The sequence below is a fragment of the Jaculus jaculus genome, chromosome X, assembly GCF_020740685.1.
Source record: "Jaculus jaculus isolate mJacJac1 chromosome X, mJacJac1.mat.Y.cur, whole genome shotgun sequence".
NCBI classification, from domain to species: domain Eukaryota; kingdom Metazoa; phylum Chordata; class Mammalia; order Rodentia; family Dipodidae; genus Jaculus; species Jaculus jaculus.
In genome coordinates, this window is record NC_059125.1 from 133193535 (window position 1) to 133262436 (window position 68902).

Below are 68902 nucleotides of genomic sequence, written 5' to 3' on the forward strand. Positions count from 1 at the left end.
AGTCATACAGTGCTGAGATTAGAAATCAGACCATGTGGGCCATGGTTAAAGGCACTTGCTTGTAAAGGCCAATGGTCTGGGTTTGATTTCCCAGTACCCACATAAATCCAGATACAAAAAGTGGCACATGTGTTTGGAGTTTATTTGAAGGGGCGAGAGCACTGAGGCACCCTTATTTGTTCCTCTCTCTCTCTCTCTTTCATAAAATAAAAATATTTTTCAAAAGAAAAAATCAGGCCACTTGTTCCTTAAGTGTGTGTATATATGTATTCCTATCACTTCTATATGCAATGACTTTACTATTTTGGACAAATGATAATCCACAACTTGCTACTATGCAATAGGGTTGGTGTACATCAAATTAATTTGATGATATGATGAAAGATGACTGAATATCTTAATTTATCTGGATATTTTATATCCCATATTACCAAGCAGTCATAGTCCCCGAAGGGGCAGTCTTGAACTAGGAGAAAGGGTAAGAATAGGGATTAAAAAAAATTGTTCTTTGCCTTCCATGCCTTTTTCCCTAAGTCACAGGATCTGATTTCACAGGATCTGATTGGTTAATAAGAGTTATAATGACTCAAAATAGATCTCAGAACTTTGGTACCACATTCAATGACAAGATCTCAGTCCTGGCCACCACCCTCCTAGGTTTCCTAATTTAAAGCTAAAGACAGTTAAGTAGGAGGTTCTAGAAGAAGGGGCAGATACTACTTGTGTTTATGTACAGGTACAATACCCTTATCTGTTCATGGGGCACTCAGCTCTTTTGGACTCAGAGCTCTTCCTTGGCACATGAAAATTGTTCTTTCACTTCTTCTATAGTAAGAATCATCAAAATGTCTTAACAGTGTTCATTATATTTCCATAGGTAAACTTGGCAGTGGTCAGTGATTTGGGCCTCAATATCCAATAAACCAGTGAATTGCAAGAGACCTCAGCCTCAGGTTGGATTCTCTATTCTTCCATAATCTCTAGGTCAGCCTTGGCTATGACTCTGAAGTTGCTTCTTTTATGTTACATAATTTATGTCACTGAGATGTTTAACTGCAAAAAAACTGACTATGAGAAGTTATAGTTTTCAGGCCATAGTACCTTCAGAATATTTTATCTAGAAGTATATTGTTAACATAAAGCTTGACCCACTTAAGTATTGATTAGACCCTAGAGGTTTTTTTAAAAATTTTTATTTATTTATTTGAGAGAGAAATATGCAGATACACAGAGAGAGAATGGGCATGTCAGGCCCTTCAGCCACTGCAAACGAACTCTAGAAGCAAGTACCACCTTGTGCATCTGGCTTATGTGAGTCCTGGGAAATCAAACCTGGGTCCTTTGGCTTTGCAGGCTAGCACTTTAACCACTAAGTCATACCTCTCAGCCTGACCCTAGAGGTTTTAACAGGTTGCCAGATGGTTAATGGTGAGAACAGAACTTTGTATTTTTTTCTTTTTTATTACTAGCAACTTCCATAATTATAGGCAATAAACCATGATAAATCCCTCCCACCTCACTTTCCTCTTCACAACTCCACTCTCCATCATAACCCCTCCCCTTCTCAATCAGTCTCTCTTTTATTTTGATGTCACCATTTCTTCTCCTATTATAATGGTCTTGGATAGGTAGAGCCAGGCACTGAGAGGTCATGGATATTCAGACCATTTTGTGACTGGAGGAGTGCATTGTAAGGAGTCCTACCCTTCCTTTGGCTCTTATATTCTTTCAGCCACCTCGTCCACATTAGACCCTGAGCCTTGGAATGTGTGATAGAGATGTTTCAGTGCTGAGTACTCCTCCGTCACTTCTTCTTAGCACTGTAGTGCCTTTTGAGTCCTCCCAGAGATCACCAACACCTGAAAAGAGAAGCTTTCTAGCCAAAAGTGAGAGTAGCATTAATATATGAGTATAAACATTAAAAAAGTGCTTACCGGGCAGTTTGGTGAGCATAATATATGCATTTATCCAGACACCAGCTGGCATTACACCCCTAGGGCTCATGACCTCACCATCATAGGTTTTCAGTATCAGGGATATATTCCCTCCTGTGGATTGGGCCTCCAGTCCAACTAGAGTGGTTGGTTTCCCCCATAACAGACATGCCACTATTGCACCTGTGGCTCATTTTGCCTGGCTGGCACAACAGAAGGCTTGCAGTGTCCACTGTTGTTTATCTCCACTGATAACCTCTCTCGCCCATGGAGCTGCATGCAGTGTAACCTTTTCCAGCTTTTTGTCAGCTGGTCTACATGGAGGAGGTTTTCAGCTCAGCTCCAACAAAATTTCTCAGTGACCTTGCAGCCTAAGTATGTGGAGTTTTCAGCAATAGGATCTTACCCTATATTTCTGGTGGAAAACCAAGAGCCTCAGCAGTGGCCTACAATGTTTGGGGGACATTAGGGACCTCCTGGCTAACAACTCACTGGAAGGTATCCCATCCCTGGCACTGAAAATTTTCTAGTAACAATCTATGGCTTTTAGATGTGCCATTGTCCAGAAAAGTAGGTTTCCATATGACTTGTTCATACCCTCTTAGATTTTAATTAGTCCTCTCCCCACACTTTCTTTACTCAGTGTCTTCCCCTGACCTCACTTAGGCCTTTCCGCCCCTAGTAATCTGTTTTTCTATTTACATATATACAATGCCATCGCTTTAAGTCCTCCCCTCTACTCCCTCCCCTATAGCCTCTTTGTAGCTTACTGGCCTCTTCTACCAAGTTTTATTCCAACTCACATAGAAATAGAAGTCCAAACATTTTTAGCTAGGATCCACATATGAGAGAAAACATGTGGCATTTGGCTTTCTGGGTTTGGGTTACCTAACTAACTAATCCTTTCCAGGTCTATCCATTTCCCTGAAAATTTCATGTTTCTTTACCACTGAATAGAACTCCATTGTATAAATATACCATATCTTCACTATCCACTCATAGGTTGAGGGACATCTGGGCTGGTTCCATTTCCTAGCTATTGTGAATAGAGTGGCAATAAACATGAATTGCAAGTATCTCTAAGACAGTATGATGAATACTTAGGATATATGCCTAGGAGTGGTATAGCTGGGTCATATGGTAAAACTACTTTTAGCTGTTTCAGGAACCTCCCTCCACACTGGTTTCCACAATGGCTGTACCAGATTACATTCCTACCAACAGTGTAGAAGGGTTCCTCTTTTTCCACATCCTCAAAAGCATTTATAGTCATTTGTTTTCTTGATGATAGCCATTCTGACAGGAGAGAGATGGAATCTCAAAATAGTTTTAATCTGTATTTCCCTGATGGCTAAGGATGTAGAACATGTTTTTAGATGTTTATATGCCATCTGTATTCTTCTTTTGAGAACTATTTAGTTCCATAGCCCATTTTAATTAGGTTGTTTGATTTCTTATTATTTAGTTTTTTGAGTTCTTTATATATCCTGGATATTAATCCTCTGTCAGATGTATAGCTGGCAAAGATTTTCTCCCATTCTGTGGGTTGCCTCTGTATTCACAGTGTCCTTTGCTATACAAAAACTTTGTAATTTTGTGAGGTCCCAGTGGTTGATTGGTGCTTTTATTTCCTGAGCAAGTGGAATTATATTCAGAAAGTTGTTACCTATGTCAATGTTTCCATATTGTCAATATGTTGAAGGGTTCCCCTATTTTTTTCCTCCAGCAGTTTTAGAGTTTCAGGTCTGTTGTTAAGGTCTTTAATCCACTTGTACTTGATTCTTGTGCATGGAGATAAAGATCTATTTTCATCCTCCTACAGGTACATTTTTCTCAGCACCATTTCTTGAAAAGGCTTCCTTTTCTCCAATGAGTATTTTTGGCATTTTTGTCAAAGATTAGGTGACTGTAGCTGTCTAGAGTTATGTCTGGTCCTCTATTCTGTTCCATTGATATATGTGTCTGTTTACTGTGGCTCTATAACATACCTTAAAAACAGGAAAGGTGATACCACTAGCCTTATTTTTGTTGCTCAATATTGTTTTAGATATTCAAGATTTTTTGTGCTTCCAAATGAATTTTAGGATTTTTTTTTCTATTTCTGTGAAGAATACTATTGGAAGTTTTATGGGGATTGCATTAAATGTGTAGATTGCTTTTAGTAAGATTGCCATTTTCACAATATACATTCTTCCAATCCAAGAACAACGGATGTCTTTCCATTTCCTAGTGTCTTCTGCAATTTCATTCTTGAGTGCTTTAAAGTTTTCATTGTAGAGATCCTTTACTTATTTAATTAGGTTTATTCCAAGGTACTTTTTTTTTTGAGGCATTTGTGAATGGGAGCGATTCCCTGATTTCATCCTCCACATGTTTGTTGTTAGCATAGGAAAGCTACTGATTTCTGAGTATTTATTGCATATCTTGCTACATTGCTGAAAGTGTTTATCAGTTCTAACAGTTTGCTGGTAGAGACTTTAGGGTCCTTTGTGTATAGAATCATGTCATCTGCAAATAATGATAACTTAATCCCTTGCTTTCTAATTTGTATCCTTTTATGTGTGTCTCTTGCCTTATTGCTATGGCTAAGACTTTCAGTAATATATTAAATAAAAGTGGGGAGAGTGGACAACCTTGTCTTGTTTCTGATTTTAGTGGAAAAAATTCAAGTTTTTCTCCATTTAGTATTATGTTGATTGTAGGCTTGTCATAACTGGGATTTTTTATGTTGAAACATGTTCCTTCTACTCCCAGTTTCTGTAGGACTTTTATCACAAAGGGATGTTGAATTTTGTCAAATGCCTTTTTTGCTTCTGTTGAGATGATTATGTGATTTTTGTCCTTCAGTCCATTTATATATTGTATTACATTTATCGATTTGTGTATGCTGAATCATCCCTGCATCTCTGGGATAAAGCCTTCTTGGTCCAGGTGAATGATATTTCTGATATCATCCTGTGTTCTGTATGCTAATATCTTGTTGAGAATTTTTGCATCTATGTTCATGAGGGAGATTCGTTTGTAGTGTTCTTTTTTTGTTCTGTCTTTGGTTTTGGTATCAGGGTGACGTTGGCTTTGTAGGAGTTTGGTCGAATACCTTCCTTTTCTATTTTATGGAAAAGTAAGGCATTGTATTTTTAATTGTGATATTCTACTGAGGAACCAAAATACCCATTATAGGGAGACACAGCTTACTCCCAAGTCCCAATCAATATCATGTAAGAACTGAGGATATTGATGCATAGGTTCTTATAAATGCGACCTAGGTCTCTCACCCTCTTCTTGTGTGACAGGGACCGTTCAATAATTCACGTTCCCTCCTATAATGTATACAACCATGTAAGGACAGTGGTGCTGTGTTAAGTATTCAAAACAGCTGGAGAGATAATTCAGCAGTTAAGCAGCTTGCCTGCAAAACCTAATGACTGGAGTTTGATTTCTCAGTACCCATATAAAGCCTGATGTACAAAGTGGCACATGCATCTGGAGTTCTTTTGTAGTGGCTAGTAGCCCTGGTGCACCCATTCTCATTCTCTCTCTCTCTCTCTCTCTCTGTCTCTCTCCTTGCAAATAAATAAATAAATAAATAACAAAGTATTCAAAACAAATTGTAGGGCAAGAATCATTTGCTTATCTTTCATAAGTATTAAGAGGAAGCATTTTGAAGAAGTGGAAATCCAGTGTTTCTAAAACCAGACTATTGGGTTCTGATTCTGTTCCTGTTATATCTAGCTATGTGGACTTAAAGTCAGTTCAATCACTTTTTTTCTTCCAGTTTCTTGTCTGGTTAAATAGGAATGAAAATAGCAACTACACTGAGCTATTAAGTGATTAAAAGAGTTACTTTTATATGTAAAACACCTGAAGTGTCTGTCAGGAAGGCAAGATAGCCCTTCCTTATCAGTGGCTGGTATTATTATGCTAATTACTTCCTTGCTGTTAAAATGGGAGAGACCAAGGCATCTTTGGAGATGGGGTGACATCATCTCTTCTTTTTTAATCTCATGAGTAAGACATTTTTAAAGATATAGACAGGGTTATGATGGTTCTCCCACAAGTCTGGTCTGTTTACTTAACACCATTGTCAGTTTTCCTGTCTGTTTCTCTTTGTTTGGTTGGTTAGTTGGTGATTTTTGGATTGGGTGCTTCTGACTAGTATAAATATTAATGGCCACACTTTGGGGAAAGAAAAAAAAAACAGCTAAGGAAAGAACTGTTTGCCAACCTGCCTCAGTGTTGTCTTTCTGTGTCTCAAAACTTTACCTCCAAAAAACATCATGATACCATTTCAACACCACTGGCAGAATTGGTTTATACATATTTCCTCATGCTTGTACTGGAAATACACACAAGAATCACGCTTATCCATACATAACTAATTGTTATAGTATTCTCTCTAGAGTACTAATGTTCTCTCTTTCTGTATGTTGTCTCTGTTCTGTGTTTCTTCTTTTCCTTGCTGTACAGAGGCTTAGTTTGATATGATCCCATTTTATGTGTATAGACACGAGGAAAGAAAAATAGGATATGTACATTTTGTAAGTTCCTTTTTTCAATTACTAATTCTTAGAGATCCTTTCTATGCATGTACATAGATTCCTTTCATCCTTCTTGTTATAGTATTTATTTTTTAATTTTATTTATTGATTTTTTAATAAAAAAGTATTCTTATATCTCCTCTTCCCTGCCCCCATTACAGAGCATCCATCCTCCCCTTGTCAGTGGGGTTATTGGTATTCATTATGGGGTCCTAAAGACCTTAGTCAGTCTCTGGGAGTGGGGGAGATGGTGCCTCAGACTATTCCCACACACCCTGAAGGCTCTTTCATCCTTTTGAATGGCTGTAGTTTATTTGTATTACTAACATTTGCATCCATTAACAAATGGAATTTGGGGAAATTGTCATTCAACCAATCACCCAGATATTTGACAAAAATAAGGTAGATAGAAGGTATATTTCTATGAATGAAATAGAAAAAAAAATAACATATGAAATTGAAAATGACAATCAAAAATGCATGTGAATATAATTTACAAATGGTGAAAAATATGTCATGCCTCCTTTCAATTTGAAAACAGAATATCATTTCTTCTAAGTAAGAAAAGTAATGACTATAAATTTTAACCAAAAGTCTATAAATTCAATGTAATCTCATTAGTGAACTCAATAGGATTTTTTCATAAAACAATATAAGCTGTTTATATAATCAAAATGAAAGATCGTGTGTGGGTACAGACTTGGTAATGAACTTGAATTACAATTTATGGGAACCTATGTGATAGATTTAATAATTAAAATGGGAATTACAAATGCACCGGTAGAGCAAAGTAGATTATAGACTAAGGTTCATGTGATTTTTAAAAAGTGAAAGAGGGCTGGAGAGATGGCTTAGTGGTTAAGGTGCTTGCCTATGAAGCCTAAGCATCCATGTTCTACTCTCCAGGTCCCATGTAAGCCAGACACACAAGGTTATGCAAATGTGGAAGGTCATGCAATGCACACAAATGATGCATACATCTGAAGTTCAATTGCAGTGGCTGGAGGCCCTGGCATGCCAATTCATTCTCTCTCCTCTCAAAAAAAATTAAGTGATAACATTTGTATTATGAATCAGCTGATGCTCCAAAATAATTTGTAAGCCCCTGTTCTCTGAGGGGAATTTGCTCTAAACTCCCAGGGGATGTCTAAAGCAGTGGACAGTACTGAACACTACACTGTGCTTTTCACTACATGCCCAGCAGCATTGGTATATATAGTGCCAGAGCTAGTATGCCTTTCCCATGTTTTATGCCCTAATACTTCTTCTCCATTTCTGCTCTTGAGTTTCTGGGTCACTACTCAGGTAAATAAAGGTGACTAAACACAAGATATTTATTATTCTGTAGTTAAAGTGTACAGTGTGGATATGTTGAACATAACGATGATTTATGTTGCACCAGGCAGGATGGAGTATAGTGGCATAAGATTTCATCATGCCATTTCACCATGGTATACAAATTTACATTTAGGAGCTACTTATTTTGGGGTTTTTCCACTCATAGTCAGACCATAATTAATCAGTGGTAATTGCAACTATGGAAAGTGAAACTGTAGATAAAATAGAACTGCTGCTACACTGCTAGTAGCCAGCTGGTGGGGTGGGGCAAGGAGGTAACATTGAGGAAGAGGTCAATGAGTCCACTTGGTTACCTGGATTTCATCATCTTTTATAGGTTTTCTCAGTTGTGCTTACCCTGAGACTGTGTGTGGAGTCTACCAGACATGGATAAAGGACAAACTGAGGCCAGTACCTGCACACCCATAATGAGCACCAAGCAGAGGGCAGATGGACACTTAAAGTCCAACAAAGGCACCAGAAACGTGCTGAGCTTTGTACTAGGTAGACAACTGGGGAAACACAGGAGTGATACAGACATGTCAAAGTGGCTGTGGATGCTGACACGAGCAACACCAGGCTGGAGTTGGCCTTTGCCAAGACAGCACATTACTTACATGCTTATGCCTACTCAGAATCATGGGAAAGCACCCAAAAAGGATCAAGAATAAAATATCCCCCCTGTTTCAGCTGTTGAAGTAGAAGCTGCTTTCATTTCCTTTGGTTTACTATGTATTTTTTTTATAGTGGTGGTGGTGGTTTGAGTGATATATCCCAATAGGCTCATTTGTTTTGAATACTTGGTTCCAGTCTCCAGCTGGTGGCAAATTTGAGAGGTGGATCCTTGCTGGAGAAGTGTTTCACAGGGGGTGGACCTTGAGGTTGATTATCCCAGCTTCCCAGTGCTATCCTTGAACTACTTCCATCCAGATATGTGACTTTCCTGCTCCCTCCATGCTTTTCCTGCCATGATGAAGCTTCCTCCTGAGATTGTAAGCTGAAATAAATCCTTTCTTCCCAATAGTGGCCTTTGGTTGGGTGTTTTGTTCCAGAAATGAGAAGGTAGCTACAATAGTGGCCGTCCTATCCTGACATTCCATGCAGAAGCTCTCAATCTTGTGATGAGTGGTGAAATTGTGTTGCATACCACGTCTTTTTCACCATTAATCTGAAGAACATGTGTTTATGAATACCGAGAGGTATGCAAAAGTAAATTTCCTTCTCATGCTTTCCCAAAGAAGTGGAATCCCCAGGTGCCAGTTTTTGTTGTTAGTGATGTTTTTTGGAGGGGTGTATGCGTGTGTGTGTGTGTGTGTGTGTGTGTGTGTGTGTGTGTGTGTGTGTGCATGCGCACGTGTGAGCACGCACATGTGTGAATGCACACGTATGATACAAAATAAACTTGTTCAGGGCACAGTGGATTCCTCTGCCATCTTTAGCCATATCATAGTCAAGAAGACTTATGAGATGACTTCCATCAGAAAAAAAAAAAATCAAGGGCTGGAGAGATGGCTTCGTGGTTAAGCGCTTGCCTGTGTAGCCTAAGGACCCCAGTTCCAGGCTCAGTTCCCCAGGACTCACGTTAGCCCGATGCACAAGGGGGCACATGCATCTGGAGTTTGTTTGCAGTGGCTGGAGGCCCTGGCATGCCCATTCTCTCTCTCTTTCTTTCTCTCTCTCTCTCCTTCTTTCTCTCTCTGTCTGTCACTCTCAAATAAAATAAATAAAAATAAGCAATTTTTTTAAAAAAAATATTCAAAAAGAACAAGCTGAAATCAAACATTCTAAGAAAATTGAAATGGAAATTTTGCAAGAACTTGAGCATTAAAATGTGAGAAGTAATGATGAGAGTAAAGAGAGAACTAAGAAGTCAAGTGATGATACTGGCAAGTCCCAGTGATAATAAAGATAAGAAGGACATGGGAAGCACCATACCCTTGTCCTTTAAAGTGAGATGCAAAGTGAGACTCCATGCAGCCTTCGGCTCCTACCTATGTTTTTGCATCCTTACCAAGTATAGAACATTTCTTACCCGTACTGTGTCTTGTCCTGCCCTTACATCTCAAGGTAGCTATTACCTCTCCCCTTATTCTATGTCTTCCAGACCTTCATGCAGAAAATCCTCCCTTCTCTCTCTCTCCCTGTCCCTTTTGCTGTACTTGCTCTGATTCTTTAGTGTCAAAATATAGTCCCAGTCTGCCCTCTAAGGTGCAGGTCATGCTGAGGGACAGTAGGTGGAGTGTGTCTGAATATTCCTGTGTCCAAGTCCTCTGATCAGCCAAGCTTAATAAAGCCATGGCTATGAGGAAAGGAGGAGCAGCTGAGATAGAAAGAACAGCAAGAAGACAAGCCATAGGAACAGACCCTCACGCTGCAAGGCCATGCAAGGGCAGAAAGAATTTAAGCATGGGAAATATCATATGGCAGCTGGGAGAAATCTCACAGCAATCACAAGAAAGGATGCAAGTGGTTCAGAGGTGGGTAAAGAAGGATTACTAAAGCTCGAGAGCAGTACTTGGATGGTCAAAGGACCCACACTAGTGCAGCAGAAGGTTCAATGCCTAATCTCCAACTCAGGGGAGCTCTCAGAATAGTTGGCAGTGTTTCACACCTCACTTTTTGCCCTTCTATAAAGGTGACAAAAGACAAGAACTCTAAATGCTCCCTGAAGAGAGGATGTGTATTTACAACAGGTGTCTAAATGAGTTGGAGACCAGAGTGGCCTACTTCAACAAGAGTGGATGGTGGAATGTAGCCTTTATGCATCAACTTCATAAGGAAAGGAGCAGTGGGGAGAAGGAAAGAAGAGAAAGCAGGATTGGTCTCGTACGGAGTAACCAAAATATTTTGCCACTCTTTCCACAGTCAGCACCCACATGCTTTAAAAATATTTTATTTGTTTATTTAAGAGAAAAGGTAGAGAGAGAGAGAGAGAGAGAGAGAGAGAGAGAAAGAAAGAAAGAAAGAAAGAAAGAAAGAAAGAAAGAAAGAAAGAAAGAAAGAAAGGGCATGCCAGACCCACAGCCACTGCAAACGAACTCCAGTCAAATGCACCACCCTATGCATCTGGCTTTATATGGGTACTGGTGAATTGAACCAGAGTCGTTAGGTTTTGCAGGCAAGCACCTTAACTGCTGAATCATCTCTACAGCACACCCATTGTTTTTTGTTTTGTTTTGTTTTGTTTTATTTTGTTTTTTGACCAAGTGAAGGGACACTTTGCTCAACACAAGGTGGTAACACATGAAGTCCTGTTAGCCATCATGGGGTAAGGTTATTTTTACCATAATTCTTGGAACCTAAATTGTAAATTCTCACCTTAAAGTTAATACGAAATTTTCCTACATAGTTTCATGGAATGGAAAAAGAGATCTTCCTCAGGCAGGAGGGATGGCTTAGTGGTTAAGTGCTTGCCTATGAAGCTTAAGGACCACGGTTCGAGGCTCGATTCTCCAGGACCCACGTTAGCCAGATGGATAAGCTGGCACATGCATCTAGAATTCGTTTGCAGTGGCTGGAGGCCCTGGTGCACCCATTCTTTCTCCCTCTCTCTCCCTACCTCTCTCTCTCACCCCTCTCTATCTGCCTATTTCTCTCTTTGTCGGTCACTTTCAAATAAATAAATAAAATAAAATAAAAGAGATCTCCCTCTTTTCAAAATTAATTCAGCCCAAATCTCAAAATGCTGGTAGATTGTTACCTGGTGAAGTGACCAAGACTTTCATTCCTAAAATATTACCAAAGGTCTCTTTGGAGGTGATGTAATTACAGAATTCCATCAGCTTTCTATTGAGAATTCAATTCGGACCCAAGAGACCTAGAAAGTTTCTCAGTGAATCCCGTTTTAAGAAAAGTCGTATTTTTACGCTTGTGAAGTAGCAAAACCAATTTCTTGACAATCTAGGTCATTTACTCAGTACCTCTTCACAGATACAGTTGCAAATCATATAGCTGAAACTAGATGAGGGCAATGGGGCAAGGGCAAATTCAAATTTAATTGAACCACGGTTATGTTCCATGGAAGATGCATCTTATTTGGACTAATAATATAGCCTTTAAAGCATCCAATCCATATTTGGGGAGGGAGATTTAATAGGATAATGGTCATTCTCTACCCCAAGCAACCCAGGAATAATACTCTTTATCTCCTGTACTTTGTTACTCTTGGCATTCTTGGTCTTATCAGCTCCTTCTAAACCTTCAACTCTAGCTTCTTTTTTGACCCTATACAACTAAACAATCCCTTTCATCCTAATGTCTGAAAGGATCCTTGATTTTTATTCCGCAGGCCAAGAAAAGAGCTTAAGATTATATGATGTTGAAAGAACAGGACAGCAAAACAAGTGAAACCATTACAGGTTGGCGTTGGAGTCAGGCAGTAAGTTGTGAACATAGGTGAGGCTAGATTCTTATAGGACCTCATTACATCTGGAAAGGTCTGGGTTCTTCTCAGGCAGTGAGCAGCATTGAAATTCCCACTTTCTAGTCTAGTGAACCATGCGTAGCAGATCCCAGATGCCTCTTCTCTGAGTGGCACATCTTGCTTTCCCTGGTCACTTCCTGAGGCCAACCTCTGACTCAAGTACTGCATGTCTGGTCAAGTTAGCCTTTAGGGTACCTTCCGTCCTTCAGAATTATATTACAGAATTGCCATTATCAGTCAGTTCCAAGGAAATGATGAAGCTGTTTACTTTCCTTGAAAAGATAAGTGACTTATGTTTGAGTGTGTGTAAGAAACGGTCAGATCAAAGGCTGAATCTGTGGTCTGCCTGTCCTAACATGGTACATAAAGGCAACTCTACCTTCAAGTTCCGAGCACCCACATATACACATATATACATATGTTTGCGGGTATAAAACAGTACCATATATATTATTATAATCAGATATTTGCTTTTTTGTTTCCCATTTATGCTTGAATTCTTTTTTTTTTTTTTTTTTTTTTTGAGGTAGAGCCTCACTCTAGCTCAGGCTGACCTGGAATTCACTATGTCATCTCAGGGTGACCTCAAACTCAGGTGATCCTCCTACCTCTGCCTCCCGAATGTTGGGATTAAAGGAGTGTGCCACCAGGCCTGGTTTTTTTTTGTTGTTGTTTATTTTTATTTATTCATTTGAGAGCAACAGACACAGAGAGAAAGAGGCAGATAGAGAGAGAGAGAATGGGCGCGCCAGGGCTTCCAGCCTCTGCAAACAAACTCCAGACGCGTGCGCCCCCTTGTGCATCTGGATAACGTGGGACCTGGGGAACCGAGCCTCGAACCGGGGTCCTTAGGCTTCACAGGCAAGCGCTTAACCGCTAAGCCATCTCTCCAGCCCAGGCCTGGCTTTTCTATGCTTGCATTCTTAAATATTATATTTGTGTTTTGTCTGTTCCGAAAATAAAACTTTTTTACTATCATATCATAGTCTGAATGGTGTTATTCCCTCAAAATTCTTGTGATGGGTCTTAATCACTAATGTGATAACAAAAGTCGTTTGGAGGTGACTAGATAGATACCTATTTTACCTACTTCAGATATATTCTTTGGTTCCAAATTCCAAAATTATAAGTATAATTTCATAACAATTCATTGAATACAAACATAGTTCCTCCTTTCTGCGTTTTTATGGTCTGTAAAAATCTGATAAGCTGGAATGCTGATAAGTGTCTCTGAACATTTTCTTTCTCAGAAAGAGCCAAAGGTTCCTGATGGGAACTAGAAAATATGACAGAATTCAGAAGAACAAGTACATTTCAAGGAATCAATACCTTAGCAGTTAAGGCACTTGCCTGTGAAGCCTAATGATCCATGTTCCACTGTCCAGGTCTCACATAAGCCAAATGCACATGGTGGCATATGCATCTGGAGATTTTTGTTTGTTTGTTTTTTTCTGTGGCTAGAGGCCCTGACATGCTCATTCTCTCTCTCTCTCACTCTCGCTCTCTCTCTTGCTCTCTCTCACTCGCTCTCACTCTCGTTCTCTCATAAAATAATAAATAAATAAGTAAATCCTTAGGGCAAGCACATTCCCCAGAACTGGAAATGTGTGTATGGGGATGGGTGTTCTGCCCTAAGAAATGCGCTAGGTTTGGCCTCCATTCCCTAAGTACCAGCAGATAGAGCTTAAGTCTGAGGTTACTGTGCCATGTGATAGACAGACACACTCAAATGATCCTAGTCAAGGAGATATTAGCTTGAGGAATACCCCATATGGAAGATTGGTGGGTGTTGCAGTCCAGTTCTCATTGCTGGTAGAAATCACCCAACCAAGAGCAGCTTCTGGGAAAAAGAAATTTATTTTGGCTTACAGGCTCGAGGGGAAGCTCCACGATGGCAGGGGAAAACGATGGCATGAGCAGAGGGTGGACATCACCCCCTGGCCAACATAAGGTGGGACACAGCAACAGGAGGGTGTGCCAAACACTGGCAAGGGGAAACTGGCTTTAATACCCATAAGCCGGCCCCCAATAATACACTCCCTCCAGGAGGCATTAATTCCCAAATCTCCATCAGCTGGGAACCTAGCATTCAGAACACTTAAGTTTATGGGGGACACCTGTATCAAACCACCACAGTGGGCAATCTCAAAGTTTATGTCAGAGAGATGAGTGTGTAAGTTACAAAATGGCAATAAAATACACCATCTTCATCCTGAGGAAGGAGAATTCTTACCACTTAATCCACATTTCTCTGAATATATTGCATCCCTGGGTAGCGTTCCTTTGTTAGGATCCTGAAGCCCAGTCCTCCTGGGAGATTGACACAGTTACATCCATAAGCACTCAAGTAACTGAAAGAGCACAACATTCCTTTCAGTGTGAGTAGATTCAAGAACAGGTCTATGGACGAGTCTCTTGGGATAACTGCAGGGGTAGATTGGTAGCAGGCCTAGGAGTAGGGTGTGTAGGAGACAAATCAAGGCAAGGGAGACATATGAGTAAGCGAAAAATAACCCTCTTTAAGTGGCAGAAAAGTCTTACAAGAGCAACACTCAGAGAAGAAAATGAGGTGGGGAATGACATGAGCATTTTCACATTATCTGGAGGACCTGTCTTATGTCATTGCCTCAGGAGGAAAGAGTGTAGAGTAAGTAGAGAGTGAACAAGGTGACAAGGATCACAATGAGAATAGCATTCCTAATTCCTGACATCCCTGGATAATTCAAACACTCTATCCATTCCCCAAGACCCATTCTCTGGTCCTCAAGACTAAACAACCTTAAAAAAAAAAAAAAAGAAGAAGAAGAAGAAAAAGCCAGAAGCATCAAAATATTCAAAAGGGTGGGGTCACAACAAAAGAACACCAGTCTCTTTCTCTCCTCACCGCACACACCCAGGGCTTCCTACATGTTAGACAAGTACTCTATAAAACTAGTAGATTTCTCCTGTTGAATTACAGTACCCCGGACTCCCATTTATTCACCTAACAGTCCTACTACATAGGAAGGGCTTTATTCGCACCAGGTCAAGGCTTCCTTGTGACTGGCAGCATGGAAAACTGAGATCTTATCACAGCAAACTTCCTGGTTCAGGAACCCTCTTCATCTTTGGGCTCAAGACTGACTTTCCTTAGTCACAGATATCTCCTCACTGGGCAGTACAGCACAATTAATGAATCAAGATGTCAGACTTAAGAAATGTTTTTCAGCCGGGCGTGGTGGCGCACGCCTTTAATCCCAGCACTCAGGAGGCAGAGGTAGGAGGATTATTGTGAGTCCAAGGCCACCCTGAGACTACATAGAGAATTCCAGGTTAGCCTGAGCTAAAGTGAGACCCTACCTTGTAAAGCAAAAAAAAAAAAAAAAAAAAAGAAATGTTTTTCAGCCAGCCAGGGGGAACATGTGACTCTAGAAACCCCAAACACTGCAAACATTCTTCTGATAAATGTCAGCAGAATCTTTTCTCCTCTCTAGAGTGGCAAGGTAGACAGGCCTGGAGAATGACTTTCACCTTAAATTTTTTTGTTTATTTATTTTATTTATTAATTTTGCTTATTTTTATTTATTTATTTGAGAGCGATAGACAGAGAGAGAGAGAGAATGGGTGCATCAGAGCCTCCAGCCACTGCAAACGAACTCCAGATGTGTGCACCCCCTTGTACATCTGGCTAACGTGGGTCCTGGGGAATTGAACCTCAAACCAGGGTCCTTAGGCTTCACAGGCAAGTACTTAATCATTAAGCCATTTCTCCAGCCCACTTATTTTATTTATTTAAGAGAGAAAGACAGAGAAAGAAAGAGGCAAATAGAGACAGAATGGGCATGCCAAGGCCTCCAGCCATTGTTAACGAACTGCAAATGCATGCACCACCTTGGGCATCTGGCTTACGTGGGTACTGGGGAATCAAGCCTCCAACCAGGGTCCTTAGGCTTCACAGGCAAGGACTTAACCACTAAACCATCTCTCCAGCCCACTTTTCACCTTTTTCAGCAGTACCAACTGCAAAAAAATGATAAACCAAGCATAATAGCATAGTACTATATATACTGTGAAATTTAGACTCATTAAAGTGACAGCCCACAAAAGTAAAGTAGAACCTATATGTCAAAACTAAAAGGGTGGGCTGGAGAGATGGCTTAGTGATTAACTGCTTGTCTGTGAAGCCTAAGGACCCCGGTTGGAGGCTCGATTCCCCAGGACCCACATTAGCCAGATGCACAAGGGGGCACACGCGTCTGGAGTTCGTTTGCAGTGGCTGGAAGCCCTGGCTCGCCCATTCTCTCTCTCTCTCTGTCACTCTTAAAAAATAAACAAAAAAAATTTAAAAAACTAAAAGGGTGATGGTCTGCTGAAATTAAAAAAAGTATAAATAAGACCTAGTGTCTCCTAAGATAATACCACTACATGTCTAAGATACAATAAAAAATTCACATTTAAATAATTGGAAGCCAATAATGTTAATGAGAAAAGGCTATCAGCTAACCCTGACACCCAGATCAACCAAATATCGAAATCATTTGACAAAGACTCCAAAGTAACACTAAATAATTAAAAAATGAATTATAAATACTTGAAATGAAAGCAGAAAAAGAAATAAATTCAGAAGATAAATAGAATTTATAAAAGTACAAATAAGAATTTCAGAAATTTCAGAACTCTAAAATTTAAGAGCATAACAATCATGTAGGATATGCTCAACAGTATAGACAGAAAACCAAATCAGTGAACTTGGGGACACACTGATAGAGTTTATATAACTTTCAAAATAGAAAATAAGCTAAATAAAAGAGACTTGGGAGCTGTAGGATAATAATTAAACTTCTGATATTCATACCAGAGTTCCAGAGAAGAAAATGTGAGTGGGTCTGCAAGAGAATTCAAAGAAATATATTTGACAAAAGATAAATTCACAGATTCAAGAAGCTGAATAAATCTCAGATAAGGTAATCACAAAAAAGTCCATGCCAAGATATGAAAACATAAACTGAATTGTTTTAAAAACATTGTATCTATTTATTTATTTGAGAGAGAAAGAGGCAGAGTGGAAGGAGGGGGGATGGGTACACCAGGGCCTCTAGCCACTGCAAATGAATTTCAGATGCTTGTACCACCTCATGCATCTGGCTTACATGGGTCCTGGGGAATCGAACCTGGGTCCTTTGGCTTGGCAGGCAAGTGCCTTAACCACTAACCCACCTCTCCATTCCCATAAACTTTAAAATTTTAAGGTAAGTGAAATTTTGAAAGTAGCTAGAGAGAAGACACATTATCTGTAGGGCAACACCAATTCAAATGACAGTGGATTTCTCATTTAATTCCATAGAAACCTAGGAGCAAGTAGCATAACATTTTTAAAGGAATTAAAATTAATAATTGTCAACCATAAATTTTATATCTGAAAAACATGTATATCCAGAATACTAGAATGAATAGGACCTAAAGATAAAGAAAAACTAAAATAATTTGTCAACACTAGAACTACCCTTGAAGAATAACAAAATGAAGTTATTTGATCTAAAACGAAATGTAAAAGAAGGAATCTCATGAGCATAAGGAGGAAAAATAATAGAAATAGCACATGTTTGGGCACATATAACAGATCATCCTCTTCATGAGTTTTCTAAATCATATGTGATATGGTATTTTGAATGTAAAATGTCCCTGATAGACTCAGAAATTTGAATACTTAATTTCCCAGTTGGTGGCATTTTTTTGGGAAGGTTGTGGAACATTTAGAAGCTTTGCTGGAAGAAATGTATCATTGTGGGCAAGACTTGAAATTTTATATTCCAGCCCTGCTCTATTTCCTCCTTGCTGATGTGACACTGGCTTTCTGCTCTTGCTATGCATTTCCTGACATGATGTATTCTACCCTCTGCAACTGTAAATCAAAATAAACATTTTCAGCCAGGCATGGTGGCGCACGCCTTTAATTCCAGCACTCAGAAGGCAGAGGTAGGAGGATCGCTGTGAGTTCAAGGCCACCCTGAGACTGCATAGTGAATTCCAGGTCAGCCTGGGCAGGAGCGAGACCCTATCTTGAAAAACCAAAATAAATAAAAAAATAAAAATAAATAACACTTTCCCTCCATAAGCTGCTTCTGGTTTGGTATTTTCTCCCAGAAATGAGAAAGTAACTGAGAACATAGGATGGTTCAGTGAAGTATTAAAATGATAATTGATAACCAAGACCAATATTTCAAAGAAAGAAGTATGAAGGGAGGCATGTGGGAGTAAAGTTCCCATATATCATGAAGTGAAGTGAAACTTTTGCTATAAGTAGACTGCAATTATTCACTGTATTAAGATTCACCAGAGAAATAGGACCAATAGAACACATACACTCATAGGCATGCAATTACCTTCATGATCACAGAGTCTAAAAAGCTTTATGATGGCTAGGTATAAGATGAAGACCTAGTGAATCTGGTATGAGCTCAGTAGAGGAAGTGAGAAGTCTGACATTGAAAAGAGCAGATGATTCAGCCTCTAGTCCAAGGCAGAAAATGAAAATTCTACCAAAATCAATATACAGATTTAATGCAATACCAATAACAGTACCAGCATCATTCTTTAAAGAGATTGAAAAAATGATCTCAAAATTCATATGGAATAACAGAAGGCCTTGGATATCCAAACATATCTTCAGGAAAAAAAAAAAAGCTCTGTCAGTATCAACATACATGATCTAAAGCTATATTACAAAACCATAGAAATAAAAAAACAGCATGGGACTGGAATAAAAACAGAAACATAGACCAATGGAACAGAATTGGAGACCCAGACCTTAGGTCAAGTAACTACAGCTGCTTTATCTTTGACAAAGGTGCCAATAATGTAGACTGGAGAAAAGATAGCATCTTCAACAAATGGTGTTGGACAAATTGGCTGACCATATGCAGTAAAATGAAATTAGATCCACTCATTTTTCCATACACAAAACTCAAGTCCAAATGGATTAAAGACTTCAATATAATACCTGAAATTATTCAACTACTGGAAGAAAAAAAAAAATAGGAGGCACTCTCCATGATACAGGACTGGGAAAACACATCCTGAACAAAACCACAATAGCCCAGGAAATTTAATGAGCACTCAACCAATGGGATCTCATGAAGCTAAAAAGCTTTTGCACAGAGAAACATATCATAAGCAGAGCTGATAGATTACCCACTGAATGGGAGAAAATCGTCACCAGCTATATCACTGATAGTAGCCTAATATCTAGAGTCTACAAAAAACTAACACAACTAAACAATAAAAATTAAAACAACCCACTCCAAAATTGGGGCAGAGAACTAAATAGGGAGTTCACAGAGGAAGAATTACAAATGACTAACACACACTTAAGAAAATGTTCAACATCTCAAACCGTTAGGGAAATGCAAATTGAAACAATTATGAGATTGCACCTTACCCCAGTAAAGATAGCAAACATTAAAAAATCAAATGAAGCCGGGTGTGGTGGCGCACGCCTTTAATCTCAGTACCCGGGAGGCAGAGGTAGGAGGATTGCCGTGAGTTCAAGGCCACCCTGAGACTACAGAGTTAATTCCAGGTCAGCCTGGACCAGAGTGAGACCCTATCTCGAAAAACCAAAAAAAAAAAAAAAATCAAATGAAAACAAATGTTGGTGAGGATATGCAGAAATAGGAATGCTCATTCACTGTTGGTGGGAATGTAAGCTGGTATAACCACTGTGGAAATCAATATGGAGATTCCTGAAAAGGGTGAATATAGAGTTACTAACAGAGCCTGATATTCCCTTAATAGGCAGGCATTTACCCTAAAAGATCCACATTTCAGTTCAGAGATATTTGCTTAATCATGTTTATAGCTGCTCAATTCATAATAGCTAAAAACTAGAAGCAACCCAGGTGCCCATCATTGGATGAATGGGTAACCAAGATGTGGTATATCTACGTGATGGAATTCTACTTAGCAGTAAGAAAAAAATGACATGATGAAATTTGTAGAAAAATGGTCGAACTTGGAACAGATCATTTAAAATGAATTCACACAATTACAGAAAGACAACTATTGCATGGTCTCATTCATCTGCAATTCCTAACCTGGATCAGCCTGAGTTGTTGACATACCTGAATGGCATTTGAGGCTTGGACAATAAAGAGGGTAGGGCTTGGAGGAAGGAAAGGAGGGGACACAAAACCCTAACCCAAATTGAATTGGTACCATAGAATTCTATATCCTGGAAGTTAGACTAAATAGTGGAACCCTCAAGAGGAACTTAGGGGGAGTATTTGAATTGAAGGGCCCTGGAAAGGGTGAGACAAAGTCTAACCTTAAATTTCTCCTGTTTCTTTCTTCTCTTGTTCTTTTTTCTTTTCCCTTGGTGCTGGCCCGTAATTCTCTATAGCAGGATGTGGTTTACATCCACTATGAGCTGTTGATCAGAAAGACCTACTAGATCTCCCAAAACAAACAGACAGAATTATGTCAGAGCACTTGATTACCCACAAGATGTTAATGGTAAGACCCTTCTGCTGAAGACACCATACACTGTTCACATGAACAATGAAAAAAAACTGGTTGGAATTTGGAAGAGAGTTAGTCCCTAATTAGCCCATCTAGTGATGAAAGGTGTTACATGAGCTACTGGAGGAAAGTGGCCAACATCTGTCCAAGCAACTCAAAGCCTAAGCAATTCAGAAGCAAACAACCTGAAATGATGCTCAGACAAGTGCAATAGTGGCACACAGCCATGGTGTGTAATTAATTGCTCTTGGATTGGCTAACAGACACACTAAGTGGAAAGGAAACAATATCTGGAACTGGGAAACAAATCAGAATCATATCCAGATAACAATTTTGCTTTCCATTGGCAAGCTTCTACTAATCTTGGGCTATAAGAGGGTCTATAGACTTCAAATTCTGTCTACATTAATAATGGTTATTCAATTTAACCTGTGCTGACTTCACCCTCAATTGGAGAATCTTCTTTTCTTTTCCATATGGGATCTGGACCTGAGGAGATAAATGCAGACCCAGTACACTTTACCCAGGCCCCACCTGAAACCACAGACGAATTGGGGAAATGAGCAAGAGTGCTGCTTTCTTACTGAATCTGATAAAAGCAGAAGAGTGAAGGAGATAGACACGGAAGACATTCAACACCTACCAAACCAGAGATCCAGAGGCTCCTAAAAGCCCATCACTGAAGTAGAGTTAAAATGCACCCAACATGGTTCAGGGAATTTTACACAAGAGGGTGAGGAAAAATTGTTAGAGCCACAAGTTGGGATATTTTGCACAGAGACATTGCCTCTCCCCCATAACTGACTGCTGCCCCCATAATGCATGACAATCCCCATGGGGTTGACCTACAGCCCCATTGTGGAGGGCATCTTCAGAAAAGGGGCAAGGAGGAGGGAAAGGATGGTACCAACATGCATTGTTTACATACTAAATATTTCCATATCTAATAAAAATAAATAAATATACATATATAATAAAAAATAAATACAAACTATAAAACTGGGCTGGGGAGATGGCTCAGTGATTAAGGCACTTGCCTGGAAAGCCTAAGGACCTGAGTTTGATTCCCTAGTACCCATGTAAATCCAGATGCACAGTGACACATGCATCTGGAGTTTGTTTACAGTGGCTGGATTCTTTGGTGTGCCCATTCTCCTCAATCTCTCCCTCTCTTCTCTGTATCTCACTCTGCTTATAAATAAATAAGTATAAAAATATAATTTGTCTGTGTGTGTGGTGTGTGAACTGACACACATGCCATGACATGCATGTAGAGGTCAGAGGACTTCTTTGAGATGAAAAACTTTTAGATGAAGATGAAGGACACTTCTTTAAGGTACTCCTCCTTCTTTGAGACAGTTTCTCTTGCAAGTGAACTGCCAGACTGCAAATGAATATGACTAGTTTACCTGTAAGCTTGATGGGTTTACCTCCCATCTTCTTATCATAGGTCCATTGGTATCAGAGATGCATATACCACATTGCATCCAGCAATACATGGGTGATGGGCAATTGGACCAGGGCCAAAAATCTTTGCCAGTAATCTCCTTTAACTGCTGAGGCATAATCTCTCCAACCTTAAAATTGCAAACCTTTTAGTGGGAAGACTTTTTTTTTTTTCTTTTTAATCAAGGCTTAGGCAAAAACTTGCTACCAAAGGCATGATCCATCAAAGAAACCACTAGTAAGGCTGGAAAAATGGCTTAATGGTTAAGGTGTTTGCCTGAGAATCCTAAGGTTCCAGGTTCAGTTCCTGAGTACCCAGATAAGCTGGATGCACAATGTGGTGCATGTGTATGGAGTTTGTTTGCAGTGGTTAGAAACCCTGATGTGCCCATTCTCTCTCTCTCCTGATGTGCCCATTCTCTCCCCCACCCCTCAAATAAATAAACAGGGCTAAATAAACAGGGCTATAGAGATTGCTTAGTGGTTAAGGTGCTTGCCTGCAAAGCCTAAGAACTCATATTCAAATCTCCAGGTCCTACATTAGCCAAACACATAGTGATGCAAGTGCACAATGTCAGCACAAGGGCACGAGGGAGCACATGTGTCTGGGGTTCCTTGGAAGAGTCTGAAAGCCTTGGCATGCCCATTCTTTTTTTCTCTCTCTCACTCTGCCTCTTTCTCGCAAATAAAAATAAATAAATAAGGAAAGAAAGAAAAAAAGAAAGAAAGAAAGAAAGAAAAAAAGAAAGGAAAAAAGACTTTAAAAAGAAAACATTGATAAATTGAACATTATAAAATGTGAAACTTTTTTTTTTCGGTTTTTCGAGGTAGTGTCTTAGTCTAGCCTGGGCTGACCTAGAATTCACTATTCTCAGGATGGCCTCAAACTCACGGCAATCTGTCTACCTCTGCCTGCCCAGTGCTGAGATTAAAGGCATGTACCACCAAGCCCAGCTAAACTGTGAAACATTTGTTCTGTAAATGAACTGGATAGGCTGATGAAAAGAGAAGCTAAAGACTGGGAGAAATTACTTCAAACCTCATGTCCAATTAAAATATTAGTATCTGAGATAAAGAACTCTCAAGAGGCAATGAAATCATCATTAGGAAATGGGCAAAAGTCATCCATAGGCATACCATAAAAAAAGGTTACAAGGGGCTGGAGAGATGGCTTAGCGGTTAAGCACTTGCCTGTGAAACCTAAGGACCCCATTTTGAGGCTCGATTCCCTAGGACCCACGTTAGCCAGATGCACAAGGGGGCACACGTGTCTGGAGTTAGTTTGCAGTGGCTGGAGGCCTTGGCACGCTCATTCTTTCTCTCTATCTGCCTCTTTCTCTCTCTCTGTAGCTCTCAGATAAATAAATAAAAATGAATAAAAAAAAATTTAAAAAGGTTACAGGGCTGGAGAGATAGTTTAGCAGCTAAGACACTTGCCTGTGAAGCCTAAGGACTCGTGTTCACATCCTCCAGATCCCACCTAGCCACACACAATAATGACAAAAGCATGCAATTTTGTGAATGTACACAAGGCAGTGCACACGTCTGGAATTCATTCAGAGTGGCTGAAAGGCCCTGGCATGCCCATTGTCTTCTCTCTCTCTCTCTCTCTCTCTCAAAATAAATGAATAAATAAAAATAAAAATCAAATAAAGGTTACAAAGCCTGGTGTGGTGGGACATGCCTTTAATCTCAGAGCTCAGGAGGCAGAGGTAGGAGAATCACTGCAAGTTCAAAGCCAGCCTGGGACTATATGGTGAGTTTCAGGTCAGCCTTGGCTACAGTAAGTCTGTACTTCAAAGAAAAAGAGAGAGAAAGGAGAAAAAAGAAAGGAAGAAAGAGTTAATTTACACAGATGACAAACAAGTCCATTAAATGATACACATTAGTTTCTAAGAAAAAGATGCAAATGAGAACTAATATATGCAGTATAACAGTTAAAATAAAGACTAGTGCTGACACCAAATGCTGGAAAAGATACCAAGAAAGTGAATCATCCATACAGTACATTATGTAAAATGATACAGTCATTTTGGAAAACAATTTAACAATTCCTTACAAAACTAATTTATAACCATAGCAATAGTTTGTTTTAAGTGTCAGTTTCAATAGGCTACAGAAACCTAGTTGAAAACCAATCTAAGTGTTGAAATGAAAGTACTTTGTAGACTGGCCCACCTACAATTATCTGACATTTAAATAAGGGAAATTACTCTTTATAAAGTGGACAGGCCTCATACAATGAGTTCAAAATGTTAAAGAGAAAATGATTTTTTCCAAAGAAAGAAGTTTTGCCTCAGGACTGTAACATTTACTCATACATGCAATGTTTTACCCTTCCAGCCTGCCCTACAGATTTTAGACTTGCCAGCCCTCATCATCGTATAAGCCAATTCCTTGAAATAAATCTCCCTGTGAATACACATATTTGTACACATATACAAATGTATATGTGTATACATGCATATATGTGTGTGTGTGTGTGTGTGTGTGTGTATATATATATATATATATCAGATATATATGACTAGGTGTACATATTTGCACATATACATGTGCTTGTGTATATATTTCCTATATCCTCCTGGTTCTGTATTTTTGAAAATCCCAGGATGATACAAAAATAGTATGAAGAGTAGAATATAGTACTGATAGTCTTAGCTAGAGCACTAAGAGAAGCAAATAAAAGGGATACAAAAAGAAAAGGAAGTCAAACATAGTGAATTCCAGATCAGCCTGGACTAGAGGGGAACCCTATCTCAAAAAAACAAACAAAAACCCAGAAAAACAGAAAGAAAAGGATGTCAAATTGTGATTATTTGCAGATGATTCTATACACAAGACCCTAAAGACTCCACCAGAAAACTGTTAGAGCTAATAAACTATTTCAGCAAAGTAGAATACAAAATTAACAGAGAAATCATCAGCCTCCCTATATACCAATGACAAACATGCTGAGGATAAAATCAGGGAAATAGTCCTATTCACAATTGCCTGAAGAACTACATAATATATCTCGGAATAAGCCTAACCAAAGAAACAAAAGATTACTATTGCTTCTCTAAATGGATATGTTATGGGCCCATCAAATTCCCCTCTAAATAGTTATGGTTTTTCTCATAGATTAGTATTGCTCTCACCTTTGGTCAGAGATACTTCTTTACACAGTTGGAGGTGAGTACCGGGGATTCAACACTCATCAGAGTGTTGACAGCAAGTGACTGTTGAGTGTCCCCTGCTAAATGAGACATCGATATTACCCTCTCCAATGTTCAGGAAGTATTGTGCAAGAAGGGTGAGATGAAAGGTGAAGGATGGAAGGGAGTGCTGTGGAACTCTGTCATCTAGACATGACATAGCCATCATAGTCATGATCTCACAGCAACTATGGTTTCCTGCACAAGACAGTGCAAGTTAACATTCCTCCACGAATGTGAAGAGGCTCAGGAGACCTCACACCTCCCTGAGCAGCTAATGGCAATTAATGGGTACTAACGAAGGGAAAGTCATTCTCTTCAGTGATATAGTCACTGTTAACTGGTGGGAAGAAGGAGTTTTGCTGGAGTAGGAAGAAGATAAGAGAGGTTAATGGATATGTACATACATCTCTGTGTGTGTGTGTGTGTGTGTGTGTGTGTGTGTGTGTGTGTGTGTAATCAAACACAACATGTACATACATGAAATTTCCAAAAAACAAATAAAAATAAAAATGAGGGGTCTATAGAAACATAATCTTAAGGTTGGGTTTTTGAATTGCTTCTTCTAATTTGATGGCACACACAGGCACTAATGCCTCCATTTCCAGAGGTAAATAGAGCACTGATAATCTGTGACATGATCAGAAATTCAGATAAGGAAAATATCACATTAGATAATCCTAATAAAGGACTTATTAAATTTTAGGTCTGAGATGACTATGTATTAAATATCTCAGAACATTTTTTATAAAACTAAGGATGATAATGAGTTTGGTTAGTTGATCCAAATTGGGCTAGAAAAAATGGAAAAAAGAAAGAAATAATCTCATGGACTCAAATTCCCCGATCAGCTTCTATTCCTGCCCTGAAGTAAACCCTTATATCCTATAAGATTGTGGAAAAACAAACCAGAAAATTATCCTTGAGGGTGTCTTTTGTTAAGATGAGGGCAGTGATTGGAAAGAAAGGTCTCTGAACACTGGAATGAGAACATGTGGAAATGTCCCACTAAAGCTATGAGGCAGTGAACCCACAAATTTTTTTTAATTTTTATTTATTTATTTATTTGAGAGTGACAGACACAGAGAGAAAGACAGATAGAGGAAGAGAGAGAATGGGCGCGCCAGGGCTTCCAGCCTCTGCAAACGAACTCCAGACGTGTGCGCCCCCTTGTGCATCTGGCTAACGTGGGACCTGGGGAACCGAGCCTCGAACCGGGGTCCTTAGGCTTCACAGGCAAGCGCTTAACCGCTAAGCCATCTCTCCAGCCCGAACCCACAAATTTTGCTGAATCTTCTCTTCAAAGAAAAACATGTTTCTGTGTTATCTGAGATGAGCCATAAAGAATCTTTAATGATCTTTCCTGAGTTAGTTGCCTTGCAAAACACTGATTATTCTCCTCAGAATCTACTTCAAAGCACCTTTCATAGGTTGGACGTGTTGACGCATGCCTTTAATCCCAGCACTCTGGAGGCAGAGGTGGGAGGATCACCATGAGTTTGAGGCTACCCTGAGACTACAGAGTGAATTCTAGGTCAGCCTAGGATAGAGCAAAATACTACCTTGAAAAACCAAAAAAACAAAAACAAAACAACAACAAAACACCCTTCATGGTGGATTACCCCTGGAATCCCAGCACTGGGGAAGCTGAGGTAGGAGGATCCTGAATTCAAGGTCAGCCGGGGCTATAGAATGAGTTCCAGATCAGTCTAGGCTGAGTTCCAGATCAGTCTAGGCTATAATGAGATCCTGTTTTAAAATACAGGAAAAAACTTCTTTAGTTCTAGACTGAAAACAAATCTTGAGTCCCAGCAGACCCCAAAATGTGAAATGACATTTATTACAGGAGACCGAGGATATCACTGTGGTCTACTAGTCAGACTGACAGAGAGGAGGTTGTTGTGGATGCCAGGTGATTAATGGAGTTTCAGCTCAACTCCATCCCACAGTGGGTCCATTATGTCTCTGAATCCATCTTATGTTGACTTCCCCAGCCTCAAAATGTATACTTGGAATACGGACATTCAGTTTCAGAAGTCCAAAACAGAGGTTCTGGGACCACACCTTTGTTGGTGTTTAAGACATTATTTATTATTTATGGTGGATATGATCACATCATTATATGCATGAATGTAAATGTCATAATGAGATCTTTCCGTTGTGCATTTAATGTGTGTTAATTAAAAATAAAAAGAGGGGCTGGAGGGATGGTTTAGTGGTTACAGCATTTGCCTGCAAAGCCAAAGGACCCAGGTTCGATTCCCCAGGACCCACGTTAGCCAGATGCACAAGTGGGCGCATGCATCTGGAGTTCATTTGCAGTGGCTGGAGGCCCTGGCACGCCCATTCTCTCTCTCTCTCATAAATAAATAAATAACTAAAAATGAAAAGAGGAACTTTGGAAAGGGCTCAGTGGTAAAGTACTGACCTAGCATGCCTGAGGTTCTAGGCTCAAGTTCCTATACCATAAGGGAGAAGAGGGAAGGGGAGGAGAAAAACTGAATAAGGAACTAAGACAAGAAGACACTTGCATTCTACACACTGGCATCAGCCAAACAGTAGACAAATCCTCTATCTTTAATATAATTTGAGATGAGGTATTGTGATACCGCTTGCTGTGTTCTTTTTTCTTAGGAATGCTTTGGCTAAAAGGCAATAGTAATAAAGATAACATAGTACTGTAAACAAAACAGGTATGTAGACTAATGAAACAGACTATAAGATACAAAATTTAATCCGCAGTGACTTGGCACATTGGCCAAGAATAATCAGTGGGAAAAAAAAATAAAACACAGCTTATTCAATAGATGGTGCTGGAAAAACTGGCTATCCACCTGTAGAAGATGTGAAGTAGATCCATATCCCTCTCCCTGTACAAACGTCAAGTCAAAATAGACCAAAGACCTCAATTTAAAACCAGAAACATAAACCGGGTGTGGTGGCGCATGCCTTTAATCCCAGCACTCAGGAGGCAGAAGAAGGAGGATTGCCATGAATTCAAGGCCCTGAGACTACCTAGTGAATTCCAGGTCAGCCTGGGCTAGAGCGAAACCCTACCTCGAAAAACAAAACGGAACAAAAACCAAACAAACAAAAAAAACTCAGAAACACAGAAAGGGCTAGGGGGGAGGGGCAAAAGGCACATACTCTAGGAAATAGGTATAGGAAAGAACTTCCTGAACAGGATTCCAATAGCACAGGAAATAGCCCCAAGAATCAACAAGTTGCTGAATAGCAAAAGAACCATTAAAATAAACAGGTAGCCTACAGAATGGGAGAAAATCTGTCAACTATACTGCAGAAAAGAGGATTAATAACCTGAATTTACAAAGAACTGCAAAAATTAAACACCAAAAACTAATTTGCCAATTACCAATGGGCTAATGAAATCAACAGCAGTTCACAAAAGATGAAACACAGATGGCCAGCAAGTACTAAAGAAAATGTTCAACATCCTTAGCTATCAGGGAAATACTTATAAAAGCAACTTTAAGATGCCACCTTACCCATCAGAATGGCTATCATGAAGAAAACAGATAGCAAATGCTGTCGATGATGCAGGGAAAGAGGAACCCTCCTTCACTGTTAGTGTCAGTGCAAACTACTACAGCCCTTATGGAAATAATATGGAGGTTTCTCAGAAAGTTAGAAATAGAACTACCATGTGACCCAGCTATGCCACTCTTGGGCATATACCCTAAGGACTCCACATTCTACTACAGAGACACTTGCACATCTATGCTTATTGTGGTTCTATTTAACAATAGCTAAGAATTGAAGACTGCCTAGTGATAGATGAATGGATAATTAAAATGTGGTACATGCACAATGCAATTCTATTCAGCAGTATGGAAAAACATAATTATGAAAATTGCAGGGAATGGATGGACCTGGAAAAAATCATATTAAGTGAAGTGACTTAAACTCTAAAAGATTAAAACAGCATGTTTTCTCTGATATGTGGGTCTGAGCTTGTAATATCTATAAATATGTCTACATGGGGAAGCAAGTATGTATAATACTTATAAAGTGATTGCAACCAAACACAACTATAAAGAGATGACCTGGAAGAGGGGGAATGGATGGACAAAACGATACAAAAATATATAAACAGAAGGGGTGAAAATACAGAGGGAGGAGAACTGGGGGACGATTAAGGATGTAAGAAAGAATGTGATACAACAACAAAAAAAAAGGTATTTGAAAATAAAAAAACCGTCTTCCATCTTCACTTATTCCCCGAGTCTCCCAAGCTTTCTATTAAAAAAAAAAAATTTTAAAACAGCCTCGATTTCTTCAGCGCTCTCTAAGTATAATTAATGTCTGCACCTTTACAGTGGATTTCCTGGAACAGAACGGTCAGGTACTACTCAAATACCAGCAATCCCAAGAACAGCCCCTTGATGCACATTCTCAGGCTAAAGCAATGCTTTAGAAAACGTCTAAGGGTTTTCAAGGAACCAAAAGTCTCTTGGAAGCAGAATACCCAGAAACATACGTGGTGGGCTCCAAACTAGGTTGTAGGTCCAGGACGGGCAGGTCCTGCCTCCAGACAGAGGAATCCTTGCGCCTGAAATCTGACACTCTGAGCCACCCTGGGACGGGCAGCTAGCTACCCCTGCTGTCAAAGCTGACTGAGACCGGGTTGAGAACAATAATGGATTATGGATTCACAGGGCTCACAGTCCTGGGGCTTTAACCCTCAGCAGATGAGAACAACTTTGACTTGGGTGGAGTTGTCCACCGCTCCTGCCAACAATCCCTTCCTCCCTCGCCTGTCTCTGTAATATCAGATTCTCAGAGGTACAAGAACAGGCAGCTTTCTTCTGCTTGGACCCACGCAGGTCTACACAGTGAATGGCTCCTAAACAGACGGTCCTAGCAATAAAAATTTAACACCCACAGACCAGCAGTGCCCGCTTGGGACCAACAAGAGCATAGTTTTCCAATTAACACCGTTGTACCTAGCGGCCAATGGATCAAGTCTCACCACAACATATCGTTGACCAAGGAGAAGGGAAATTTTGCTTCCAGGGGTGGAAGTGGGACCAACAGGAAGACTTGAGGCAACGCTACAGGGCAAACCCTAATTCTCAAAGAGAACACTGGTGGTAGTTGAAAGTGGAGAATCGAGGAAGGGTTCACTAGATGGAAGCTCGGATCTCCAAAAGAAGAAACTATGAAGTAAGCCTATAGCCACTGTGATACACAGAGTCGTGAATCCCCGAATTTATGAGAGATACTATGCATGGGGATGTAGAGTCAGAAATCCTCCCCAGGCTTGAGAATCAGAGTCAGTCATTCCGAGAGACTCCCACCTGCTTTCGTTACTCTAAGAAGCCCTCGCTTGGCTCTGGACCCGGGGACTCGTCCCACCCAATCCCCTAGGACCAAGAATCTATTAGACCGGAAATAAGAGGACTTCGAAAGCAGCTTGAAACTAGCTGGAGAGTCCCGGCAGTTCCCACGTCAGCATCCTTGTGGGCCCTGAGAGCGGCAAGCAGCGTGAGGCCTGTCGGGAGACGTAGTCCGCAGCGCGGCTCTGCGCCTGCGCCCTGAGCAGTTGCCGGTGAGCTTGGGAGAGCCGTGGGCGCTGAGGCGGTGAGTCCCGGAGCGGCCAGAGGGCGTGGCCGTCCCTGGGGCGCGGGCGCGGGTAGCGGGGCTCCTTTCGTCTGCCAGGGCCACGCGAATTGGCAGATTCCAGATATGCCCCGGGCGCCAGGCTCCGGGAGCAACGAAGGGCGGTGGGCCCCTATCCGTTCTGGGACCCCGCCACTGCTCCCTGAGACCCGGCCAGGCCTTCCTGGGAGTCCTCCTGGGCTGCAAGCGCCTCTATGGGCGCTTGACCTTGTAGCCTAGGAGCTGTCGGGGACCTTGTCCCTAACACCGACATCAGACTTTAAACCAGCTTTTAGACTTTTCAGGGACATGTCACGCCTGCCGTTCCTTGAGTGCCTTCTTTTCTCACATTGCTTTACTTCGTAGGCCCTGTGAGAATGGGTTCACTGTGGGAAGGTTTCAGGAAAATCCATTGCACCCAAAATGCAGTGAACTTTTAGCTAGGAAAGGCTCAGGGAAGGGAACCTGGAGGGCCACTTCCCTGGTAGACGTGGTGGAAGGTTTTGGGTCAGTCATGGGAGGGCTGGCCAGCTGTGAGGCTGGAGCAGATTAACTAGTGGGTTCACCGCCAAAAAACTACAGTTCATTGGATGCCCTCCAATAACGGTTACATGCCTAAGCTCAGGAAAGTAGAAGCTTCCTAGGAAAGCGCCTTGACCAGCAAGCAACTTCGTTGGTACACTGCTATTCACTTTGCATGCAATGGGGTCCTTGGATACTTTATGAAGTGGATGTTGAAGACAGGAGCATTGGGTATCAGGGTCACACAGCTATCAGGTTATCAAGCCTACAGCCATCTGCTACAAAGTCCAGGATATTGTCACCAAAAAAAGATGACATAGGAACAGTTTCAATTTTGACTGAGTGGGAAGAGAGTCATGAGTATTTTGTCTTAAATCTTGCTAGTAATCTTGAAGAAAAGAGGTATAGGAGCTGTCTCAGCAAATGCGCGTGCGCACGCACGCACACACACACACACACACACACACACACAGATGGAGAATGAACTTATAGTACATAGGTAGATGCAAGTCCTGAGACCTGTGGAGACGTATATGCAACCACCTCGGTGACCTTATAAAATGCACTAAAATGTCCCCAAAGTTTCATTTATTTCATAAGTATTGTATTATTCCTCTTATATTTCGTTTGAAATCTTCATATATTTTAAACAAAACCTTGGAGTTAGCCTGGGAATGTGGATAACCACAGATCTACAGGAGATTATAAAAGGGAAGAACTTTTACCTTTGGTAGTACTGAAGACAAGAGAAAGCTCTCCATAGAACTTTTGGTAATGATAATTAAGGAACACTTTAAATTTAGCTAAAATAACCAATTAGCTGAGTTTTTAATTAGTGATGCATGGTACTATTGACACCATGCTGTTGCTATTGTTACTGAACAACACATTTCTAAAAGGGATGAATTCTGCTCTGAACTTTGGTAAACATTTGAAGTGCGTGTATAATTAGATGTGTGTGTATGTTTTTCTGACAAATGTGTCTCCAGATTTTATCTGATTCTCATAACCACCAGAATAATCTGAGAAATGACCATTTAGGCCTTTGGGGAAAAAAAAAAACAAATGGAAGTAAATTAAAGACAGTGAGTATGTGTTATCTTGTAACTATCACTGTTTCTTTCTTGCTTTTTTCCCGTTTTCTTGTCTTTAGCTGTAAGTGCCTCTCCCAGATTACCACAGAGGAAAAAAAAAAAACAAAAAACAAACACACTGGAACCTGGGGTATAAGTCACCAGTAAACTTCTACAAGGGGTGATGGCTGTGGCCCTTGGTTGTGCAATCCAGGCCTCCTTGAATCAGGGCTCTGTGCTGCAAGAGTATGACACTGACTGTGAAGTCTTCCGACAACGGTTCAGGCAGTTCCAATACACAGAAGCAGCCGGGCCTCATGAAGCATTCAACAAACTCTGGGAGCTTTGCTGTCAGTGGCTGAAGCCAAAGATGCGTTCTAAGGAACAGATCCTGGAGCTGCTTGTGTTGGAACAATTCCTAACTATTCTGCCCACAGAGATAGAGACATGGGTACGGGAACACTGTCCAGAGAATAGAGAAAGAGTTGTATCTCTGATAGAAGACTTACAGAGAGAACTTGAGATACCAGAACCTCAGGTGAGAACAAAATGTGTATGTGGTGGGGGTGGGTCTCTGTTCTTAGACCAAAAGAGGTACTCAGATAACTGATTCTACACTGAGTATTTTGTCTTGGTGCCATTCCACAGCCTTCTGTAGTCTCTAGAGTTCTTTTCAAATTTCTCTTCTACTGGAATCAGCATATGGGTCTGAGGTTCTTCACTGTATCTGACCCCATCCCCTCTCTATAGTACACATATAGGAATGGCCCCTTTTCTACCAATAAATTCTCAGATAGCATATCTTATCTATGTACATCAATCAGAAATCATTATTGTATTGCACTATGGTCTGCTTGCCAATTCTAGACATAGTATGGTTGGAGGTGACCTCTGAACTCATAATGACCTTTACCTTGTTAATGAATTGATTAAAACAAAGAGGCAAAGCCAGGCGTGGTGGTGCATGCCTGTAATCCCAGCACTGGGGAGGCAGAGGTAGGAGGATTTCCATGAGTTCAAGGCCACGGTGAAACTGCATAGTGAATTCCAGGTCAGCCTGACCTAGAGTGAGACCCTATCTCAAAGAAAGAAACAAAAAAAGGGCCAAAAAGAGATGACAGGGTAAATAAGGCCCACACATTCTAAATTACGTACTAATTGTCTCTTTCTAGACATATCTGGCTAACCCTAAATCAAGTCCAGAAAAGGTATAAAAGAAGGCAATGTAATTTATTATTAACTAATATATATTTCAGCAATGTGTTTGGGCTTCACTTCACTGAAAGACATCATGAAGTGGTTACATGCCTGCATCTCTGTTTACAGTTAATGTAATAGGACAGTTGGGAATTCAGACCAAGGATCCAGTGCTATGAGCAGTATGGCCCTTATTCATATGATTTCCCTAAGTAGAAGCCAAGTCTTGGTAAACAAAAATAGTAAGTAGTGTAATTTATTTTTATTTGCACAGTAGTAAATTCCTAGGACATCCAAGCTATACAAAAATATTTTGTTTCCACCTAATCAAGAAGATGTGTTTCTTTTTTTTTTTTTAATTTTATTTATTTATTTATTTATTTGAGAGCGACAGACACAGAGAGAAAGACAGATAGAGGGAGAGAGAGAATGGGCGCGCCAGGGCTTCCAGCCTCTGCAAACGAACTCCAGACGCGTGCGCCCCCTTGTGCATCTGGCTAACGTGGGACCTGGGGAACTGAGCCTCGAACCGGGGTCCTTAGGCTTCACAGGCAAGCGCTTAACCGCTAAGCCATCTCTCCAGCCCGGGAAGATGTGTTTCTTAATAGATTCTTTTCACCTACATAAGTGTTTGGGAGGGGGAGTTCCATGTTTGGTAAAATCCAGGAAGAGCTCTGCACTGTGAGCAATACTCCTATCCCTGGCCACCAGTAGCACCACCTGCCAACATATACCAAATACCCCATGAGAGTGATGGTAGTACCCTATCTTCAGAACCAACTTGTGAAGCATCTCTTCAGGGAGGGCATGCCTGAGCACAGAGCAATGACCCTGGGAGGAGGCATCGTGGGCTTCTAGCTGAGAACCGGGGTTTCTGGGGACATAGGGTGGGAAGCTTTCTGAATGAGATGTTGGCTTCAGGGCAGGTACAGCCTATATAGGAGTCCTCCATAGTTTCCTGCCTCCCAAGTTACCCTTGGTGAGTGTTTTCCCTTCCTTTCTCTCTCTCCTTGTTTTTTTTTTTATTTTTTATTTTTGTTTATTTATTTGAGAGTGACAGACAGACAGAGAAAGAGGCAGAGAGAGAGAGAATGGGCATGCCAGGGACTCCAGCCACTGCAAAGGAACTCCAGACACGTGCGCCCCCTTGTGCATCTGGTTTACGTCGGTCCTGGAGAATCGAGCCTCGGACTGGGGGCTTTAGGCTTCACAGACAAGCGCTTAACTGCTAAGCCATCTCTCCAGCCCTCTCTTCCTGTTTTTGTTGACTATGTAAGATACTATCTTCCAGGGTGTAGCCATTCTGCCCAGTACAGGAGCTACAAGCCACTTCTGGTTCTTGAGGACTTTGAGTATGAGCAGTACACTTGGAAGTTGGCTGTGACTATAGAATGCATACCAGTTGAAAATGATTTTGCTTGGAGGGAAGAATAGGTAGAATGCCTCATTACTGTTGTATTGATCATGTGTTGAAATCCTGCTAGCTTGAAAATGTTGGAATGAATCTGACATATATTTCAGTTGGCCACATCTGTTTCTTTTAATTCATTGTTTCCTGTAACCACTGGAACATTTAAAAGGAATGGAATACTTAGGAGGAGGTAAAGTTGGACTTTATACTTTAGAGTGATGGATTCTGGCCTTTCCCTCAGATTGACATGGATGACATGCTTTTGGAAGAATTGGCACCTGTGGGAACAGTATCCATGCCACCAAACCTGCACCTGGAGTCATCTGCACTCCAGGTAATGGAACCTGCCCAGGAACCCCCAGTGGCAGAGGCCTGGATGCCACAAGCAGGGCCACAGGAGCTGAACTATGGTGCTAGTGGTGAATGCCAGCCCTTTTTGGATCCTGGTAAGACAAAGGCTTTCTTTTTGTACTTTGTGTCTGTATGGTTTGGAAATATCAGTCCCCAGTGGAAATAGACTACTGAGATAAAGAGGAGGTGGGGCACTGAGGGAAGAGAAAAGAACTCTTTGGCTAGAAAGACTGTCATTACTAGCTGGTTAAAGTAATAGCCTTACCAAGGGGACTTTTCACTAAGAGTGTTATTTTGGGATACCTCATGTGGAAGTTTGGATCCTGTAATGAAAACTCAGTTCTCAACAAAATTTTGAATCACAAGATTTGTGATATTGTAAGTCCCATGGGCCTCAGTTCCTTTTTTGGCATAAAAGCCTCATTCAAGTAGAATACTTTTTAACATGCTCTCTCTCTCTCTCTTTTGTTCCAAGGGAGGGTCTCATTCTAGCTCAGGCTGACCTAGCATTCACAAGGTGGCCTCTAACTCTCAGTGATCCTTCTACCTCTGCCTCCTGAGTGCTGGGATTAAAGGCATGCACCACCACACCCAGCTTCATGTTCTCTTTTTAAAATTATTTAATTTATTTATTTATTTGAAAGAGAGAGAAAGGGTCAGAGGGGGCGGAGAGAATGGGTGCACCAGGGCCTCTAGCTACTGCAGAGGAGCTCTAGACACATGTGCCATCTTGTGCATCTGGCTTACGTGGGTCTTGGGGAATTGAACTTTGGTCCTTGGGCTTTGCAGGCAAGGGCCTTAACTGCTAAACCATCTCTCCAGCCCACATATTCTCTTCTTATCCAGGAAAAGGTTTCAGTCATTTCCAGGGGTAAAAAAAAATATTTATTTCATGAAATTCTGAGCTGGAATAATGTTTCTCAGACTGTGGTGTGGAGACATTCCCTTCCCACCTATGAACAAGGTAAAGGCCATTATGAGTTCAGAGGTCACCTCTAACCATATTGTGTCAAGAATTGTTAAGCAGACCATAGAACTAATGCAATAATGATTTTTGATTGCTGTACATAGATAAGATATGCTATCTGAGAATTTACTGGTAGAAAAGGGGCCATTCCTAAATGTGTGCTATAGAGAGGGGATGGGATCAAGTACAGTGAAGAACCTCAGACCCATATGCTGATTCCAGTAGAAGAGAAATTTGAAAAGAACTCTAGAGACAACATGAGGCTGTGGAATGGCACCGAGACAAAATGCTGGGTGTAGAACCAATTATCTGAGTACCTCTTTTGGTCTAAGAACAGAGATATACCCCCACCACACTCTAGCTCAGGCTGACCTGGAATTCATTTTGTAGTCTCAGGGTGGCCTTGAACTCACAGCGATCCATGAAGGGTGAATGTGACTAGACTTTCCAGATAAGTGTTGCATACACTAATGTTTGATACCAACTGGCTCTGGCAGGACAGAAGGAATTCTAGAAGGAACATTCCAATGGTAAAAGGCAGCTGGACCACATAGCCTGTGTGCCCCCATGTTTCCATTCCCCTTTGGGTTCTCTTTCATTATTCATTCTGTCTGTCCAGACTCTCCCTTTCCCTCCTACAGATTTGGCTTAGGTGTGACTGGAAACCTGTCCTTTACTCCCATAGGCATAACTTGAACATGTAGGCACTTTGATCAAGCTGTACTGCTAAGAAAACAAGAGATCAATAAAATAGAGATCAGTGAGAACATTCCACATTATAAATTAGAAATTCCTTATGCATGAATAACTAGCACATATCCTCGCCCTAGAGGTCATGTCCCTTTTCATACCTTCATGTTTATGAATTCAACATTTTGAGCACCTATGGAAAGCCAAGCCCTGTGATAGACCCTAGTGTTTCAGTAGTACACAAAGCAGAAAAGCAGCTCTAAGGGTCCTGGAGTTCAGAGTCTGGTAGACAGGTGCTATCTGTCCATAGTAATGCATGTTCCCTGTGTGACAAGGAAGATATGCTAGGAGGGCATAGAATTTGAGTGGAACAAGTAGGAGGGCCCCCTCGCCATTTAAGGGGTATGACCTCTGGAGAGAGGGAGTTAGGCCACTGAAGTAGGTCTGCTGAGTGGTGCAGGTGAGGACAGGAGAGGGTTGTGGGGAGAAAGAGCACCATATACAGAGGTCCTGAGACAGAGAGAAGATAGGAACCCTGTTGGTGATCACTTTGAGAAAGAGGCAATATCAAAGATATGTAGCAGGTATGAAATGTAGGACTGATGCCAGGTTACAGACAAGAAGACATGAAGTATGATATCCAGGCCAGCTACCTGCATAGATGGCAGTATCATTCACTGACATATAGAACTAAGAAGAGTGAGCTTTTGTGGGGCAAGGTAAGCTTAGAGTGGACCATGGAGGAGCTTGTGCATTTCCAGAATATTTTTAAATAATGGAGACAAAGAGGGAAAACCTTCAAATCCATATTTATACAGAGTGGTTTTGTTTTGGTTTCAAAGGTAGGATTTTACTCTTGCCCAAGGCTGACCTGGAATTCACTATGCAGTCTCTGTCTTATAAGTGCTGGGATTAAAAGTGTGCACCACCATGTCTGGATTATTTTCCAGTCTTTATATTACCTTCAATTCATATTCTGATAAGGAATTCTAAAAGAAATTCACATTTAATTATGTATGCCTAAACTAATTTCAGAGCCCACCCAATTCTATTAAATTGTAAATATTTCTACATAGTCATTCTGATTCTCCATGTTATTTCCTTCCTATATCAATATTTGAGAAATAAAGATGACAAAACAGCAGTATTAATATATTACTATTCATATTTATTTTCACATTTTAATCTCCACAGCTCATGGATATTCAGTGTACTTACCAAAAAAAAAGTTACAGCAAGCAAAAAATACAAATCTAGAGGAGAGAAAATTACCCTGTATCCATTCCTGTTAAAATGATATAATAAAACTAATAATAAAAATGATATAATAACTGGGCTGGAGAGATGGCTTAGTAGTTAAGACCTGTGAAGCCTAAGGACACATGTTCCATTCCCCAGTACCCACATGAGCCAGATGAACATGCATCTGAAGTTTGTTTTCAGTGGCTAGAGGTCCAAGCACACCCATTCTCTCTCCCTCTCTCTCTCTCTCTCTCTCTCTCTCTAAAAATATGAATAGAAATAAATATTTTCTAAAAAATTAAAATGACATAATAAGATGGGTATGGTGGCATATGTCTTTAATCCCAGCACTTGGGAGGCAGAGATAGGAGGATTGCTGTGAGTTTGAGGCCACCCTGAGAAAACATAGTGAATTTCAGATCAGCCTAGGCTAAAGCAACCCTTGCCTTGAAACTCAAAACAGCTGACATAATAGTGGGTGAAGAAATGGCTTAGTGTTTAAGACACTTGCCTATAAAGCCAGATGAACTGAGTTCAGTTCCCCAGCACCCACATAAAGCTAGATGCACAGAATGGTGCATGCATCTAGAGTTCATTTGCAGCACCTGGAGACCCTGGCATGCCCATTCTCATTCCCTTCCTCCCTCCCTCCTTGAAAATAAATAAAAATATTTTAAAAAATGATATAATATGCTTTGCAAAATGATGCAAGATGTCTTGTTCAGTCATTTAAATGCTAAAGTTTTACTGTTTGGGGAGGGCTGAAGAGACAGCTTAGCAGTTAAGGCACTTGCCTACAAAGCCTGATAAACCAGGTTTGATTCCCCAGTACCTACATAAGCCAGATGCACAAGGTGGCACATGCATCTTGAGTTCGTTTGCAGCGAATACAGACCCTGTGCTGCCCATTTCTCTCTCTAAGGGAAAGAAGAAAATAAAGTTTTACTGCTTTTTTTTTCTTTAAATGAAAGCATCTTAATATTTTTTGCATGATATACATCATATTAGTGACTTAATGAAAGCACAAGATACTGGCTAAAGAGGAAAGAAATTTAAAAGTAACCAACTGAGGACTGGAGAAATGATTTAGTGGTTAAGTGCTTGTCTGTGAAGCCTAAGGACCCCGGTTCGAGGCTCGACTCACCAGGACCCACGTTAGACAGATGCACAAGGGGGCACATGCATCTGGAGTTCGTTTGCAGTGGCTGGAGGCCCTGGTGCGCCCATTCTCTATCTCTATCTGTCTCTTTCTCTGTTTGTCTGTCTGTCACTCTCAAAATAAATAAATAAATAATTTTAAAGTAACCAATTGAGAAGAAATCAATTGAGTTTATGTTAAAATTTGTAACGTATTGCTGGGTGTGGTGGCACATGCCTTTACTCCCAGCACTTGGGAGGCAGAGGTAGGAGGATCACTATGAGTTCAAGGCCCTGAGACTACATAGTGAATTCCAGGTCAGCCTGAGCTAGAGTGAGACCCTACCTTGAAAAACCAAAAAAATAAAAAATAAAAATAAATAAATAAAATTGTAACATGTATTTTGTCAGCAAAAAATGAGGTTTGGGAGTAGTATCTGAAATAGATATAGTATTAATTTAAACATCAACATTTTATTTAACTGAAAATATATTTATTCATTACAAAATTTAAAAAAGAACATAAGTGGAATTTGAAAAGTGATTCAACAATCTCATAAACCTAAAAATCCTGTCATTGAAATGTAAGCCTGACACTCTTGACCATGAGGGTAGGATATTACTAGATGTCTGAAGTTAGTAAGAAACAAGGCAAGTTTACACTGGTCTTAAGTATATAAACTATATCATGCCCTTTAAAATATTGAGGTGAAAATTAGTGCCTTGGACTAGAACACATTTTCACTTGCCAGAACTTTGGATTTTTTCATCCCAGTTTCACTTGGAGTACATGTGTCAAAAAACTACATCCTTTTGGTGATGAAGGATATCAAAAGTGAAAACTTAAAGTAAAACATAGAGTAAATGCATGCTACCTGCAAAGCATCAGGAGATTCTTGTAACTTAAATTTCTTCAGATTATCCTAGTATGTGAAATGATACACTGTAAATAAAAATCCACCCCCAAGTGCAGTAATGATATTAACAATCCAGTGGAGCCTTTATGAAGCAATTTTTGCAAGTGGAGCTTGATAAAGTCATTCTCTGAGCACAGCATGAGAACATTCATCAATGGAGCATGTTCTTTCTTAACCTGTTTTTTCTATTGAATTATATAGGCATTCCACCAAAATAAATCACCTTCAATGTTTAGCAGCATAAAGCAGAAAACAAAAACAGAGAGAGCATTTATTATTTTACAGTTTCTGAGAGTAAAAAGTTTAGGAGTATTTTACTGGATGCTCGGTCATTCTGAGGACAGGCAGGAAGCCACAATTCTGTGCCAAGGGAACTTCTCTATAGAAATAGCCTTATGACAGGACAGCAGGCTTCCTCGGAGAAGGTAATCCAAGAGAAACTAAAGTATGTGCCACAATGTCATTGGTAACTTCTATTGTGTTCTCTTTAGTGGAAGAAGGTCACTAAGTCCAACTTACACTTAAGGGGGGAGGTAAAATCACATCATCAACATAGCTTTCCTTATGGCAGTAGGATAGTTGGAAAGTCCTTAAATCTCTTAGCATCTACTCAATTTAATAGCTTTCATTGTAGAAGATTTTTACTTATTTGATTCTGTTTATTCCTAGGTAATATTTTAGGATAATGTCAATTGTATTGTTTCTTAATTTCTTTCTCAACTTCATGCCTGCTTTATTTTTTTTTTTAATGCTGATTTTTCTCTGTGTCTTGACACTTTGGTAAAATGGATTTATAAGATCTTAGATTTTTCTGTTGCTCTGTTTATAGTCTTAAATATAGGAACATATCTACAAACAGAACTAATTTGGCCTCATCGTTTCCTGCTTGTATTCCTTTTCTTTCTTTCTTTTGCCTTGTTCTGGCTAAGATTTGAAGCACCATATTGTTGTTTTTTTTAATTATTTATTTATTTATTTGAGAGCAACAGACACAGAGAGAAAGACAGATAGAGGGAGAGAGAGAGAATGGGCGCGCCAGGGCTTCCAGCCTCTGCAAACGAACTCCAGATGCATGCGCCCCCTTGTGCATCTGGCTAACGTGGGATCTGGGGAACCGAGCCTCGAACCGGGGTCCTTAGGCTTCACAGGCAAGCGCTTAACCACTAAGCCATCTCTCCAGCCCCCCATATTGTATAAGAATAGTTAGAATAGACATAGAATTGGGCACTCAGTGATTTTATATCAGTTTTTTTTTTCACATAGCCAATTTTTACCACTTGCTAAATCCATTTAAAATTTCTTTGCTATGGGGTTTCAGGAGACAGGGAAAAAAGTACCGATCTTTGAGTGTCAAAACAGTTCAGATAAGTTTCTCTTTCTTTCTCTCCCTCTCTCTCTCTCTCTCTCCCCCCCCCCTTCCTTCTTGTGTGCTCATGTGTGTGTTTGTCACAATGTGCGTCTGTGGCAATCAGAAGTCAACTTTTGGGTCAGCCTTGCATTCTACCTCATTTGAGGCAGACTCTCTCACTCCATTTGCAGAATTCTGGGATATTCTCTTACCTCTGCCTCTGTCCAGTGCACTGGGATTACAGAAGCTCACCACAGCTTCCAGCTTGTACATGAAGCCTCAAAATCCAAACTCAGATACTCAGAGGGCATGAGCAGCAAGTACTTAGATTCACTGAGACATTTCCCCACCTCTAGACAAGATCTTACGCTGGCTCCCCAACACTTCATGATTATATGTTGGCAAGTAGCTAGAACTTCCCCAGTGCTATGTAGATTCCACATTCCCTGTCTGAATCCTGTTACATTGTATTTCCTGACTTTCTCCCTCTCTTTGCCTCATTCCTCACCATCTGCTGTGTTATCACCCTTTTCTTAGTAATGGGGTGCTCTTCCTTGTTCTTTGTGTCACTGTTCAAATTTAAACATCGGTGCTTTTACATCATCACTTATTCAAATGGTAGTTGTTGTCCAGCTGTTTTGATTCTGTGTCCCAGAGAACTTGGCAATTTTGAGTAAGTGTAATCTAAATCAGTATTTTGTGCCTATGCTTACTACTCTTCATCCAAGTTCCAGCTTGTGACATCTTTTACTTTGCAGCAGTTGTCTTTTGGGCTGTGACCTTCAGTTTTGTTTGATCTGTTCTGTATTATCCTTTCATCTTATCTTAACCTTGAAATCCAAGCAAAAACAAAATAGCAAGTTTTGGGGCATCTTTATTTTTGTTTCTTTTTCTTGTCACAGTCTCACTGTACAGTCAAGGTTGTCCAGGAACTCACAATATTCCTAAATAAACTTCCTAAGTGCTGGAATTATGATCATGCAAGATGACACCCAGCTAAAACAGTGAATTTTAACAATGTTACCTTTGAAATTTATCTTTGGTTTCATAATCTTAAAGAGAAATTATATGGTCTTTTCTTCATAAAAGAAAGAAAATAAAGAACATTGGTCCATTTCCCATGTTTTGTTCTGAAATAAAATTTTCCTTTGGATTTGTGTTACTTAAACTAGACTGTCCATGTCATTTTCATAATGCTGACATTCTACCATCAACTTATTTATTTAAAATTGACCATTTCTAACCCAAATGTCATTGAATAGCACTACCCATGGCCACCAATGAAGAAGGAGAGGAAGAGATAGGAAAACAGCATACCGGCTACAGAGGCAGTCAGTGAAGGCTGGACATGGCAGGAGAGTGAGTGGTGGGAACTGTCTCACTGTCGTTAGGGTCACAGACAGAAGCACTCTCTGATAGTTCGTTATTTGGATTATTTTCAAAAGAATCCATTTGTAGACATTACTGAAAGACTTCCTTTGCTGATGCTGACTAAATTCAATAAATGGAAGTGTCTATTTGAAGTATCACTTGTTCCAGTAGTCAGTTTCTTAATTCTGCTCCACTTAATACTATATTTGTTACTTTCTCATTTCTGGGACAAAACACTTGACCAGAAACAACTTATGGAAGGAAAAGGGCTTAATTCAGCTTACAGTTCCAAAGGGTAGAGTCCCCCATGTTTAAGAAAACATTGGAGGACCATAGAGTCCACATCACTAGGTACATTAGCAGAGAGGAAGAAGAGAAAGAGAATAGCACATAGGGCCCAGCTATAACACAACAGGGGCCACCCCACAGTGACACACTTCCTTCAGCAAGGCTTCACCTTCTAAATTCTCCTCACCCTTCCCAAATCATGCCATCAACTGGGGTGTTCAAACACATGATCTCTTTGGGGGTCATTTTATACTTGAACCATCACAAACATTAAGTAGCAGGATTTCCTAATTTTGGTATGCCAACATTTTATAAAGGTTTGCTTCATACTGTCCCTCTAACCTAAACAAATTTATTAACAAATAGATATATAATGAAATTAGTTCATTGCTTTCAGCACATAATTGATTCATTCACCTTTCATCCAATAGAGAAAAAAGAGCCTGGCAGTAAGTGAGCATAGGATGGCCTTATCATTTTTTGTCTTATGTTTTTTTAAGCAGACTTTAAATAACTCCAGATAAAGTAACAATAATTAAAGAGAAAATAGATGTTAAGCAGCCATATGTCCAAGAAATCAGTCTAGTTTCTGGGGGGAAAATTTGTTTTTTTTTTTTTTTTTGAGGTAGGGTCTCATTGTAGCCCAGGCTGACCTGGAATTCACTATGTAGTCTCAGGGTAGCCTTTAACTCACTGTGATCATCCTACCTCTGCCTCCCAAGTGCTAGGAGTAAAGGTATGTGCTACCACACCTGGCTTGGAAAAACGTATGATGTAAAAAACTATCACGCTTCCTTCCTTTTCTATGACCAGGATATAATCTACCAAAGCTTGATATGAACTTCCCATTGGATCATAGAGAAGATTCATGGGTGAAAGAGTTACAGGAGTCCAAAGAAATGAAACAATTACTTGATTCCAAGATAGGTAAGTAATTATTCATTTACATACTAGGGAAGAAAGAAAAAATAAATATTTTTTTTTAAATCAGGGGAACAAGCCTGGAATCCTATTTAGGAATTCCTATATGTACTCCTCATTTTCCTTCATTTATTTTTCTTGGATCACAATGACATTTACAATTTCTATTTTTGCTCAGGTTTTGAGATTGGGATAGAAAATGAAGAAGACCCTTCAAAACAGAAAAAACTGGAAAATATGTATCCATTTATTGTAACTTTAGAGGGGAATGCTCTCCATGGTCCCATTTTACAAAAAGACTATGTGCAGTTAGAAAACCAGTGGGAACCACCTCCAGAGGATTTACAGACAAATTTAACAAAACTTGTAGATCATCAGAACTCCACTGTAGGAGACACACCTGAGAGTGCCAATGCCAACTTAGAAGAACCTCTCAATCCTAAGCCCCCAAAGAAAAAGAGTCCTGGAGAGAAACCTCATCGATGTCCTCAATGTGGAAAGTGTTTTGCTCGGAAGTCACAACTCACTGGGCACCAGAGAATTCATTCAGGAGAGGAACCTCACAAATGTCCTGAATGTGGGAAAAGGTTCCTTCGTAGTTCAGACCTTTATAGACACCAACGACTTCATACAGGAGAGCGACCCTATGAATGTACTGTATGTAAAAAGCGATTCACTCGGCGGTCACATCTTATTGGGCACCAGAGAACCCATTCTGAAGAAGAAACATATAAATGCCTTGAGTGTGGAAAAAGTTTTTGTCATGGGTCAAGTCTTAAAAGACATCTGAAAACTCATACAGGTGAAAAACCTCATCGATGTCATAATTGTGGGAAAAGTTTTAGTCGACTGACAGCACTTACTTTGCACCAGAGAACACATACTGAAGAAAGACCTTTTAAATGTAATTATTGTGGGAAAAGCTTTAGACAGAGACCAAGCCTTGTAATTCATTTAAGAATCCACACAGGGGAAAAGCCATACAAGTGTAGTCATTGTTCTAAAAGCTTCAGACAGAGAGCAGGCCTTATTATGCACCAAGTCACTCACTTTAGAGGGCTTATTTAAAAATTGTTAAGGGAAACAGATTCTGTAAAAATTAACACAGTCACACAAAAAACCTGTACCAATTATAGCCTGCAGCAGCCTGTTTGTCTTGAAAGAATATTTTTGTTTGAACTACTTTTTGAGGTGGGACTATTTTCAAAATCCATCTTTTAAGGCATATCAGTTCTAAAGTAACTACTTGTTCTTGTACTATTTTCTGGATTCGATTTATTCTGGCTCTACAACTCTTTTTTTATTGTAATGGAAAAATTTGTGTTCCAAGGCAACCATATGATAAGCATAAGGATAGAGTATATAAATGATGACAGTCCTTTTAGAAGTAGAGCCACTGTAATAAATATGCATGTCAAGCTGACATCCACTACAGCACTACCACATCTATTCTGCTGTATAATTATTATGATGTGAGATCCAAGCTTTACATGTCCCCAGAGTGGCAAGAAACAGACGATTAATTTTGTCAAACAATAAAAAATATGTTTGGAACACTAGGATGGAGATTTCATTAACCTAGTAGGAGCTGGGTCATCTCCATTGATGTTTTTTATGCTTAAAGAAGTTAATATTTAACTTTTACTTTGGAATTTTGAAAAGTTTGCTGGTCTGCTTAGTTGGCAGCCTGTGGTGATGGTGGTTAGAGTGAAGTATTAATTTCATAATTGTATTCTAGGTCTAGCCGAAATCACTTGACTGGGTAAAGTTACATACATAGAATCTAATTTTATGTAGATGGACTAAAGAACCAGTATCTGTGGCCATTTGCTCTCGTTTAGTATTCACTGGCATGTCTGTCAATGATTTTGAAATCTTACCCATTCTTTAGTCCAGTATCTTCCTATGTGTGTGTCATAGAATACTTAGTTCTTCAAAATGCTCTGCAAACCATTTGGGGAATTGCTTATAGCTGTTTGTCCTTCTTGGATTCATGGTGCTCATCATCACAGGACTCTTAGAAAGGTCCTAACTAGTAAAGGAGGATACAGCACTTCTTTTGGCTCTATGCTTTCCAAACTTTTCTAACTCCAGAACCCTTCAAGTACGCATAGTAATAACCCACAGATCTAATATTCTGAAATTATCCCTTGGAACACGCTGCCTTAAATATATTTATACCTATCAGTGTAGTCCTGTTGCTCCCAACCTAGTTATTTTCAGTTGTTTCAAGGATGCTATGAAAATTTCTTTGAAAATATACATCTTTTGTATTATACACACATATCATTTCAAGGAGGTGAAGATTAATAATTTATGTTACCCAGTGATCCTTAGCCTCTCTGAATTTTCATTACACTTACACACACATATACAGACATCATTTTGAGGTGAGGGTCACTAATTCAGATGATTTATAAGTACTCAATGATTCTGAACCTTTTTACATTTTACTTATAAACACCACACAGTTGCTACTTACGTAAGTGTTCTCATGTAATCATAGTAACAACTCAAATCCCATACCCTGGGAAGAAGTTTCATTATCAGCTAAAGCTGTTGATACATGAAAATATTAGTTAAGCTTATTTCTTTGTTTTAAAATACAAAAAATGGGACATTCAAGCATTTTTCCTTTCATGAAGATATCCCATCATCCATAAACTAAAACTGGGGAAAGTATATCTCTTCTACTGCATTGAAGTTCTAGGAAGTAATACATAAGTGTTTTGGGGGTATGTGTTATGTGCCTAACTAGTCCTGTTCTAGGCTTAATGAAAGCTAGTAACAAAATATATGTCATATGTAAGGCTCATAAAGAGTTTATTATATCTAGTTAAACAAGAGTTGGGAAACAAATAGAGAAAAAGGCAAGAGAGTTTATAATTAAGTGCCAAATCATATCAAGTGCCAGAGCCAGGATATATCTTTAATTCTTGGCATCCAGGTCCCTGTATGATGCTGCTATAAGTCTGGGATTAAAATTAGACCCCACTAACAATAAACACATACTATGGGAGGAGTCTGAATGTAGTGATGAAAAATACTGAATGTAATGGCTTCTCTTTCTCTCTTGTGGAATTGCATTCAAACCAGAACAGTGCCTTACAATGGATGTGCCCAACTGCTCTGTATTTATACACTCTTCTAATAAAGTAGAAATGTATATGCTGTTTCTGCTTCTCTTGCATTAACTAGTTAAGCAACTTACAGCTCCTTCCCTATACAGTAGTAGCAAGCATCACAACTGACTTCTATATCCCCATTTCATATTGGAGTCATTTTTCTATCTGCAACTATAGTACTTTGAGTAGGCATTGCTTTTGGCATTTAATCCAGTCCATGCATCTTTACTTTAGCTATTTCATGATTGTTTTCATGGTAAAATGCATCTTGTATTCACCTTTTATTGCACTGCCCTGTACATAAAAGTGTATATATTTGTGGCATACATTCAAGAAATATGAGAATTATGTTCTTGGAAACAGATTGTTTAATTAGAACATTGCATATATTTACTTAATTAGGGCATATACAAGACCTACCTCCATTTATAAAGGGTAAAACAGTACCTATCTCACAAGTACTATGAAGATTAAATTTATTTTGTTCAGGCCTTCCACAGTATGAGTGTTTAATAAGTATCTAGCATATTGTCACGTATACTGATAATAACATTTAATACTATAGATTTTCTCCTAATTAATGTTTTGTCACATTCTGTAATTTTCATTTATAATATAATTTCTCTCGATAACTTCAAATTTGTTTTTGTCATAGTTTTCATTAGAATTCCCCTTTGACCGAAAAGACATACAGTGTTGACATTTTCCTTTGATTTTTAGTTTTGATGTATTGTGATTAGAAAGTTTCATTTTATTTCTTCTTTTAAAGCTGAATTTTTTATTGTGTTTTGTTTTTGTTTTTCAAGGTAGGGCCTCACCTGGCCCAAGCTGACCTGGAATTCACTATATAGTCTAAGGCTGGCCTTGAACTCACAGTAATGCTTCCTCACCCTCTCAAGTGCTAGGATTAAAGGTGTGTGCCACCATGCCCAGCTTCAGTTTGTTTTTTGAAAGACTTGCATTTGATAAAGCCGGGTATCCTAAAGACTAGAAAATAAGGGTTCCATTTGTGGGCACAGATTTAGAATAACAGTCTTGTCTTGGCTTCTCAATTGCTTTAATACCTTTATGATTATTCTTGTGAAGGGAACGGTGACATAGAGATTGGGTTGCTCCCCATTCTGCCTCCCTGCATCGAGGGTAAGATGTTTCTTTTTTAAATATGTTCAATGGATGGTATATAACACTTTTAATAGCTGAGTATTGATGTGACCAGTTAAGCATGGGAGGCTAAAGGAGGAACATGGCTCTTCTAAGCCAGTCTGAGAATACTGACCCTCAGGATCCCATCTTATCTTTTCTTCCTGAAAACAGAGAAATCTACAGCAATCTCTCTGAAGTTTTTGTAACTTGATCCTGTTGAATCGGCAGTGCTGGTTTCCTCACTTCCCAGGGAGTTCACTCAGGTCTGAATGGAAAAAGAGAAGTCAGTCCCCAAGAGGCTCACCACTAGGTGGCAGAAAGAGCTGTTGCCCTTGGCTCCCTTGTACCTGCCCTCCCTGTGGCCTAGTGAAGGTAAACAGTCTTGGACCCTCCAGGAAACTGCATGAGCTCCATTCTTCTACGCTTTCTCAGGCCTGGCCTTCTGGAGTGACCTGAGTATTCTCAAAAATAGTGAGAGCCCACATTTCAGCCCGGGCCCTGGCTTCTTTCCATAGTGACATTACATTTCACAGCAACAAATGCCCACTCCTAAATAACACAAACAGTTATCAATGGTACATGACCCCAGTTGCTAGTTAGAATGCGATTATCTGAATCAGAGGACCAACTACACTCACCAACCTGAGGCATGGGGGTGAGTAGATACTCCCACCATGACAATCCCCGGGTAATATAAAGCTGGCAGGTTCTCAGGCTGAGTAGACAAGGAATCATAGATATGACCACTTGAGTATACACCTGACAGTACAGTTGTATGGCAGATGTGTAACCCTATACCTGTTGGATAGCATGCTCCAATTTGGGGGAGAAATGGTAGCACATTCTGGGGTATACCTATATGATAGGATGAGGGTAGTTTACCATATACCTCGCTGTTGGATTTGTGGGTTACCACTATAGTCACCACCTACTACCTAAAAAGACTTCCCTTGACTGTAACTGATAACAGCAGTAATCTATGGGCACAGACACAAATGTTTAGACAGCAGTTTCACTAGCACATCATGCTCATTTAAGACAATGTCAGAGGTTTTCCTGCTGGGGGTATGACTTCCAAGGCACAGGTGGGTTGTTTTTTGTTTGTTTTTTTTTTTTCCTGTCACTTTCTGCTTTACTTTCAGTTTCTTTTCTAATAAACCCTTATTTAAATTATGAAACTTGGCGTTTTGCCAAGTCTGCATTCATCATTCTTCGCGGGTCACAAGACAACAAACTCAAGAGCCACTGGCTTGGGGCATTTTAGTGACCATTGAGTGTCTGTCAATCTAACATCTAAGCTAAGCCCATCCAGAGCTAAGAAAAGTTCTGTTGCTCACAAACCCCACATTACTGCACTGGGTCACATTCTGCAGGGAATTTTGACAGGATAGCATGACACATGGATGGACCTCACTGCCAAGCAGGTTCATTGTTGACGGTTCCCTCTGGCAGCCTGCATAGACCACACTGGCACTACTAACACTTCCCAGTGGGAAGAAGTTATCTGTTCAATCCCGGCTTCATCTCTCTGTGTTCTGTAACCAAAACGTGTGTATAGCAAACAGGGACTTTCCATTCACGTACAGTGTGGAACCAATTTCAATGCTATTAACCTTATGGTATAGGGGTCCTTGAGGTGACTTCCCTGGCCAGCAACTCAGAAAGGTTATCCACTCCTGGAACTAGAGTTTTTTGTTTGTTTTTCTTTTGTTTTCTTAGAGGTAGGTTCTCACTGTAGTCCAGGCTGACCTCAGACTCACAGTGATCCTCCTACCTCTGCATCCCAAATGCTGGGATTAAAGGTGGGCACCTCTATGCCTGGCCTGGCACTAGGGTTTAAATTTGACATTCCTATTCAACTGTTGGGAACAACCAATATGGAGAGAGTTGATTTTTTTGCGGTTGGGGGGGGGGGTTTCGAGGTAGAGTCTTACTCTGGCCCAGCCTGACCTGGGATTCACTATGTAGTCTCAGGGTGGCCTGAAACTCATGGTGATCCTCCTACCTCTGCCTCCCAAGTGCTGGGATTAAAGGTGTATGCCACCACACCCAGCGAGAGAGAGATTTTTTTAAAATATGAAATGAAAACAAAAAAAATATGAAATGAGACAGCTACTGATAGTACTCCATATGGCCATGCAGAGCCTGCTAAGCCAGCCCATCCAGTAATTAGCTCTTTCAGCTGTCTTTTTTTTTTTTTTTTTCGAGGTAGGGTTTCATTCTAGCCCAGGCTGACCTGGAATTCACTATGGAGTCTCAGAGTGGCCTTGAACTCACGGTGATCCTCCTACCTCTGCCGCCCAAGTGCTGGGATTAAAGGCATGCACCACCATGCCTGGCTACAACTGTCTTTTTAACAACCCTTTTTTTCAACCAAATCAACCCCTATGAAGTTAAGGTTATAGGCAGATAAAAAACACCAGTATACTTGGTTTGTCCTTGGACAAATTCTGCACTTCAGTGTTTGTGAAATGGGTGTTTCTTTTACTTACTATCAGTCCTCTTCAGAAAGCCCTCTGTAACGGTGAGCTGAGTTTGACTTCTCGTAGTAGCTTCACAAGTGTCCAAGTTGCAGGGGTATGTAGCAAGAAGCCTATGGAAATATCACCAAGTGAAATAATACTTATACCCCTCACTCATTGGAATGGGCCCTATGTTATATACCTGCCAGTTCCTTAGTGGGCATGTTGATTTATATATCTATCCAGTTAGTAGATCCAACTTTAAAGATCCTAACAAGCCTTATAGCATGTCAAATAACACGAACTTTGGGGGGAATACCTGTCACCATTGCTATTCTCCAGATGGTGCCACCCCCCCAACTCTGATTTCACATGTACCAGATAAACACCTTTCTCATATGTGTAGGAGCAAATGGTTCATAGCTCTGTGAGGGCATCAGCATTTTGATTACATAGGAGCAGGCCCTAACAGGCTATGAGTGTCCACATGGAATACTATTAGTGCCTCTGTCTCATATTTTTAAATTTATTTTTATATTTTAATTTATTTGAGAGAGGGGAGACAGAGAGTCAGAAAGAGAGAATGGGTCTCTAGTCACTGTAAATGAACTCCAGATATATGTGTAACCTTGTGAATCTGGTTTATGTGGGTGCTGGGGAATCAGACCTGAGTCCTTTATCTTTGCAGGCAAGTGGCTTAACCACTGAGCCATTTCTCCAGCCTGGTCCCATATATTGTTATAACTCTCTTTCACAGTTGTTATTACTTGCAGTGACCTACCAAGAAACTACCAGTTTGCATTGGAATTGACTTCCAATCCATGTTCCTTCAGGTGTTCTAGTATTATAGCTCCAGGTGTGTTTCAATATCTGTTAGTCACTCCAAAGTTAGGATGGCCTCATCTGTATAATGAAGTGTTTACACAGTAGACAAGCAGAATAACAAAATAACAAAACAAAGTACCAAGCCACTACTAATCCACTAATGGTGAGACTATATAGGTAACCTTGGGTGAGGATTCTAAAGGCCCATTGCTGTCTGTCCCAGATGAATGAAACAGGTCCAAGGACTCAGAAACTTTATTTATTTATTCATTTATTTATTTATGAGATAAAGAGAGAGAGGGAGAGAGAGACCACTACAGAAAGAGAGAATGAACACAACAGGGCCTCCAGCAACTGCAAACAAACTCCAGATGCGTGTGCCACCTTATGCTTTACATGGGGACTGGAGAATTGAAACCAGGTCATTAGGCTTTGTAGGCAAGTGCCTAAACGGCTGAGCCATCTCTCCAGCTCAACTCAGAAACTTTTAAAAGAATACTGAAGAAAGCATTAACAAGATCCCAAAGAGCAAAAGATCCCATCACTTGTATAAGTTGTTTAGTCAAGAGAGCAGTGTTGGTTACAGCACTGTAGAGAGGGAGGGGGGGGGCTACTTTATTTAATTTATAGTCCTTTGCCATGTGCTAGCTGATTGATTTGCTGGCAGTAGTATAATATTAAAGGATTTTTAGGTTGGGAAAGTTACTTTTACCTTTTCCATTTTATTGACAGTGACCATGATCCATTTATATCCTCCTCATAGTCTAATTTGTTTAATATTAGCTAGCCTGTATTATGTAGGGAATTTACCAGCTCTGACTTGGCCCAGCCATAAGCCACTGCCTTTACTAATAATACCCTCAGGTGGAACTCTCTGATTGTGGTGTGCAGGGTATGCCTCACAAGCATAGCTACCTACCCCTAATGTATCTTCATGCAGGGAAGTGACATAAACAGTATACTCAAAGAGGATAGTTGCCTACCCCAAGATTAGCCTGATTCTCTTCATTTACACTGTCTTATCTCTGTATGTATCTACAAGTGTTGATTGACCTCTGTTTTTATTAGGGATGGCAATGTATTGGAATGCAGTCTGTCTCAATGTCCACTGAACTCCATGTGCTATGTACATCCGTAAGCAACCAATATATTTGTAGTTCAAAGTAGGGCTTCCTGTATGGCCTTCATTGCTGCCAATCTTGGACACTCCATTAGAGGACTAGTTGTGAGAGGGTTCACACCTCTTGAAGTCTTCTGATATGGAAGGTGTCATGTACCTCCTCATTTCCCCTGGCCATGTATACTGCCGTTCTGACTTCAGAGCTTTCCATGAACTTACCAAAAACGGTTTTGGGTTTCCTGTCAGTTGTATCTTATGGCATGCCAAAATGGCACAAATCCTGACACATTTATTCGGTGGCATAACCTTATTTTTTGTTTTTTTAGTTTTTTATTTAGTTATTTGAGAGGAGAAAGAGGCAGAGACATGGGGGGGGGCGGCTGGAGAGATGGCTTAGCGGTTAAGGCATTTGCCTACAAAGCCAAAGGACCCAGGTTCAATTACCCAGGACCCATGTAAAACAAATGCACAAGGAGGGTACATGCATCAAGAGTTCGTTTGCAGTGGCTGGAGGCCCTGGTGAGCCCATTCTCTTTTTCCCTCTCTCTGCCTCTTTCTCTTTCTCTCTCTCTTAAAAGTTTTAAAAAATAAAAGAGAGAGAGAGAGGCTAGGTGAGGTGACACATGCCTTTAATCTCAGCACTTGGGAGGCAGAGGTGGGAGGATTGCCCAGAGTTCAAGGCCAGCCTGAGACTACATAGTGATTTCCAGGTCAGCCTGAAGTAGAGTAAGACCCTACCTCGGAAAACCAAATACAAAGAGAGAGAGAGAGAGAGAGAGAGAGAGAGAGAGAGAGAGAGAGAGAGAGAGAATGGGTGCATCAGGGCCTCCAGCCAGTGCAAACTGCAAACCAAGTCCAGACACCCGTGTGCCCCCTTGTGCATCTGGCTTACGTGGGCCCTGGGGAAATGAACCACGGTCCTTTGGATTTGCAGGCAAGTGCCTTAACCGCTAAGCCATCTCTCCAACCCAACCTTTTAAACAAACTTTTAAACAAAATATTTTGTATTAAAGATGTATTCACAAGACAGTGCAACAAAATAAAACAAATTCACCAATTTACTGAAAGACTGTGGAATTCATACTACATTTATGACAGAATGAAACAAACTAAGATCACTTTACACACTGTGCTAAATAACAAGTTCTTATCTGCTGAAGGTCAAGGTCTTAGGCAGAATTTTCTGCAGCTCAAATTTTATTTTATTTTTTAAATATTTTTATTTTTGTTTGTTTATGAGGAGAGAGGGAGAATAGACACACTGGGGCCTCTTGCCATTTTGTGCATTTAATTTTATGTGGTTACTGGGGAATTGACCCTAGGTCCTTATGCTTTGCAAGCAAGTACCTTAACCACTAAGCTATCTCCCCAGCCCCTGCAGCTTAAATTTTTAAAAGGTGCTCTTAAAACATTCCACTTCCTTGGTCTAAGAGTTATATAATATTGTATTTCAACTTGTTCTAGCCAAAATAACAAAATTTATGGAAGGCCTTGAACAAAAAGACTATCTTAGTACAAGCACAAGAAGGCAGAAGAGGAAGAAAATACCCAATGAGCCAAAAATCTTTATATGTTAACCCTGTAATTGCACTTTAAGATACAAAAGGCGTCTATTTCCCTGAAGAACTGGAGGGAGATAGTAACTGACAGTTGGTGACTTTTTCATGGAGGACCAGGACCAGGGAAAAAAGTGAAAGTCAGAATGGGCCAGAGAGAGAGAATAGAAAGGCACAGACAGACAGACAGACACACCCACACAGAGAGAAGGGAGACAGAGAATGCAGTGTTGCTGGCACAGGACAGGAGACAGGGTTAGGTCCAGTATCAGCAAGCTAGACCCTAGTACGTGTCTTCTCCATAGTGCTCCCTTTTCTCATTAGAGATTCCTGTGGACAGCACCACCCATGTATCCTTTTCTAACTGGATAAGACAGCAACTTCCCTTTGACAAGACAGCACAACTTTGGTTGCATATCTCACTGCCTAGAGTGTAGTCTACTTAACTACCAACAGCTTTCTGGTAATCACATCCCACATAACTGCTTTCAGGGACTGTAACACGTTCTATAGATGTTTAAATGTTTGGAGGGGGCATCCTTGTATTCACACAGGTAGCTACACTCATCTAGAAGGCAAACTACCCATACCATGTGGAGAAGGGTTCCCCCTTGGATGATTCATCCTGACTCATCTTTGGGTCTGTTGGTTCCTTGGTCAGATGCCAACGTTTGCATGACTTTTCTGGGTAAATATAAAACATCTGCCTCCAAGCTGGGATAGCACAGCACAAAGCATAACTCATAAATTTTTCTTGAGTAAATGAGCTTATTAAGGATATGTTTACAGGCTTGTGGACAACTATGCACAGCTGCATTTTCTCAAAGTCACCAGTACGCTGCCTACCAAGCGCTCTATTGTGTGTGTATGTGTGTGATGAATATATGTGCATGTTAATGTATATGAGTGTGAACGAGCCATGGTACAGGTGTGGAGGTCAGAAGACAACTTCAGATATCAGTCATTGCTTTTACCTTGTTTGAGGTAGGGTCTCTTGAGGCTCACTACTCTGTGCAGCCAGCTAGCTAGGCCACAAGCTTACTGGGAAGTCTCCTGTCTCTACACTAAAGTATCTAGCTTTGCATGGGTTCTGAGGATCCAAACTCAGATACTCAAGCTTGAGTGCATTGCACTTTATCCCCTGAGCCAGTTCTCCAGCCCCTCGAGCTCTCTATTTCTCGTGGCCCTCAGTCTATTACAGACCTCATGTAAAACTGGGCTTAGAGCACAAAGAAGTAGTGAAGCAGTAGAAGTGACCTACAGACACAGGCAAGAACCAGAACTGGGTAATTACATGCTCAAACATACTTGTATCTCTTACTGGATTCTGCTGGTCTCTAAAGACTGCCCAACCATGGGAAAGATGGCTTGTGCTTCTTCACCCTGACCCATAAAACAGCTAAATGGTGACTTGCTGCGAGATGCTCTAGCTAATATTCATAGGTTTATAATCATGATGGTGAAAGAAAACCAAATACACTAAAATTTATGGGATATAGCTAAAGCAGTTTTTTTCTCTTTCCTTAGGAAATTTCATTTTGGGACTAGAAAACAAGCTGGTATTCTCACACAAGTTGTGTGTCACGGTGGCATATAAAATGACCCTCAAAAGGCTCATGTATGAAGACTTGGCTCCAGTTGGTGGTGATGCTCGGAGGTGCTAACTTCATCAATGGGTTAATCCATTGATGACATTATAGCTGAATTGACTACTAGGAGATGATGGTTGGAGTAAGTATGTCACTAGGGGTGTGCCTTTGAAGGATATATCTAGCCCCTTTCTCTCTGTCTCCTCAGCTTCCTATATGCCATTAGGTAAGCAACTGCCCCCTCTGCATGCTCTTGCCACCATGATATCAGGTCTGCCTCACCACATACCCCAAAATAATAGATCTACGTGACCCTGGACTAAGCCCTCTGAAACCATGAGCCAAATAAATCTTTTTTTGCATATGTGTGTATATAGAATATGTGTGGTGTGGTGTATTGTGTGGGGTATATGCACATGTGTGTGCAGATGCACACATGCCCTATGCATGCATGTGGAGGAGGGAGAGACCTCCAGGTGCCCTTCTCTATTGTTCTTCTGCATAGTTCCTTGATATGGGGGTCTCTCCCTCAACCCAAAGCTGCTATTTTTGGTCAGCAAGTCCCAGTGACTCTCTGGTATCCCCCTCCCCATGGACTGGGGTTACAGATGTACATAGCCATGTTCAGCTTTTTTATGTGAGTTCTAGAGAATCAAGCCTTTGTGGCTTCAGGCGCTCAGAGGCCCTCATGCTTAAGCAGAAAGCCCTCTTAACTGCTGAACCCTTTATCCAGTAGCCCAAAATAAATCTTTCCTTCCTTAAGCTGTTTTGTCCGATAATGACTAATACATTCTTCTGTGTGTTACTAAGACATCTTTTCCTGGGGCCTAGTCACATAGGGGCCAAAAATGTTAGCCCAAACCAGCAATCATGATTTTATTAAAGACATAGGCATACTTTTCAAGAAAACAAAGTTAGCTCACCCCCAATCTATTCTGGGTCTTCTTGGTTTCTGTTTTTCTGTACAACTCAGGGTCCTCACTGACTGTTGGGGTCAGTTTCTATGATTTGACCCACTCAGAGAGGAATGATTCACTATATACTGTGAGAATAGTAGTAACTAGGTGGTCTCCAAAGGTATTAGTCAGTCTCCTCAGTCTCCAGGGAAACTCACTGGCCCAGCTGGGCTATCCAAGAGTTTCTAGTCTAGGTCTCTGGATATCGCACCTACAGAAGTCAAGTCCTGAATGAAGCCAGAGAGGAGACAAGGGTGCTACACTATGTCTAGCCATATAAGGGTCTGGCACTGCTAAGTAGATCTCCAGGCTCAACAGTGATATGGGGGTTTCATGGGTAGGGAAAGCATTGGAAGGGACCATGGTGGGTGTGAGAAAACACAATTCAACATACCAGTTTCCCTGACTGAACTCATCTCACAGGGGTCCTGATGGAGTATGAGAGTCATGTTTATACATTTGTGTCCATTTGTAAGGCCTTTCCTTAATTACCCCACCCTCTGGCACCTGGAGGTCTACTCAGACCTGGAGAGGGGGGAAGTTTCTAGATGTTTCCTCTTCTGGGAATAACATGTAACAAAGCCCTTTTTTGTCCCCCTTGCTCAAGCCAGACCTTAAGAGTACCATCTACTCATTTAGTAGCTATATCCTTCCTCCTAGCAATCTCCTTTTACACTTCTGGAACTGAATCCACCTCAACTCACCCCTTCCAGCCCACAGTGACTCCTCTTTTGGGGAAAGTGCTGAAGGAGGATAGGAGAAAACTAGTTTCTTTTAAGTAGTTTCAGTTATAAATTGAGGCCCAAAGAGAACCAGGAGATGCCACTTCCCCCTGGCACAAGAACCGAACTCTTGGCAGAAATGTAACTGGAGACTGATCTACAGTATCCCCTACTGTCCACAGTCTAGCCTGCAACCTGGATGGGTTGGCTCATGTGCACTGGTCCAGGTGCGCTGGCTCTAGGGTCCACCTTCCAAATCGACAAATCAATTGGGCCTTCCCCTTGCTTGAGAAGGCTGCTGTCTTCTTCCTGTCATTGGTTCTGCCCCACTTCACTCCAGCTCAGCTCTGCCTGCCTCTCTTCTAGGCCACAGGGACAGGTGTGAGTCTAGCTGACCCAGGTTGGGGGGAGAACATAAAACAGTTTCTTGGTCTGGGGGAACTCTTTTGTTTGCCTTTGCTTCTGTTTGATAGTTTAGGGTAACTTCTCACTTTAACTAAATGCAGATCTACCACATGGTTGCTTTCACTAATTCACCACGTGGGTGCTTCACTAATTCTAGGTCTGCTACTTGTGTAAAGTTGGGGTAAGCATGACTGTAACTTTCTTCATCACTCATTTCTCCTCTGGATTTCTTGGTCACTGCTTCGATATTTTTTCCTTGAGCCTAGCCATTTGCCCCTTACCTTCCCTCCATAGGAAAACACATGGCAGATATCATGTGTGTTCCTCATAAGTCTCCCCACATATATACTAAGTTCTATCTTCCACATGCTTGTGTCCTTCCTTAGTCTTTCTTTGATAGCCTCAGTTTAACTCCCCTCCACATAGTTGTGGCTCTACTCCATTCCCCCCCAAACAAAAATTTCAATTGATCTTAAATTAACTTTATAAAATATGCAGTGTTTCCACATGAGAGAGTGTTTCCTACTTCTCACGTGTTTATGACTCTACTCTAGCTCCTAATGTCCCTTAAATAAGCCCCACAACTTGTGATTTCTCCCAAAATAATAATTCATAATCTTTCTTGAGTTCATTTTTATCAATTCTTTGGTAAAGGTAGGAAAGAACCCAAACTTGGGGGTCCATAAATTTGGAGGACTCCTCCTGAACCCCAAAATTCTGCATCAGTACTGTCATATTATCCCTTGGCTGGTTAAAGTGCTAAGGACTCAAATAAGGAAACCAGCCTCTTCTCCAAAATTCATTACCCAAATGAGGAGGACAGAGTGACTGGGAGAAAGCAGTAGGTTATCTAAGTCTCAGAAGGCTTTCTGGAGGAGGAGAATGCCCTGGGCAAATTCAAGGACAAAGGGACCCAGGGCTGGCTGTCACCCCTACTCATCCCTCTGTTTTTTTCCCAGTCATTCCTTATGTCTCATTCTTTGACCTTGGGACAGAGTCAGTTCATTTGGGACACCTACACAAGGTGGTTTCCTGTCCACTGAGCAATAGGAACTTTCCTTAGGCTCCCTTTGGCTGTGTTTGAATCCACCCTGCAGGAAATGGGAAATTATAGAGGAGGCTAGGATAAATGATACTGCCTACTGTCAATTTCTCCAGTAGCTATTGTTGGCTTCATGAAGTGAACACTCATCTCTTTACAGTAGTCTGGCTGGAACTGAAGAAATGATGTTGCTGGCAAAGCCTTAGTAACGTAATGCTGCTAACTACATCCTAATGTCTGTGAGCCATAAACAGTACTGACCTAATTAATTTTCTTAAAATTATGCCAACTTAGTAAAGGCCTAGGGTCCCAATCATAAACACTGAAGAGAGCAGAGTGATTTTTAAACTTTTTGTTGACAATTTTCATACATGTATATAATGTATTTTGACCATAATCCTCTCATATTAACTACTCTTATTCCCCCTCCTCCAGCATCTTCCATGGGAATTCCTTCTTTCCAACTAGTCCCTTTTCTACTTTGATGTCTTCAGTTTTGCCCTTCCCACCAACCATAACAGAATGTTTATGAGCCCAATATTGTACTGGTCTTGTGCAGTTAACAACAGTCACTGTGAGGTCATGAATCTCTACCTCATGTCTAGAAGATAGAGTTCCACACACTCTTTTCCATCATCTGACTCTTACATTCCTTCTACTCACTCTTCCACATTACTTCCAGAGTCTTAGAGGATAAAGATGTCTCATTTAGTGCTGAGCACTCAACAGTTACTTATTCTCAATACTTTGGTGAGCTGTGAGTCTCATCGGTGGTCGTTAACAACTGAAGAAAGAAGCTTCATTGACTAAAAGTGAGATCAGCACCAATCTATAGGCATAAATATAAATATTTAGAGGGCAATTTGATGGACACAACATGTCTATTTAGCAAAACAACGGTAGTAGCTTAGGGGTATGATGAGGAGGGCAAGGTAAAGGGAGCTAATTAAAATTAATTAAATAAAAATAATTTTAATTAAATTAGAATAAAATTAAAATTTAACTCATTAAAAGTAGTGATTTTTTACTATCCCATTTTATCACCAAAACTGTATGGAAGGATATTCTGCCTGTTGTGTACCAGACAGCTTCAGGGTCGCTGAGATGAACTTCCAGACCAGACAAAGTTATGGAGGAAGGGGTTTATTGAAGCTTACAGATCCAGGGGAAGTTCCATAATGGCAGAAGAAGCTGGCCTGCCTTCACAGGACAAAACACACAGAGAGAAGCACAAGCCTAAAAGCCAAAAGCCACCCAGCATAGCACACTTCAGGAACTCCAGCTAGGCACAGTTTGCACATTCTAGGCTGAAATCTCAAACCCACCGCCACACCTTAAGATCCACCCAGTGACACAGCCTCCAGCCAGATGGCTGCAGATGCAAGCTACAAACTAATAAAACACTGAATATATTGGGGGCTGTCTATTCAAACTACCACAAAGGATATTCTGCCTGTTATATCATTTAGGTGGTTCTGGCAAGATTTTGTGCATATGTGTTAGGTAAACGCTTTGCTACTGAGCTATACCTTCCTTCCAACTGGAAATTTTAAATTCACTCTTTTTCTTTTGACAGGTCAATAATGTTAATTTATGATATAATTTGAAAATAGGGGAAAGGACACAGATAAATTATCATACTCATCAGATGTAGTATTAGACTCAAAGCATGGCTAGATAGCTGACCCTCATATAGATCTTAAAGGGACCAGGGCTTTGGTTTCGGAGGTGCAGGGATGTGACACAGTTTCCATAAAGTTGTCTAAAGCAACTCTTAGAGTTTAGAGCTCTAAACATTTGTATTAAAAGAAAGCTCTCAAACCAACCAAATAATTTTCTATATTAAGAAACTATTTAAAGTTTCTTAAAGGGAGGAGCAAATTAAACCTAAAACAAGAATTGTGAGGATAATAGACTAGAGTGGGAATATGTGAAATACACATTGGAAAACCATTAAGTCAGTGAATGAAATAAAAGCATGATTCCTTTAAAAATCAGCAAAATTGATAGCCCACTAAACAGAACGACCAAGAATATTCAAGAAGATACAAAGTACCCAAATTGACTCAGGTAGAAAGAAGATTGGATATGCCTACTAGAAGTAGATTTCCTTAGTAGTTCAAACATTTCCTGCCAAGAAAGCACAAACCCTGATGGATTTATTACTTAATTATACCTAATTAAATAAGTTAGCACCAATTCTATATAATTTCTGCTTGAAAACAAATGAGAATGTAATACTTTCTAAATGAACTAGAATGGGAAGCCCAGAAATAAGCATTTTACATTTCTGGTCAAATGATTTTGATAAAAGTATCAGGACAAGGGCTGGATGGATGGCTTAACAGTTAAGGCATTTGCCTGCAAAGTCAAAGGATACAGGTTTGACTTGCCTGGTCCCATGTTTAGCCAGATGCACAAGGAGGCACACGTGTCTGGAGTTCGTTTGCAGTGGCTGGAGGCCATGACGTGCTCTTGTCTCTCTCTCCTTCTTTCTCTGTTAAATAAATAAAGTATCAAGACAAATGAATGAAGAAAGCACAATGTCCTTAATAAATGCTTATAGGACAACTGTAAATCAATATGCAAAAATATGGCGTTGATCCCTTAGTTCATGCAAAATCTAAAGGGGATCAACAATTTAAATGTAAATGATAAACTCTTAAAACTCTTAGAAGGAAACATAAATTTTCAAAATTTTGGATACGGCAACTGTTTCTCTACTTTTCAACAAAAATATGATTTTCAAAGCACAAACAATAATAAATAAATAAAATGAATTTCATTAAAACTGAAAATAGTTTTGTATCCAAACATACTACCAAGAAAATGAAATGGGGCTGGGGAGATTGCTTAGAGGTTAAGGCGTTTGCCTGCAAAGCCAAAAGACCTTGGTTCAATTCCCCAGGACCCACGTAAGCCAGATGCACAAGGTGGTGCATGTTTCTGGAGTTTGTTTGCAGTGGCTAGAGGCCCTGATGCACCCATTCTCTCTCTCCCTGTCTCAGCCTCTTTATAAATAAATAAAAATAAAGTTTTTAAAAAGGAAAAGAGAATTGAAAGCTGAGGAGATGGCTCAATAGATAAAGCAATCATCAGCTCAAGCTGGAGTACTTGAATTTGATCCCCAGATCCCACATAAAAAGTTGTAAGCGGGGCTGGAGAAATGGCTTAGTCATTAAGGCACTTGCTGCAAAGCCTAAGGACTCAGGTTCAATTCCACAGAACCCACGTAAAGCCAGATGCACAAGATGGTGCATGCATCTGGAGTTCATTTGCAGTGGCAAGAGGGCCTGGTGTGCCCACTCTCTTGGTATGTCTTTCTTATCTCTATCTCACTCTGCTTGCAAATAAATTTGGAAAAATAGTTTTAAAAAAAGCTGTAAGCTATGGGCTTCTGTAGTCCAAATTTACTGATGGCAAGCTGGGATGAAGAGACACAAACATGCATACATGCATAAATAAAATAATCAAAAAAAAGAAAGTGAAAAGATAAGCCACAAATAGAGATAAAATACTTATAAATCATACATCAAATAAGGGTCTAATATCAAGAATATATAAGAACACAAGCTGGGCATGGTGGCACATGCCTTTAATCCTAGCACTTGGGAGGCAGAGGTAGGAGGATCACCATGTGTTCGAGGCCACCCTGAGACTCCATAGTGAACTCCAGGTCAGCCTGGGCTAGAGTGAGACCCTACCTCGAAAAACAAAAAAAAAAAAAAAAAAAAAAGAATATATAAGAACTCAACAATAAGAAGACAAGCCTACTTAAAAGTGGGCAATGGTTGATATTGTATATATGTAAGTACAATGATTGAGATGGGGAGGTAATATGATGGAGAATGGAATTTCAAAGGGGAAAGTGGGGGGAAGGGAGGGAGGGAATTACCATGGGATAGTTTTTTATAATCATGGAAAATCCTAATAAAAATTTTTAAAAAGTGGGCAAAGAGCCGGGCATGGTGGCGCACGCCTTTAATCCCAGCACTCAGGAGGCAGAGGAAGGAGGATTGCCATGAGTTCAAGGCCACCCTGAGATGACAGAGTTAATTCCAGGTCAGCCTGGACCAGAGTGAGACCCTACCTCGAAAAACCAAACAAACAAACAAACAAACAAACAAACAAACAAAAAAGTGGAGCCGGGCTTGGTGGTGCACGCCTTTAATCCCACCACTCGGGAGGCAGAGGTAGGAGGATTGCCATGAGTTCAAGGCCACCCAGAGATGACAGAGTTAATTCCAGGTCAGCCTGGACCAGAGTGAGACCCTACCTCGAAAAACCAAAAAAAAAAAAGTGGGCAAGGGACATAAATAGCCATGTTTCCAAACATAAATAAAAGACCAATGAATGCAATGACAAAATGTTCAACATCATTAGTTATTAAAGAGTATATATATATATATATGTGTGTGTGTGTGTATATATATATATAATTTGCTGGACATGGTGCATGCCTTTAATCCTGGCACTGGGGAGGCAGATGGAGAATTGCTGTGAGTTCAAGGCCACCCTGAGACCACATAGTGAATTCCATGTCAGCCTGGGCTAGATTGAGACCCTACCTTAAAAAATAATTTTTTTAAAAAAAGTTTTATTTTGATACTTATGTAGGCTGCACTTATGTAGGAGCAGGGAAATCCAGGCCCATCCAGCACAGGCCATCAGTGAGCTTGAAATCAGCCCCCCTTCTCCAAATCCCGATGTGTATAGGCCATCAAGGAGCCAGGAGGACCAGGCCAGCCAACACAGGCCCCTGCCACCTGTGAGCTTGCACTCAGTCCCCGTCTCCTCTCAACCCAGACTCATATAGACCACCAGGAGCCAAGAACAGACCCACCCAGCGCAAGACCCTGCCCCCAGTGAGCTCATGTTCACATCCCTCCTCCTCCAACAAAGACATGTGTAGGAAACCCAGGAGTCAGGAGGAACTGGCTTGTAGAGGTCCCACTGGGATCCATGAGCTAGCACTTAAGACCCTTTCCCCAAACCCAAACTAGAATAGACCATCTGTAGCAGTCCCAGCTGAGGTCCAGGGAGTATGCAATTGCCTCCTCTGTCTCTGGAACACAGATACATGTCTAGTACAAGAACACTCCAGGCTCCAGCCTGCCCTGTGTCCCCCAGTGGAGGCTCTGTTGTTACTTTCTTGGTAAGTCAAAAGGAGTATCTACAGATTGGCAAACCTGAACACAAAACAAGTAACATAAGAAACCAGGCAAAATATCTCCACCAAGAATGACTAGATCTATAGTTGAAGACTTCAACAAGAAATACTTAGAGGAAATTCCAGACAAAGATTTCCAAAACACGACTATGATAAACCCATGCAATAGAGGGTATGAACAAATACCTGAACAAAATGGAAGAGAGATCAATCGACTAAAAGGACTCAATTGACACCCAAATGAATTCCAAGAGACTCCTGATGCATAGTAACTACAGCCACCAAATTTTTGACAAAGAGAGCAAAAACACATACTAAAGAAAAGAGCATTTTCAACTATGGTGCTTGGGAAATTGGATAACTACATGTAGAAGAATGAATCTAGACCCTTTTTTTTTTACTCGGCACAAAAATCAACCCCAAATGAATCAAATTCCTCAATATAATACCTGAAAGTCTGAAACAACTGGAGGAAAAAGTAGGGAGAACAGTCCAAGATATTGGCATAGAGAAAGACTTTCTGAATAGGTTTCCAGGAGCACAGGTAATGAAACATTCAACCAATTGGATCTCATGAAACTAAAATGCTATTGTCCTGCTAAGCAAACCAATAGCCAAGTCAATAGACAATCTATAGAAAAGGAGAACATCTTGCCACCGATAGAGGTTTAAGAACTAGAACATACAAAGTGATCAATAAACTAAGCACTTAAAATCAATCAACCCACTTTTTAAAAACCATGGGCAGAGAACTGGATAGTGTTCTCAAAGGAAGAAATACAACTGGTCAGTAACCATCTTAAAAATGTTCAATATATTTAGCCATTAGCGAAGAGCAAATTAAAACTACTCTGAGATTCCATCTAACTTCAGTCCGAATGGCAATCATCAAAGAAATCAAATGACAACAAATGATGGCAAGATGTGGGGAAAGAGGAGTCCTTATTCACTGTTGGTGCCAGTGTAAACTTGTATATCCACTATAGAAATCAGTATGAAAGTTTCTCAAACACCTAAAAATAGGGCCTTTAACCCCTTGCTTACAAAGCATACCAGCCTGATTCAATTCTCCAGTACCCACATCAAGCCAGATACACAAAATGGTACACATATCTGGAGATCTTTTGCAGTGGCAAGAGGTGCTGGTTCACCCACTCTTTCTTCCTCTCTCTCTCTCTCTCTCTCTCTCTCTCTCTCTCTCTCTCTCTCTCTTTCTTTCTCCAAATAAATAAAAATGATGTTGTATTATTTATTTGAATGCAGAGAGAGACAGAAAGGAGAGAAAGAAAGAATGCACATACCAGGGCTTCTAGCAACTGCAAATGAACTCCAGATTCATTCACCACTTTGTGCATCTGGCTTTATGTGGATACTGAGGAACTGAACTCAGGGTGTTAGGCTTTGCAGGCTAGTGCCTTAACCTCTGAGCCATCTCTCCAACCCCCCAAAGTATTTTTTTAAAAAACTGTAAGAATAAGCTGGGCATGGTGGCTCACATCTTTAATCCCAGCACTTGGGAGGCAGAAGTAGGAAGATTGCCATGAGTTCAAGGCCAGCCTGAGAGAACATAGTGAATTTCAGATCAGCCTGGGCTATAACGAAATCCTACCTCGAAAAACAAACAAGCAAAACCCCCCTGAGAATAGATCTATTCTATTGTATGACCCAGCTATACCCTAAAGACTCTACACCATATTTTTCTCAGCCATTCTTGTTGCTGCTCTATTCATAATTGCTAGGAAATGGAAACAGCCCAGATGCCCATCAACTGACCAATGGATAATGAAATTATGAAACATATACACTCAGCTGTAAAGAAAAGTTGAAATAAGGAAATTGGATGGATCTGGAAAATATTATACTAAGTGAGATAATTCAATCTCAGAAAGACCAATACCAAATGTTCTCTCTCATAAGTGAATCTTCACTTGAAATAATTAATTTGTTTCTAAGTTGTAATAAGCATCAATAGTAACTGTCAGAAAGCTAGCATGAGCCTTGGTAAGAGAAGAAACAGAGATCAGGGCAGGGGATAGTAGACAGGCATGTGGAGGGAGAACTACAGGAGTTGGAAGGGTCGAAGGGGGAACAGAGGGAGGGATACACAAAACTAAGACAGTTTGAATAAAAACTATAGAAATCTACTTTGTTGGCTAATTAAAATACATTTTTTTCCTTTGGGTTTTCAAGATAGGGTCTCACTCTAGCCGAGGCTGACCTAGAATTCACTATGAAGTCTCAGACTGTCTTTAAACTCACAGAAATCCTTCTACCTCTGCATCCCAAGTGCTGGGATTAAAAGGGTGTGCCACCATGCCTTGCTAAAATATGTAATTTTTTGAGAGAGAGTGTGTGTGTTTGTTTGTATGTGTGTTTGGACAGAAGTTCCTTTCTGGGAGCTGGGAGAGATGGCTCAGCAGTTAAAGGCACTGGCTTGCCTAATGGCACAGGTTCAAATCCCCAGTACCCATGTTAAGCCAGATGCACAAAGTGGTGCATGCGTCTGGAATTCATTAACAATGGCAAGATGCTCTGGCATACTCACTACCTCTCTCTCTTTCTCTTTCTTCCTCTCTCTCTCTCCTTATAAATAAATAAAATTATTTTTAAAAGAAAAAAAATAACCTGCTAGGGTGGAGAAAACTTTACCCTGAAGCTGTAGGTTGTTCAGGTAAATCCAAGTGCCAGAGCTATGTGGTCACCCTCCCCCCCCCCCACTCACAAAGTGAGCTGTTGGTCAGGGATGATCATTAGCCCACCCCCCCAAATGGTTGTCTTCCAGAACGATAGGCTAAGATTCTGTTGCTGAAGACACCACAGGTTGTGGTTGAGTACACTGAAAAAAATTAAATGGGAGCTGAGATGGAAGCCATCTCCTTGCTTGCTAGCTGTCATAGTGCCAGAAAACACCTTTTGTGCTGCTGTTGGAGAAAAGTTATCAGTAGTCTGAACAAACAGTGAATCTTGCCAGCTAAAAAAACAACCAGCCAGACAAGGTGCACCCATATAACAGTGGTACATAAGTTATGTTAGTAATCAACTGTTGTCTGATTAGATATGAGGCCCTCTCAATGGGATGGAGTTGATGTCTGGCACTGAGAAAGAATCAAAAGATTATGTCTTGGAGCTGGGCGTGGTGGCACATGCCTTTAATCCCAGCACTCGGGAGGAGGCAGAGGTAGGAGGATCACCATGAATTCGAGGCTACCCTGAGACTGCATGGTTCATTCCAGGTCAGCCTGGACCAGAGTGAGACTCTACCTTGAAAAAAAAAAAGGTTATGTCTTGAAAAGCCATATACCCCAGAGGGAAGCTTCCACTGAACTTTGGATAAAATAAGACATTATGCCCATCAAAACGCCTTCTAAATATATATGTTTATGCTCTATGACTAACACTGTTCTCATGTGGTTAGAGAACCTTCCTTTTACAGATGACAGTGAATACTGGGGAGACTCAAGACTTTCCAAAATGTCAAGAATCAAAGAAAGCCCAGGGCTTAGCACAGGATGAATCATATCTAACACTCACCAGGGCTCAGGGGACATTGAAGAGAAGTGGCATAAGGAATATGAGTGCCAATCTTACTGCTAGCCAAAGAAACTCCTCTAGAGAGGTGGTGGTAGACCCTTAGGAAATTTGAAACTCATCAATGCTAAAAATTAATTGCTGTCAAGTGTGCAATACAGAACAAGAGATCTATTGCAGCACCCAAGGCTCAGGAAACATTGCTGAATGGCAGGCAGAAAGAATGTAAGAGCCACAGAGTGGGAAAGAGTACTTTGGGGCACTGTCCTCCTGACATGAATAGACTGGTGCATTTATGAGCCCACAGTAGTTTCTAATATTACCATGAGACCTTCAATGTCCTGACATTTTGATGTGGATGATGAAGGAGGACAAAAGGAATGAGACAATAAAACAGAAGAAGGACCACTTTGAAAGAGTAGGGTTTTCAGTGGAGTGGGTGTAGGGAAGAAGAGATAAAAGAAGATAATGGGATGGGGACATTATCAAATTAAGGTATGTTCATATATTAAAGTTCTCAATTTTTTTTAAAAAAATGCTTTATTTTGATGTCCCTATGGTATATCCTGTCATGTGGTATTATTTGGCCATAATAGAGAAGGGAGTCCTGATGCATGCAAAAACAATTATTAAGCTGAATTTAGCATCATTCTGCTAAAGGAAGCCAGTCACAAAATATCATATATGGGAGTCTGGGAGTATAGCTCAGTGGCAGAGAGCATGCTTGAGCATGTGTTGAGTATGGTGGTTTGCCTGTGAAAAGTCCCCCATAGCCTCATGTTTGTGATTAAGCTTCATACACAATCCTCAGCTGGTGGAGCCTTTGGGAGGTG

The 68902-nt window shown here is 40.5% G+C and overlaps 1 protein-coding gene across 1 annotated transcript; it reads left to right on the forward strand.

Annotated features, from left to right (window-relative positions):
- Nucleotides 1–32680: 32680 nt before the first annotated feature.
- Znf449 (zinc finger protein 449) lies at nt 32681–47592 on the forward strand. The gene is made up of 4 exons (XM_004653990.2): nt 32681–33124; nt 35436–35640; nt 44319–44432; nt 44605–47592. The coding sequence occupies exons 1-4, from the start codon at nt 32771–32773 to the stop codon at nt 45492–45494; spliced, it is 1563 nt and encodes a 520-aa protein (XP_004654047.1). The 5' UTR covers nt 32681–32770; the 3' UTR covers nt 45495–47592.
- Nucleotides 47593–68902: the final 21310 nt, after the last annotated feature.

Bases quoted from the DNA above. Each gene is read 5' to 3' on its own strand.
- Znf449 (XM_004653990.2), top strand. From the start codon at position 32,771: ATGGCTGTGGCCCTTGGTTGTGCAATCCAGGCCTCCTTGAATCAGGGC. The intron at 33,125-35,435 runs GTGAGAACAAAA...CCTTTCCCTCAG, and splicing joins TTGAGATACCAGAACCTCAG to ATTGACATGGATGACATGCT. The intron at 44,433-44,604 runs GTAAGTAATTAT...ATTTTTGCTCAG, and splicing joins ATTACTTGATTCCAAGATAG to GTTTTGAGATTGGGATAGAA.